This window comes from Nomascus leucogenys, chromosome 13 (assembly GCF_006542625.1).
Source record: "Nomascus leucogenys isolate Asia chromosome 13, Asia_NLE_v1, whole genome shotgun sequence".
In the NCBI taxonomy this organism is placed as follows: Eukaryota; Metazoa; Chordata; class Mammalia; order Primates; family Hylobatidae; genus Nomascus; species Nomascus leucogenys.
Genome location: NC_044393.1, coordinates 61,399,816 through 61,471,904, shown reverse-complemented (window position 1 = coordinate 61,471,904; position 72,089 = coordinate 61,399,816). Strand labels below are relative to the sequence as shown.

Here is a 72,089-nt window from a genome sequence, read left to right as displayed (position 1 = left end):
CACCAACAAAGTATATTAGCAACCTTTTTGAACTTGCCAATCAAATAAATGAGCAGTAAGATTTTTAAATGCTTTTAATTCACTTTTTTCTTAATAAAAGCTAGATTGAGTAGCTTTTCGCATATTTTAGGGTCATTTTCGTTTTTAAAATTTTTTTTCTGTTTTAAATACCCAGTTCATTCCTTTTGTTTATAGTGCCTCTTTTTAGGAGTTTTCCTGAATATTCGGCTTGTTAATTTTTCTTATGTAGTTTAGAATCAACTTCTCTGACTCCAGAAAAAAAAAAGGTTACTTTTAATGTAATGACAATAAGTGTGTATATTAACCTGGGAGAACTGGCATCCTCATGATGCTTCATTGTCTAATCCAAGAATACGACACATATTTCTACTTTTGTGTTTCACAGGAGTGCTTTAAGGTTTTTCTCATATCTGCTTAGCACATTTCTTTGTACTCATTTGGCAAAACCACAACAGGATGCAGCTGAACGTTGCTGGAGAAAATCCCACGATCATGCTGACTGGTCTTACTTTAAATTTACTACTGCTAACTGCAAGCGGTGCCTTCATGCTGCTAGGGTGTCACACTGCCTTGTCCTTCCATCTCCAGCTCTTTCACATAATCATTCACACCTTCTCCCCTCACCCTTCTCCCATCCTCATTCAGCTGATTGTCTTGTTTTCTACCTCACTGACAAAACAAAACAATGCAAAACATCAGAAGAGAACTTCTGCCGTTTCCCGTAAGGTAATAACGCCAGCCACCCAAATTCAAATCTCTCCATATACCCTCTCTCTGCACAAAAAAAGCACAGCTCAACAAAGACAGCCAATAAATAAATAAATAAATAATTAAATAACACGTACCTTCAGAATAACTGGGAGACAAAATAACTGAAAAAGATTTCAATTTAGACGTAAATGGAGGAGGAGACATTCAAGAGCAGGAGTTGCTCCACAGCCTACCCCAGAACAACACCAGTCTTGTGAGTATTACATGGGGGAGAGGAGAGAGCACTGGGAGAACCTCAAGAATGTCAGCTGGGGTTCACCCCCCGCAGGAGAGGGGAGAACACAGGTCTCAGATCGTGTGTTGCTTCACCCTTTTCTGCATGGCCCACTGGGAAAGGGCTGAACTTCCCCAAGCATGTGTGCTCTACTCTGTCCCATGTCCCTCTACTGCAGAGGGACTAGGGGATGCCTGTGAATGCCACGGTTACAGCAGGCACCAGGGGCCCTTCAGCAGCCCATGAAGGTCTGGGAGAGGTGTAGGGGCCTAGTTTCCATGGCCGAGAGCTCTTTGGGATCCAGTTGATGGGGTTGAATGAAAGCCTAGAGAGATGACAGTCACACTTGGGAAACAAGACAAACAACAAGCAATTAATAAGCAAGACAGATTGTTACATCTTATGTTTACTCACTGGCGTGATAATTTACTTAATTATGTAGTAGAGACAATTCAGGAATGCTATAAGATATAATAAGTTGCTAATCATAGGATGCAGGGGGTAAATACAAAAGATGCTTGAGAACAGACAGATGTTATAAACTAGAGTCACCAGGTCATGGATATCTTGATGAGAAGCAGGGGATCTAAAGCTAGATTTTTATCTCTGGCATAAAAGTTGTTGAGGAGGCGTTTACCAAATGGACCCAAAAACGAGCAGGATGGAGGATGTATATCTGTAACCCACAGGGTGTGTCTGATTGGCGTGTTCTGAGAAAGGTCTCAATTTAGCCAGCAGAGGGCAAGAGAATACAGAAACCATTCCAAGATTTATGACCTGAACATTGTTTGGAATAGAAGGATTGTGTAGGTGTCTAAGCAAAAACAAATCACAAAAACAGTTACAAATCTGGCTCTTTTGAAACAATATATTTTAAAACTACATATCTAAAGAAGAGATTGACTACTGTTGGCATTGCAATAAATTCATGCCTTTTTATAAAAAGTCAGAATTTCTTTAAACAGTGCATGCCTTTATTTATAGATCCATAAGTGCTTGACAAAATATGGGAACCTCTTTGGAATATTTAACCTAATATTTTAAGAAACATTTTTATTTGAAGATCCCAGATAAATGAAACATTTATAAACATACATAGCAGTGATTTATTTTCTAAACCTCAGAAATAGGCTTTTTTAAAGAATGAGAGTCTATCATAAAGGTAGCATGTTATGACATTTGTTAAATAGACGAATTATTCAAAACAAACATATATGTAGTCTACCAAGTAAGAAAGAGTGAAAGAAGCACCTGCCCTTTCCCATAGATACAGGGCAAATGCAGGGTTAGACGTCAGCAAAACCCAGAGGACAGTGGCCATGTGTCTGCTCCCTCCGATGTCCATCAGCTCCTCCTTTTATGCCATGCCCCACACCCCTACCTCCGTTGCTAAAAGTATCCCAACTATTCAAATAAAGTTTCAAGCCCACAGACTCCAGACCCAGGTAGAGAAACAGCAGCAGGCTTCCATCGGGCATTCTAAATGTGCTGTTCATACACTTAATCTGGGGTGACAACAAGATAAAAAAATCCACTAGACTGGAAGCCTGGAAACCTGGATTATGGACATTATCTGGTAAACTATTGAACCTTTCTGGTCCACAGTTTTTGGCTTTTCTTTTAAATCTACAAAATAAAGGTGTGAGGTTGGATGATCTCAAAGATTTCTACAAACTCATAGGTCCTAAAATTCTATTTATTTTATCCCCAGTTTGCAGTTAGTTCTCCATCTCAGCTAACATGGGAGCTGATAAGAGTGTAGGATGCTGGTCTCCATTCAAGAAAACACATAATTTAAAAAAGAAATCTTGAACACTCTAGGAATAAGCTTCACAAATAGAATTTCAGACTGAAAGCAGATAATAAATTTATTTTATTTATTTTATACGCTAGATGAGAGTGGAGATATCCTTCAAACCACACATTTAAAGGCCAACTTCAATTGTGAATACAGGCTGCTTTTACACACCCCCAGGCTTTACTGAACTATACTCCTTAGGGCTCTTAGGGCACTGTGCAATTGAAGTGGCAATCAAGAAGGCAGCAATTAATAAAAGGTAGGATGGCCAAATTCTAATACTCCTCCAGGCAGCAGCGTGGAGATGCATTACCTCCTACTCAGACTTTCGACCATCTGTAGCAGCTGAAACGCATTCAGCTCCAACTAACAGAATATTCAAGTGCAGAGGCTTAAACCTTAAGAAACAAGAAGTTCAGAGCTAGGCTTTTCCAGGTGTGGTCAGCTCTCAGGGGTCTCATCCACAGAATTAACACCTCATGGTTACAAGATGCCTGCAGCCTCACATAACAGCTCCATAAAGCAGGAAGGGATGAGAGTGGGCAAATGTAACTTTCTTCTCATGCAGCTCTTGCTTTGTCAGGAGGAAAGTCTTTCCTCCGGCACACTTGCTCTTATATTTCATCAGCCAGAACTAGGTCACAGGCCTTCTGCACGGCAAGGGAACAAGACTTCTTTTCCTGGCTTAAATCAGTCCTGGGTTCATACCCTAAGGCTGCAAAAGCATATATATTATTGCTACTATTGGGCCCATTGCTGCAGAACAAAGAATCCTGCTTCCAAAAGTGAAATGGGGGAAGAATGCTTATTCAGTGGCCAATTAATCTTTTCTTCCAAATGATTTCACAAACAGCCTAAGGACAGTGTTTCTCTGCTAGATTACAATAATGGCCAGATTTAAGCCCAACTGTGGCACTGAGAGATTGAAAATAAAAAATAGCTGTTGGTGGAGTAGATGATCAATGCTATTTTTGTCTCACTGAATTGAAGTCAACTAACCTGAGGTAGCTGGCATTCTTTGCACACCAGGTTTCATAGATTTCTTCAGTGCTTTTTCTGATCTTTTATGAGATAGGAATCCATAGGCTGCTAATTGATTCATTACCAACTCACTGCTATGATTACAGGAGAGAAAAGCCTAATAATTTTCAGTGAACAAGATCCAGAGAATAAGACTCAATGTGAAATAGTTGAGTTGTGGGGAGCCATAGATTATAATCCAGGACACATGATTTTCAATACTAAAATTAGGAAATCAAGCAAGCACATTTCTAAGACCCTTTCTTCAGTACTTTTCTATAGTCTAGGAATATTTGGAACTGAGAGAAAATTAGCATTTAAGAGCAATTTATAATGACTTTAGTAGAGAATGGAGGTAATAAGGCCAAGGTCAAGGACACGAGTCTAGTTTAGACCAAATTTTGTTAAAATCAGACATCCATCACAGTCCCATCTAACCAGCAGTGGCATACTCTTGATCACGTGAAATCTGAGAAAAAAAGTAAAACTATATCAGCAAAACTGCTCCCAAATGGAGGGGAAAAAGCCAATTCAAATGTATATACCAATGATAATATCTAAAGACCATATTGTCAGTATATATCTAAATAAATTAAATGAATTGATACCTTTTTAACGTTTCAGTGTTTTCTCTCCTATTTTGCACATTTCCCTGATTTGATGAAGTCCTAGAAAATTAAAGTGCACGTTAATGCCACATCCCAAAAGAACCTCTGGCATTCAAGCTTTCAAATGCAGCCAATCTAGTCACACAGAACCATTGTTTGTCTCATTCTGTGTTCTAAAGAAGAGCAAACACTGGCTTGTAAAACTCTTTTTCATTATGGGAAACCAGATAAGCCAATGGGGGAAACACACCATTGTGCTTTCCTTTTTATATCCATGCCATTGCAATATACACCCAAACTCCAAGTTAGGGCATTTGTCTATGATTGCCTGGATTTTTCTACTTGAACAAATCCAAGTTGGTTTTTGAATGTGTGAGCAACAGCAACTTGCTTTTCCTGTTGTTTTCCTCTTTCTCACTTCACTTCTTCTTCACTTAAACACCTTTGTCTTAGTCAATTGGGGCTACTATAACAATATACCATAGCCTGGGTGACTTAAACAACAAACATTTATTTCTCACAGTTCTGGAAGCTGGGAAGTCCAAGATCAAGATGCCAGATGCTTGGGTTCTGGTGAGGGCCCTCTTCTGGGCTTACAGATGGCTGCCTTCTTGCGGCATCCTCATAGTGAAGAGAGAGAGAAGGCCCTGGTCTCTTCTTCCTCTTATAAGGGCACTAATCCCATTCACGAGGCTTCACCCTCATTACTTCCCAAGGGCCCCACCCACTAATACCATCACATTGGGGATTAGGGCTTCAAGATACGAATTTTGCAGGAGACATAAACTTTCAGTCTACAGCACCCACCAGAGGAGTTTTAACATATTTAATTTCTACTTTTCCCCTCCATTGTTTAATTTATTGTATTTCTCTTTCCTTTCTGTTGAAAGAAGAATCTGTGTTGAGCAGGCTGCCAGATTATTCCAGAGAATTGATTGAAGATGTTTCCTCGGGAAGACTTTCTTGGCAGGCAGACAAAATGCATCCTGCATGTTTCTGCAGCAGCCCATAGAGTGCAGCACCGCACTACTCACTCCCTCCCAGGACGAAACTCTATGAGTTGTGAAATTAATTTCTTCTTTCTAAAATGCATAACACAGTCCATTCTTGGCTTCTATCTGTTCAAGAATTTAGGTCCAGAACTTTAGACAAAGGGATTTTAATTGCATGCTAATAAAATGTCAAAACTATTGTGCATAAAGTAACTGTGCTTTTTTTTTTGTACAATGCCTCAAGGATTATGAGAGAGATTTGCCCCTGTAAGTGAAATCCATTTTGTAACTCATCAGAAAATCTTTAACCTATGAGCTAATTCTTATAATCTCCTCTATAAGCCATTACACTGTGTCTTTCCACCTTCTGGATCTCACAGTTAGACAATAAGCTAAAATGAGTGGTCTGCAAATTTGGTTAACCCATTGCTAACTTTAAGTAGTGATTTTTACCTCCCTGTGAAAATCTGAATGATGAATAAGGACTGTTGCTTGTTTGGAGAAGTTGCTTATTTCACAGGACACAGCTGTTATGCCTCATGTTAAACTGTGAAGAGCTGCATCAGAAGGTCACCTTCCAGAACTGTCCTTCCTACTTTAAAAAGAAAATACCCAGAGAAGACAACAAGGATGTGGCTTGACTTTCAAGGCCATCCAGTGAGATAAAAGAGTTTCTCCAGGTGATGGTGGGAGTTTTCAACCAAGGCATAGGTATTACCATTGGTACCCAGAATAGTTGGGGGGTTGGGAGCAATTCTACTGGGTTTACAGAACAATTGCTAAGGCACCAGCAGGATACCTAGAAATACACAATCATCTTCCCAAAGACAAGTTTTTATTTCTGTCACAGACACAACCTCTGAGGCAGCGATTAGTGAGAAGTAAAATTCAAAAAAACTAGGGCATTTTTCATTGTCTTTAGTATTTAAGAAAAAGGGTCCCCAAATATTTCCATTTGAGATGATAAAGTGCTCTTCAGTCATTTAGCTTACTCTTCAGTTCAGATGACTCATCATCTTGATTTCAAACAGAGTTCATATATGTCTGTTTTTAAAAACTGGTTCAAAAAGTCTGAAGTTACGAAACTAAACCAAATACTCATTACTCTCACGTCAAATTACAAGCTTTTAGCTGCTGGGTTTTTTTTACATGCAGCCTGGAGCCCTTGAAAACCTCTAACTCCCCTGTTAGACTCTCCAGGATACACAGAAGTTGCCTCATTATTTTAGTTAATGGTGATTGCAAATAAGCCCCCCAAGGTATTTAACTATGTGCTTACCACTGCTTTAAAAGAACCTCAAGTTAGGTCCTCATGTAGGTAAAGGAGCTTCCTTCACATATGTGTGTTCCTAAACTTGTCAAAGATTGTAGAAAAGCAATTTAAAGCTAAGATAAGGATAACTCTCAATACAAGATTAATTTGAAAATGCTTAAACAAGCATTTTTATTGAAGTCTAGCATACATACAGAAAAGTATAAAAATATTAAGAGTATAGTTCAGTGAAGAAATACTATGAAGGAAATGGATCAAAGAAGACTTTACTGAAGGAGGTGTCAGCCTACAATGAAATGTTTTAGGGGGAAAAGGAGGCTGGTGAAGGGACTGCCATGAGACCAAAGTAAGAAACTTGACACATGTCCCCCAGAGTTTGAAGAACACAGAGATTGTTATCTGATTCTCACCCAAAAGGGTGTGAACCGCGGGACTGTATGGAGCTGCCAGAGCAAGAACAGAGAACTGTGGCTGAGCCAGCAGTGTTCCTCCCAATGGTGGACAAGGGTGTTTGCTTTCCATAGACCAAATTGACATCACAGAGGGCCATGACACCAGAACCATCTTCAGAGGACCCTGCTCAAGAGGTTGCCGGCAGGGACGAGGAGACCCCAGGTGAGGACTTTGGAATAGGACCAGAGAGGAAGTCATAAGAAATCAGACACAACAGTACCTGGGTCAGAAAATAGTGTAATGAGAAGATCCTTGGTGGGTGGTGGCAGGGGAAGGGCTGTCCTCAGAAGTGCCCCAGGAGAGAAAAGAAAGCCTGGCATTTGGACATTCCCTATAACAAGTGCATTTCTTTTTTGTTTGTATTTATTTATTTATTTATTTATTTATTTTTGAGACGAAGTCCCGCTCTGTCGCCCAGGCTGGAGTGCAGTGGGGCGATCTCAGCTCACTGCAACCTCCACCTCCCAGGTTCAAGAGATTCTCCTGCCTCAACCTCCTGAGTAGCTGGGATTACAGGCGCATGCTACCATGCCTGACTAATTTTTGTATTAGTAGAGACAAGGTTTCTCCATGTTGCTCAGGCTGGTCTCGAACTCCTGACCTTGTGATCCACCTGCCTTGGCCTCCCAAAGTGCTGGGATTACAGGCATGAGCCACCATGCCCGGCTGTTTGTTTGTTTTAGAGACAGGATCTTGCTCAGTCACCAGACTGGAGTGCAGTGGCACAATCATGGCTCACTGTAACCTCAAACTCCTGGGCTCAAGTGATCTCCCACGTCAGCCTCCAGAGTAGCTAGGACTACAGGCACACACTACCATGCTTGGCTAATTTTTTTCTTTTTTTGTAGCGATGAGGTCTTTCTGTGTTGTCCAGGCTGGTCTTAAATTCCTGGCCCCCAGTGATCCTCCCACTGTGGCCTCCCAAAGTGCTGAGATTTCAGGTGTGAGCCAGCATGCCCAGCCCACAAAGGGCATTTGATCTCTGAGAGACAACTATAAACAGCAAGAGCTAAATTAAAAGGCAGGAGCTTCTTGTCCTGCCATCCTCTTCCACATTCAAATCCTGGAGGAGACAGAGGCAGGGAATGAGGAAGGGAAAAGATAGACCCCTATGTCCCTCCCCACTGCTGCTCTGGGCAACTGCAGGTCAGACCCGCAAAGGGTAGGGGTGGGGATATGAGGTGAAGTTTTCATCTGAACTAGACTTTTTAATACCTGAAAACAAGACTGTTCTAATAACTGAAAGAGACCAGCAACAGAGGGCATGTGCCCAAGATGTCCACAGGGCAAGAAAAGAAAATCCAACACAGTCTGTTTGAGGGCAGCTCATTCCATAATGTTAGTTTGAACATCCACAGGCAGTATTGAAAAAAGCCTATTGGCCATCACAAAGTTGATCTGCTACCTGGGAATGTTTGGATTCTTAGGCAGGATTTGGGTGAGATGGAGAAGCTTTTAATTAAAGTCAAAAGATAAGAGCAGTGTAACATCAAGTTCTTCCTGCAGCTTCAAAGCAGGAAAGGTTAAAATGACAGCTTGGACATCTTAACCATCCTAAGAGTAGCCAAAAGTATTTATTAAGTATAGTCTAGGTTCTCTCTAGGAGCTTAAGTAGCAATCATCTGCTTCACAGGTTATCCCTTACCTACCTGGCCCTGTCTCACCACACCGTATTTCACTCCAGGGGCCTTACTTTCAGAGGCATGTAGCCTAAAAGTAATATAAAAATTGTAAACAGAAGGAGATTCAAAGCCCTGAGAAATGAGCCAGTGGAAGGAACCTGGGATGTTGAGGTCCATTTTGTGAGCTGTTCGCCTGTCTCAAGAAAGCAGTCATTGTGTGACTTCAGGTGGCACGCCCAGGTACAGTGCGAATTTTGGCAAGTAGGTGTGTGTTTTGTCTTTGGAGCGTTTGTACAGAAATGACTCCTAGCTATCTTTTAGGAGACATTACCCTAAGGCTTAACAGGCTGTCATTCCAGCCTGGGAGCTCCCTCTCCTTTGAAATGTCCAGGTCAACAAGTGCATGATTCCTCAGACATTAAATTAGAACTCAAAGGTGAGATAAGAAGCAGGCAGGAAATAGAATTGCATGTCCTAGGGCCTTGTTCTCCTATGTCTGCCTTTCAAGGAAGAAAAATGTTCAGAATTGGCAAATGGGAGTGAATGGGAGGGATTGTGGCTTCCAATGCATAGTAAGGTTTGTCAGAGCCAGAGGAGTGAATCTTGGTAAATCTAAACAGATCAAATAGAGTTCAACTTAATCATTTTGAGATTTTTTTTTTAAAGGTCCTGAATTCCCATATTTCGGTTGACATCACCAACTCGGAATTCTACAAAAATATGGCGGTTTCTGGTCCCAGGGATTCTTGGCCTTTGCAGGGAGAATGGTCAACAGTACTAAAGCAAGGCCAGTGGAGTCCCGGACAGAACCATTAGCTTTTTCTCATTAGCCATTCAGCCATCTTCAGGATGTCACAATTGAGACCTGCGGGGCACAATTATGAAATGTAGGAAAACAAGACCAAAAACTCTTGGGCAATGTTTTTGTGAAGTAATATCTTAAATCTCACATTCATCTAAGAACTTTGCCTCCCACTTCTTGTTCTTATTTTTCATAGCATCTGTAGCATTTCAAGAATAGGCATGAAAAATAAACTCCTTTTATGCCCTTTAGAAGAATCATTTCAAAGCCTGCTTGGTAGATACACAGCAGTGATTTAAATGGAATATCCACCCTAACTAGTATTCTGTCTTTTGGTGCAGGGGTGATCCACCACCATTATTAGAGGATTTTTGACCTGATTTATTTTTCACCAGTAGTGGTGATACGTTTAGACTCATCCACTCAAGACTCCCATAATGAGTACATTTTGCAAGGCAGCCAGCTAAGCTTAGAAGTATAATCAAGCCCCCCCCAAAAAAGAAGTATAATCAAGCCCTGAAGATGACAAAATCCGCATAAAGAAACAATAATTATTAATAATATTTATTGAATTATTGGTATGTGCCAGGACCTGTTCTAGTGTTTTATTTACATGCATAATTGCATTGAATCATCACAGTAGTTTAACGAGGTAGGAACTATATATCCCTCCTTGCTATGGATGAGGAACCAAAGGCACAGAGAGGTTACATGACTATTCCAAAGCCAAACAGCTTGTAAGTTTTGCCATCTGGAGGCTACCCAGCAGGGACTGGTATTTTATATTCATTAGCACTGTATTCCCAGTAAGAGTACTTTCTGGACACAATCAATTTGCTCAGATATGTGCAATTCTAAAATTTACCCAGATGCCTACCCCTGCTGCCAAGCATTTAACCTTCTGAAAACAGTGTCACAGAGCCGGGTGGGTCTAAGTTAATGAAAATCTTGAGAGTGAGTTCAAGTTTCACAGTTAATATTTCTGAATGTGCACTATCCTGTTGGACATCTTCTTCAAGTAATAGCTAAAACTTGTCTTAAGAGCGGGTCAGTTGTGTGATTTTCCTCTTTTTGACCATTGAAAAATTTAAATGTGTCAGTTATGGGCTGATTACAGTTCACTGTTCAGTTTCCTCTAAGTGCAATGTACTTTCCTACCTTATTACACCCACTCTTCCTTCATTGCTGGCTTCATTACTGGCAACATTCACACCACACTATCCCATTCTCCTCCCCCTGCCCACTTGAGACTTCATTTGTTCCCCTGACACCTTCCTCTGCTCATTTCACCCAGCATGGGCCAGGGGCCAGGGTCCTAACACTGTTTAAATCAATTTGGATAAAAATTATAGGTTTGCCTTTTTCTTTTTGAGACAGGATCTTGCTCTGTCACCCAACCTGGAGTGCAGTGGCACAAACACGGCTCACTACAGCCTCGACCTCCTAGGCTCAAGCAATCCTCCCATCTCAGCCTCTGGAGTAGCTGGGACTATAAGTGTGCACCACCATGTCCAAATAATTTTTGTAATTTTTTGTGGAGACAGCTTCTCCCTATGTTTCCCAGGCTGGTCTTGAACTCCTTAGCTCAAGTGATCCACCTGCCTCAGCCTCCCAAAGTGCTGGGATTACAGGCATGAGCCACCATGCTTGACCTACAAGTTATAATTTCGAATCAAGCCTATTGAAATCCGATTTCTGAAACAAGATGGGCATAAAAAGTAGGCTGTTGGGGTCAGGTTGCTATACCTTGGGCAGGGTGGTCCAGGTCTGAAACAGAAGCTCCACAGGCCTTAATATTTGTGGGGCTTAGGGCCAGAGTAAAAATTATTCTTTATTCTTGTTTCAAAGTATTTTATTAAAATTCAAAGGAAAATACTAATTATAATGAATGATTATAAAAAATGTTTATTGTGGTAAAAACATAATGTGAAATTTACCATCTTAACCATTTTGAAGTGTACTATACAGTAGTGTTAACTGTATGCATCTTGTTGTCCAACAGCTCCCTGGAACTTCTTCATCTTGCAAAGCCAAAACTCTACATCCATTGAACAACAACTACCCTTTTCCACCTCCTTCCAGCCCCTGGCAACCACCATTCTACTTCCTATTTCTAACAGTCTGCCTACTTTAGATGCCTCATATCAGTGGAATCACGCAGTATTTGTCTTTTTGTGACTGGCTTATTTCATTTAGCATAATGTTCTCAAGGTTCATCTATGTTGTAGCATGATTACCCAAATTTTAAATCAAACTTATGTAAATCAACTTGATGTTTTAATTTAGTTTTTTGAAAATATTATGAAACCTCATTAAATATATTTATAAAAGTAAAATTACTCACAATTTTTACAAGCCATGAAAGTGGGCCCCTCAGAGCCCCTTTCAAAGAGAAAAATGGCCATGAAGTGTGCAGCTATCTACATTCTTGAGCTACAGAGACTTCAGGATTTACCTGTGTGTTCAAGCTGAGGCTATACCCTTTCCGGGGAGCTACTGGAGGCTGCAAGGCAGGAGTAAGAGAACTGAGCCATTTCTGCTCAATACAGGACTCTTCTACTGGCAGTCTTTGCGCCTGAGCTCCCTGCTGGGCTGGCCAACACTTTTTCAGAGATGTGTTGCAGTCTGAGGGTCCTCCTACCCCAATTCCCCTCCTTCCCTCTCTCTAATCACAAGTGTCAGACACTTGTGGTCTGAAGGCTTCTCATGCCCACTCCTCTTCCCTCATCCCTTTATCTTTCATGAGCATTTCCCAAAGAAATCTCTTGCAGTTCTGACTCTGTCTTGCCATGTGCATTCTGGAAAACCCAAACTGGTACAATGTTCTAGCATTCTGTTTCCATTTAGTTGACAATGTGAAGAATTCATATTGCACTTTGCTCATGTTACAACAGGCCTACATATATACAAGTTTTTTTTAAGTAATATGAATTAATCTTACAAAATATTCCTTGGCCACCATATACAATTTTTGTGAATACTGTGCTCTGGAACCACAGATTGGAACATGAGGAGAAGCAAGAACATGGACACTTGGCACTACTGAAAAGTATTTTATTATACAATAATTTATTGCATTCAGGTTATCTGAGAGGAAGCATTCAACATATTAATTGATTTTATCATCTCTTTTCTAAGCATTTCTGCTACTCAAATTCTCACATCAAAGATTCTTAAAAGTACAATTCTATATTTATTTTGGTTTCATCATAAAAAGTCCACTACCAGCCAAGATGGAGTAACAGAAACCATATTTACCCTCTCACCTTAAACAACTAGGAAAAAATGGACAAAATAAATGAAACGATTTTACATATTGGAGAACAGGCAGCAGGGCCTTGCTCTCTGAGAGAAAAAAAAACAAAACTAAAAAGGGAGCCCTACGGTTGCACCAGTTTACTCACTGGAGGCAGTTTCTAGGCTGCAGTACAAAAAGGGGAAACCCAAACAGACCCCAGAAGTCTTGCTGTGTTGCAAAGCAGGTATTGTCCAAGGCAAGTAGAATTTTTAAGACAAATTACCAAAAAAGGGGGAGCTTCTGAAAGAGAACAAGCAAGCTCCAGAGATCTACAGAGGAGTATGCTCAAGTATTTGGCTGAGTACTACTCTATGTGTGTGAAAGGAAACTACCCAAGGCCAGCAAAGGAACCACTGGAAATGAGAAGGCCTAACAATTCCAAGAGCTCACACAGGGCTGAGAATGGTTTGTGTTGCACAAGCCTGAGTGGAAAGGTTCTGCACGACATGGGCATTGGATAGAGTCCTCAAAAGTATTCCACCTTAGTTGGAGGGCTAAATTATCCTAGACTGAATACAGCTCTGGACCTGCCCTAACAAAGATTATAAGAAAGATTTGAAAGAATCCAATTGATTCCAAATAACTGTGTGCCAGAAGAAAATGTAATACTATTTAAAGGAATACAGCAAAATCAGATCTTCAAAAATGTTCAATATCCAATCATAAATTATTAGCATGCAAAGAAGCAAGGAAAATAATGATCTATAACCGGAAGAAAAACTATGCATGAAGCACAGAGGGAAAAAAGACTAAGAAATACACACAGCATCAGTGACTGTGAGCAATATTAGGGATTCTAACATGTGTGTAACTGGGGCTTACATTACACGTTAGAAAAAATACAGGGATATTTGATGATACGATGATCAAATTTTTTCCGAATTTGATGAAAACTGTAAACTCATAGAATCTCCACAAACCCCAAGCAAAACATGCATTCAGAAAACAATGCCAAGACAAATTATGGAATATTACGTACAAAGAACAAAGACAAGAATGACAGCAAACTTCTAATCAGAAATCATGTAAGCTGGAAGAGGCTGGAACAGTATCTTTAGAGTACTGACAGAATAAACTTTCAAGCTAGAATCATTTACCCAAAGAGAATATCAGATAATGAAAAGCTGAGAGAATTCATTGCCAGTGAATTTATAAAAGAAATATTAAGTGAAGCTTTACAGGCATAAAGAAAATAATATTCATTGGTTTTAGCAAAGCATATCTTCTATGAATTGATATAAACTCCTAGAGATTAAAGTCATACACACTTCTCTTACATTTTAGAAAGTATGTATAACACTTAGCCCAATTTTGCCAAATAAACAATAAACTCAATTCTCACCTGTAAAATTTACTTTCTGTTCATTAGTTTAAAGAATTGGGAGAAGCAGAAATTAGTTTACTATTTAATTCACTGCAAGAGAGTTTACTAGATGAAATGCACTGAACCTATGAAAATAGTATGTAGATTTTATAGGCTCAGTACCTGCAAGTAGGTCGTAAAGCCTGACCTGATATTAAGCATTTTCTAGGATATTATCACAAAATTTCTAAACTCACAGGGTCTCACTTTGTTAACAATCTGATATTAGCTGCTATTTAAAAACAAAATAATTTATTATAACCAAGACCATCTGCCAAATGATTATTTCCAAAATATAAAACTCCAATACCATTGTTGTAAGAAGTCTTTATAATAACCCCTAATGATCCTTGCTGCCTGATATTCATGCCCTTCTGTAATACCTCCTTTGAGTGTGGGCTGGACTTATTGGCTCACTTCTAATGAATAGAATATGGCAGAGGCCGGGTGCAGTGGCTCAAGCCTGTAATCCCAGCACTTTGGGAGGCCGAAGCAGGTGGCATGGTGAAACCCCTTCTCTACTAAAAATACAAAAATTAGCCGGGCGTGGTGGCATGTGCCTGTTATCATGGCTACTCAGAGGCTGAAGTAGGAGAATCGCTTGAAACCCGGAGGCAGAGGCTGTAGTGAGCCAAGATCGTGCCACTGCACTCCAGCCTGGGTGACAGAGCGAGACTCTGTCTCAAAAAAAAAAAAAAAAAGAATATGGCAAAAATTATAACATGTCACTTTTGAGATTAAGTCATAAAAAAGACTGGCTTCTATTTGACTTCTCTCCCCTCCTCCTTCTCCTCTCTCTCTCTCTCTTTCTCTTTTTCTCTCTTATCAGTGGGTGTATGGGAAGTCAGCTGCCATGTCATGGGGCAGCCCTATGGAAAAACCCAACTGGCAAGAAATTGAGGGCTGCAAACAACCACATGAGTGATCTTCGGAGCAGACCCCAATATCACTACCAGTTGAGCTGTTAGATAAGACTACAGACCCAGTTGATAGCTTGATTGTAACCTTGAGAGATACTTTGAGCCAGAGGCATTCAACTGAGCTGTGCTTGGATTCCTGATTCATAGGAATTATTTTAAGCCTCTAAAGGTTAGGGTAATTTATTGCACAGCAATACATAACTGATATAGCTATTATTCAGTAGTTTAAATACTTATTCATGAAAAAATATTGATGACCCTTTCCACATAATATAGGGGAAAATAATTCTACATGCTACTTTGTGCACTATGTATTTTTATGGATCAGCCAACAGACCAACATGTGACAAGCTATTACATGGAGATTGAAAATCTGGCACCATGAATTATTCAACCATTGTCTCCAATGAACGGTCTGACACAGAGGTTAGATTTACCAGGAACCAAAGTAACACCTGCACTATCCAACTCTTGTTACCATTTTGTAATCTTGGAGAATTATTAGGTTCTTTGAAAAGTGTTCCAGAGTAGCATCTTTAATTGTGGATACCAGGTTCAAGTTAAACAACTTTCTGCCCACACAAATGGTAGAATTACATGATGACTTACTAATTCTCCCACTGAACAGAGCAGTACACAACCCTTTGACTATCTAGCTAAGATAGCTCTTTGGGGACTAATAATCTAGGGCTCCCTGGGACCTAATAATTATATTAGACTAATATACATACATACACACACATATATATATATAAAAGTCTAAATAACATCTATGCTGAAGCCATGAGACAAAGAAGATGATGATGAAAATAACATTGGTAGACAGTTTAAAGTTTATAATATTATACTACTTGTCATTCATAGTTTCATTTCTTTCCAAAAATCTTGTGTGCTAGATATGATTATTATTATAAGCCCCTTTCACCATGCTACACTCTGCCTTGCACATAAGACAGAGTTTGATAACTCTAGAACAATTTGCCTCAGAGTAGTTGTTAACCTCCTAAACTGTGAAATGCCTACATAAAAAGTAAATCGTTCCATCATAATGAGAAAAATCCTACTATCCTACTGCCTTCCCAACCTACCCTAGGCTGGAATTTGAGATTGTTTCTATTCCACACTGCTTAAGAAAATTTTTTTTAGTTGCTTTACTCTGGCTTAATGAGCCACGTTCTCTGAGCTCTCCTACCAACACCATAAACAAAATTGATCATATTTGTTAAGGGAAAAGGCAGTCCAATGACATGGTAATGAGTGCCAACTGTGGAATGTTCATCTCCTGCAGAAATTTATGGCCCCATTCACCACAGCATCATATGCCTCCTAGAAAAAGAAGCAGTAGGTAGTTTATTCCTGTCTGGAAATTGATGTGTAGCCAGAGGTAGCATGTGCACATTCACGTCTGCCTAAAGCAGGATGTAAAATGTGCCATGAATCAAACATACTCTAGTATTTTTAAATCACAGAGAGTCAGGACTAGCTGCAAGAAGCAAGCTTTTGTAGCTAGGCTGCACTTTGCTGAAATACTAGCCTTGATCTCTTGCTGCTCCATTCCTTGGACTAGATGTTGTTTATGGGTCCTTTTGGCTCTAATGTTGTAAGATTTGTGGATTAGCTAAGTTGGCTTAAAGAATCCTCCTGAACTGTGTTAGCCATGTATTGGATCTTTGATATCATCTGATATTTTTCTTAGGTGCTTTGGGTTAGGAGAGATAGTGCACATGGAAGAACATTACAGATTGACTATGACCAGCACGGAGTCATCAGAATTAGTTGGGAGAAAAAAAAGAAAATGTTTGTATGAGTAAGAAAACAGATTACAAAATAATGTGTTTGGGCAAAGACCACTAGTGGTGTCCCAACTTCCATTCTCTCCTATTTCCTTTATATTAGAACTCCTGCTTTTAAGCTGGGCACACAGCCATCTGAAACAAAGCTATATCTCAGTAGCTCACCAGGAGATATGGTTATATGTCTAAGTTCTGGCCAATGGAATGTAAGCTAAAGTATTATGTGCAACGTCTTGGGAGTGTCCTGCTGGCCAGAATTCAGACAAGATGCCTGGAGCACAAGTAGCCATCCTGAACCATGAGGTAGAACTCATATGTTGAGGATGGCATATGATAGAGGAGCCTCGATCTCTGCCACCATGGAGTGTCATGGCAGCCAGAACTGCCTCCAAACTTCATTTACCTGACAGAAAAATAAACTGCTCTCTTATTTTAATCACTGCTATTTTGGATTTTCTGTCACTCATAGAGGAATTAACCTTGCTAACAAACCAGAGATATGTGTATCCCATTTTAATAAAATTATGTAGGTGTGTATGCAACATGTGTGCACGTGTGAGTATGTGTGTGTGTGTTGACTCTAGCCACTCAGCATCCATTCTCCCCTTTTAATATCATTCTAATTTCTTTGTAGGGAATTGCCTCTCTCCCACTGTGTGATGTCATTGTGGGATGGTCAATACACATGCCTATCCTCTCTCTAGGTAATTCAAGGGGGTCTCTGGAGGTCCCTTTCATCAGGTCATTCTTCTCACTGCCCTGTTTCAGTGGGAGGTAAGTTAGAATTTCTTAGACCTTGGTCCTTAATCCTCTCCATTTCTCGGCTGTGCTCCCTCACAAAGGATTTATTATCCACACCAGCTTCTAGACATCTATAAACAGATGATTCTCAAAATGCCTTCCCAGCCAGCCTGAGCTTCTCCCCTGAATTCTGTACCCGTGTATTCGTTAGTATCCTGGCAGAAATGGGCGATACATTGAGACTGAAACAACTAGAGTGAGTGGACGGGAAACAGGGACATGATAAAAGGTCATGCAGTATTCTGGAACAAGCAAGAGCACATCCAGAACCTGGAAAGAAAGAGAGGTGGAGAAGTCACCTGACAAGGGCTATGGCCTGTGGTTCAGAGATACAGTCAGCCCACAGCAACCCTGCAGGGAGGAAGCCAGATAGATAAACATCTCCCGCATTCCCTTTCCTTCTCTAATCTGCTGGGGTTCCCCACTGAACCAACCCAGTACGAAGCCAGAAGCAAAGGGAGTTTGTTGATGCAGGTCAGCCTCCCAGGGCCCAGAGCAGGGTGGAGGAGGATGGAGAGTAGGTCCGGAGAGGCAAACAGAGAATGTGCAGCACAACCCACCTATCCACTTGCCTACTAAAGATCTTTTGATGTCTCAAGGCACCTCAAATTCATTGTGCCCCAAATCAAACCATTCATCTAACCCCTCCCTGGATTTAGCCAGCCTAGTCCTCTGTCATTGTTCCCAATCTTAGGAAATAGCACCATTACCAATTTAAGTAAGCCAGAAACCTGGAAATGATTCCTGACTCCTCTCTTTCTATCTCCACCCACCGTCAGTCTATAGCCAAGTTCAGCTAATTTTATGTAACCTACCTCCAGCAAAACAAAACCGAACCCACTCTCACCTGGTACTTTCATCCTTAAGAAGAGCGGGGCAAACAAGGCAAAAAGCCAGGCCAGGCTCACTGAGTGGTCCATCCTATCTTCTGCAGCTGCCACATCCTTGTTTCTTATAAGCCCTATTCCTCAGCTTCTCTTCAATCCCAAGACCACACAACATAGTCTTCCTGTAAAACCTCTTTTTGCTTAATATAGTGAGAGTTAGTTTCTGCTGCTTGAACAAGAGCCTTAATGAGTAAAGTAAAAGATGTAATTAGGAATGTAACTGAAAAAGTATTTGGTCCTTAAATGTGTCATCCTTCTTCAGAACCTACAGGACATCTGAAACCATTCTCTATTTTTAAAATATCTTCTCCAAAAGGAAGTAATTAAAGATAATTCTGTTAATTAAAAATGGTAAAATACCGCTATGTATAATTCAATCATTGCATGTGCCCATATGTTAACAATGGGCATCCCTCTGACGGGGAATTAGAGGTGATTTGTACTTTCCTCTTTGGGTCTCTGATTGGGGATCAGAGAAAACATAGGTGTTTTCAACTGTGGGTAACTGGGTTTTACAAATTAAGTAAACATTATCTTAAAAGGTAAAGTGTAGTGTATCAATGCTGGAATAATAGTAAGGAAGCTTTGATACTGCATACTAAGGTACATGGCAAGAAAGCAGCTATTGTGGAATTGCTTTTAAGAACAAAACAAAGATTTGGCTTTTGCATGGGTGTTCCCACTACACACACACACACACACACACACACACACATACAGAGTAGCTGAAGTCATCATTCAATAGACATTTATTCATGTATTGAATGTCTATTTCTGTCTAGGCACCTTGCGTGTCTTGGAGATACAAATGAGTGAAGCATGGCATTCATTCTTTTTTTTTTTTTTGAGATGGAGTCTTGCTGTGTCACCAGGCTGGAGTGAAGTAGTGCAATCTCGGCTCACTGCAACCTCCAACTCCCTGGTTCAAGTGATTCTCCTGCCTCAGTCTCCCAAGTAGCTGGGATTACAGGCATGTGCCACCACACCCAGCTAATTTTTGTATTTTTAGTAGAAATGGGGTTTCACTGTGTTAGCCAGGATGGTCTCAATCTCCTGACCTCGTAATCTGCCTACTTCAGCCTCCCAAAGTGCTGGGATTACAGGTGTGAGCCACCGTGCCCAGCCGGCATTCATTCTTGAAATGCTTAGAATCTTATGTAGAGTTTACCCAAAGCGTGGCCTGTGGACCACCTACATCAGAGTCACCTGTGATGACTGTTAAATGAAGATACTTAAGTTATTCCCCAGGGCTAGGAAAGAGAACACAATGGAGACGACAAACTTAATTTTTAATAATATAAGGAATTAAACTGGGTAAAAGGCAAGGAACTGGGATTCCAGGTCAGTATAAGACAAAAGCATTCAATAACATAATCCTAGAGCTTCCCAACTTACTAGTTTGTAAATGACGTATCATAATGACAATATTATAGGCTTATACCATTATAAGAATATACATGCTAGAGGTAAAAGCTGAATGCTGGCAGTGTCCATAGCTTGAAGGAATAATTAACATATTTATTAATTACCCTCCTGCTAATCCTTCAAACAGGTTCATTATTTGACCAACAGATTGTACCTCCATTGTAAGTAATCTGTGGACAATAATAAGTGAAGCTGAATTTTTATGGTTATATCTGAATCAGGAATGACTTACATTTCATACCATGGAGCCACATTCAACTGACTCTATATTAATACTGTCTTTTGGTCATAAAACATCAAGAAAACTTACATTTAAGCTTTTTTAAAAAAGTTGCAATGGAAATGTTAACAAAATGATTATTTTAAAATTATAACTCCCTGTGCTGCTTTTACCCTGCTTCAATTGTACATAACTCATTCATCCATGCATATATTTATGTATTTATTCATTCAGTCAGTCATTCATTCAAGCATTCATATACAGAGCATGGCAGATAGGTATGAGAAACTGTGGAGGTTCAAAGGTAATTAAGCTCCTCTCACAAAAAAAGTTTACAGATAAGACATGTGAAAGAACAGATGTGAGAGATAGCATGTCATAAATACCACAAAATTAAAACATGCAAATTACTAAGGGAGCCTGGAGATGAGAGAAATGGCTGGCATTTGGGTTCACCAAGACTGACTTGCCACTGACAGCTCAGATAATGAGGGATGAGACAGACAGGCTCGGCAGCAACTTGGATATGGGAGTGAGAGAATCAGGGATGCTTGGAGTCTGGGTAGATAATAGGTATAATGGGAAGATGGAAGTCAAGAAGAGGAACAGATTTTGAGAGAGGAAAGATGAATTCCATAAGGAGTATGTATTAGTCCATTTTCACACTGCTATAAAGAACTGCCCAAGACTGGGTAATTTATAAATAAAAGAGGTTTAATTGACTCACAGTTCTGCATGGCTGGTGAAGCCTCAGCAAACTTAGAATTATGGCAGAAGGGGAAGCAGGCACATCTTACATGACAGCAGGCAAGAGAAAAGTGAGCGTGTGAGAGCACAGGAAAAATTGCCATTTATAAAACCATCTGATCTCATGAAATTCACTCACTATTATGAGAATAGCATGGGGGAAACCGCCCTCATAATCCAATCATTTCCCTCCCTCGACAGAGGGGATTACAGGTCCCTTCCTTGACACAAGGGGATTACAATTTGAAATGGGATTTGGGTAGGGGCACAGAGCCAAACCGTATCAGACTGAATCTGATATACTAGTACAGTATTTATGGAAAAGTGACAGAAAGCACAGAAATTAGGAAAACTAGTCCTGGGCTCTGGAAAGATCACAGGACTCAAGGTAAGGTGGCGTACAAGTCATACTCAAAGCTCTACTGCTAACGGGAAATGTGGCTTCAGTTGCATCATTTAGCCTCTTTGGTTCTCAGTTTCCCCCTCTACAAGGTGAAGACACAGTGCTGAACCCAAGTCCCCCACAGTGTGGTCTACAATATGATTTTAGGTGGTCCACATGGAAATGTTAAAAAATTTTTTGCCACTCATATTTATGTTGATGTGTTTTAGAAAAAAAGATTGCCCAGGCCTGTCATAGTGGCTCACATCTATAATCCCAGCACTTTGGGAGGCTGAGATGAGATGATCACTTGAGGCCAGGGGTTTGAGATCAGCCTGGGCAACATAGCAAGACCCCATCTCTGCTAAAAATTTAAAAATTAGCTAGGTGTGGTGGCTCATGTCTGTAGTTCCAGCTACTTGGAAGGCTGAGGCAGGAAGATTGCTCGAGCCCAGGAAGTCAAGGCTGCAGTGAGCCATGATTGTGCCAACTGCACTCCAGCCTGGGCAACAGAGCAAGACTCTCTCTCTAAAAAAAATGATTGTCCAACAAACTCTTTATTTTGCTGACACTACTTCTTTGGCTAAGTAAAGTGGGAAAGCATACTGATTTTTTAAAATAGTAAATAAATAATACATGCAGTAAACTGACAGGGTGGAAATGGTGAAGGTCATTTGCTAATGATAGGGTTGAGATAGGTTGACAACCTAAACTTTGGTTTAGGTTGAGTAAGAGGGTGCTTCATTCTCAATAGTCCTAAGAGCCTAGGTTTTATGGCATTGTCACAGGTAGAACAGGAATAGATAAGACCATCAAAGGGCCAGGCACGGTGGCTCACTCCTGTAATCCCAGCACTTTGGGAGGCCGAGGGGGGCGGATCACCAGAGGTCACGAGTTTGAAACCAGTTTAGCCAACATGGCGAAACCCCCTGTCTACTAAAAATACAAAAATCAGCTGGGCGTGCGGGTGCACACCTGTAATCCCAGCTACTCGGGAGGCTGAGGCAGGAGAATTGCTTGAACCCAGGAGGCAGAGGTTGCAGTGAGCCGAGATCGTGCCACTGCACTCCAGCCTAAGGAACAGGGCAAGACTCCGTCTCCAAAAAAAAAAAAAAAAAAAAAAAAAGACGATCAAAGGAAGAGCATATGACAAAGGAAAGGGGCTTAGGGCAGAGCACTGAGGATTTTACATTAAGAAAGAAAGAAGGGAAGCAGGCAGCAGGCAGGGGACCAACCAGTCCTATCAGCAGCCTTGGATGGAGCTGGGGGTAATGTGATCAGAGGAGGAGGAGGCAAATTGGAGGGTCAAGGAGCTGCCACCTTGGCTCTTTGCTCTCAGAGGTGGGATGCTAGAAGCTTGTTCCATGTAGAGGGAGCTGAAGGTGGGGGAGATGGACCAACAGTTTCTCATTCTTCCTGAGGACCTCCACATACCAAGCAGACATTCTCTGATCCTAGGATTCAGTAATCTGAGGGAAAGGATGGGAATTGCATTAAGCCACTCTTGCATTGCTGTAAAGAAATACCTGAGGCTGGATAATTTCTAAGAAAAGAGGTTTAATTGGCTTACAGTTCTGCAGGCTCTACAGGAAGCATAGCGCCCGCATCTCACAATCATGACAGAAGTTGAAGAGGGAGCAGGAGCAAGAGAGAGGTGAAGAGGTGCCACACACTTTTAAACAACCAGATCTCACGAGAACTCAGTCACTATCGCAAGAACAGCACCAAGGGGATGGTGTTAAAGCATTCATGAGAAATCCATCCTCATGATCTAATCACCCTCCCACCAGCTGCCACCTCCAACACTGGGGATTATATTTCGACTTGAGATTTGGGCGGGGACAAGTATCCAAACTGTATCAGGGACATTAACTGCACACAGCAGAACAACAAACGAAATCAGTCACCCCTACATCCCACACTGTATCTTCACCTACTCTTTTAGGTATGGGCAATGCGTTCCAACTGACATTTCACTGGTGCCTACAAAGTTCCAGACGCTGTTCAGGATACTGAGGATTTAGAAATACTTTAAATGCAGTTACTACCCCAAGGAGCCTACAGCAAGGGGAGGAAAGCAAACATGTTTATAAATAAATTAGAATTCAGTGTGATGAGTCTAACTATAAAAAGGTGTAAGGAACAGGAGTAATAAAGAGGAGAAAGTGAAGAACTCTGCTTGGATGAGAATAGAAGGACGGGTGGTCAGGAAGGCCCAACTAGATGTAGATGACCCCAAGTCATAAAGGAAATCTTACATTTTATATCACACACTCTGTTTAAGATTTATTCATTGAAACAATATTTACTGAATGCCTATTATGTGCCAGGCACTATTCCTTTTTTTTTTTTTGAGACGGAGTCTATCTCTATCGCCCAGGCTGGAGTGCAGTGGCGCGATCTCGTCTCACTGCAAACTCCGCCTCCCGGGTTCACGCCATTCTCCTGCCTCAGCCTCCCGAGTAGCTGGGACTACAGGCACCTACCAACACGCCCAACTAATTTTGTTTTTTGTATTATTAGTAGAGACAGGGTTTCACCCTGTTAGCCAGGATGGTCTCGATTTCCTGACCTCGTGATCCACCCGCCTCGGCCTCCCGAAGTGCTGGGATTACAGGCGTGAGCCACTGCGCCCAGCCTGTGCCAGGCACTATTCTAAAGCAGCCAACAAAACTGACAAAAATCCCTGCTCTTATGGAGCTTATAAGTTAGTGAGGGGAGACAAATAACAGGTAAACAAATAACTACACAGCATGTGAAAGGGTAAGGGACGGAGAAGCCAGGCACGGTGGCTCACAGATGTAACCCCAGCATTTTGGAAGGCCAAGGCGGGCGGATCACTTGGGGTCAGGAGTTTGTGACCAGCCTGGGCAACATGGTGACACATCGTCTATTCAAAAAAATAAAAATAAAAGATAACCAGGCATGATGGCACGTGTCTGTGGACCCAGCTACTTGGGAGATTGAGAGGAGGATCACTTGAGCCCAGAAGGTTGAGGCTGCAGTGAGCTGTGATTGTGCCACCGCTCTCCAGCCATGGCGACAGAGAGAAACTGTCTCAAAAAAAAAAAAAAAAATTCAGTGAAGAAAACTAAGATTGGAAGAGAGGATCAGGAAGGCTTAAGGGAGAGTGATTGTTATTTTTTAAAAGATATTCAGGGGAAGCCTCACTAAAAACAGAATATTTGAGCAAATCCCTGAAGGAAATGAGGAATAAAGCCATGTGGACATAGAATAGTGTTTCAGGAAGAGGGAACAGCAAATGCAAAGGTTCTGAGGTAGAAGCATGGCTGGTGGTGCTGAGGCAGCCGCGTGCCTGGTGATTCTAAGGTAGACGCGTGCCCAGTGGTTCTGAGGCGGACGCGTGCCCGGTGTTTCTGAGGCGGACGCGTGCCCGGTGGTTCTGAGGCAGCCGCGTGCCCAGTGTTTCTGAGGCGGATGTGTGCCCGGTGTTTCTGAGGCGGACGAGTTCCCGGTGTTTCTGAGGCGGACGCGTGCCCGGTGGTTCTGAGGCAGCCGCGTGCCCAGTGTTTCTGAGGCGGATGTGTGCCCGGTGTTTCTGAGGCGGACGCGTGCCCGGTGGCTCTGAGGCAGCCGCGTGCCCAGTGTTGCTGAGGCGGATGTGTGCCCGGTGTTTCTGAGGCTGAGGCGTGCCCGGTGGCTCTGAGGCAGCCGCGTGCCCAGTGTTTCTGAGGCGGATGTGTGCCCGGTGTTTCTGAGGCGGACGCGTGCCCGGTGGCTCCGAGGCAGCCGCGTGCCCAGTGTTTCTGAGGCGGATGTGTGCCCGGTGTTTCTGAGGCGGACGAGTTCCCGGTGTTTCTGAGGCTGAGGCGTGCCCGGTGGCTCTGAGGCAGCCGCGTGCCTGGTATATTGGGAGAACAGCACAGAACAAAGTGAGTGGGAGCAACGAGAGCAATAGGAAATAAATTAGAAAGTTAAATCAGCTGAGTTAAATAAGTAATAAGTTAGGTAAGTTAGATAACCAGTTAGAACCAGTTCCAGTTTGAAGACAGAATGAGAAGCCTCTGAAATATCGTTGGAGTGAATATATCCAGTGGGAGTGGGCTCTTTGAATCTGGAGTTTATTAAGCAAATATCTCTTGAGCACGTGCTATGTGCTAGACATTGAAATAAGTGCTAAGGACATAGAGGTGACCCCAGACACGGTTATGCTTGTCTTCAAGGATCTCAAAATCAGACAAGTAAGCAAATACTGACAATACATACAGAACTGCAATGATAAGGAATGGGAACACCGGGCACCGCGTATGGTGTGCGGGGGAGGGTGTTGAAGGGGCACCTAACACAATTATTCGGAGTGAGGGGGATCAGGGAAGTTTTCCTACAGAAGTGACCTCTAAGCCAAGACTTGAAGTAGAAGCAGTTTGCTCCACAAAGGAGAAAATAGTCTGATTTCTTGACAAGTGCGAGAACCACTGTGCTCCCAAACCATCTACATAGACCTAGGATAAGAAATAAGCCGGACATTTACATGGGGTTGCTGCTTTTCAAGGCACTGTCCACGTATTATTTTATGAGGCCTTCACGACGATCCTGAGAAGTAAGCAGTGCAGGGTTATTATCACCATTTTATATGTGACCAGGTTGAGGTCCATAGAGATGAAATGACTCCCCGAGGACACAAGACCGGTACCTGCTAGAACCAGGGCCTGAATGTGGTTGATACATATGCAGCACTTACTATGTCTCCAGCAATATATTAAGCACTTTACAAGCAGTAATCTCTTTACTTCTGACAAAAGTCCTATGCCATCCCCATTTTACAGATGAGGAGACTGAGGCACAGAAAGGTTACACCTTGCCCAAGGCCACACAGCTAGTAAGCCGTGAAGCCAGAATTGAAACTCAGCCATCTGGCGTGAGAGCACTCGATCATACCCTCCATACCATATTGCCCATAGTTAGAAGAATTTCAGTCAGTACTGAGACAAAGAGAGGTACACCTGTATAAGTGTGTATGTGTGTGTGTGTGTGTGTGTGCATATATGGGGTGGAGTGAGGTGGGACAGGTGTTCTTTCCTGGTAGTCCTCAATTACACCATTATCGCTATCATCTATATTGGGATGGCCAAATGGGCTTTATAAATGAAATATGTGTTCATTTTGTATAATCTTGTTTAACTAGGAGAAACTTCTCTTATCAAAGGGATGGAGGGATGGCTTGGTTTCTATGACCTGGGAATTGTCTTGAGGTTCCTCTAGTTTTGTTGCCTCCTCCACTCATAAGCTTTCCAGATCCTGCAGAGTGTGTACAGAGAAGATTCACATACCGGATATCACAACGCAAGGATCTGACTGCTTCAGAAATACACTGTCAGTGAGACATCCCAGTGAGGGCTGTTCCCTTTAAACCCATTTCTTGAGGTGGGTTCTGAGGCTGCCATTCCTCAAAACATTTATGTAACTCTTCCACTCAGAGGTGGACCCTATGACATATAGAGAATGTTCATCCTTACAGCAAGGAACTGTGGGAATGTCTAAGGGACATTCATAGCCAAGTCTATTAATAAGGTTTTCATTCTTACCAACTTAATCGAAGTCTAATTTCTATACCATAAAGTTCGCCCATTATAAATATACAAGTCATGACTCTTATGAACGTATAGAGTTGTACAGCCATCACTGAAACCCAGTCTCAGGATGTTTCCATCACCGCATAAAGCTCCCTGGTGTCCATTTACAGTTAATCCCCGCTCCCATCCTCCTGCTTTAGGCAACAACTGATCCCATTCCCTCTTTATAAATTTGCCTTTTCTAGATATTTCATATGAATGGGATCATACAATATGTGGCTTCTTCCACTTTGCATTATGTTTTCAAGGTGTTGTAGTATGTATCAGTACTTTTATTTTATTGTTGAATAATATTTCATAATGTATGTAATTTTGTTTACCCATTCACCTGTTGATGGCATTTAGGTTGTTTCTAGTTTTTGGCTATTATGAATAATGCTGCTATAAACATTCACATGCATGTCTCTCTGTGGACATGTTTTCATTTCTGTAGAATAAGAATTTTTTTTTTTTTTTAAGACTGAGTTTCACTCTTGTTACCCAGGCTGCAGTGCAATGGTGCGATCTTGGCTCACTGCAACCTCGTGGGTTGAACTGCCTCCTTGGTTCAAGCGATTCTCCTGCCTCAGCCTCCCAAGTAGCTAGGATTATAGGCATGTGCCACCATGCCCAGCTAATTTTGTATTTTTAGTAGAGACAGGGTTTTACTATGTTGGTCAGGCTGGTCTTGAACTCCTGATCTTAGGTGATCCGCCCTCCTCAGCCTCCCAAAGTGCTGGGATTACAGGCATGAGCCACCGTGCCTGGCCAGAATAGGGATTTTTAAGTGTGCAATTCAGTGGCTTTTAGTATGGTCATAGTCATACAAACATCATTATTATCTAACTCTAGAACATTTTCTTCATCCCCAAAAGAAACCCCATACCCATTAGCAACCACTCCTTTTTTTTCTCTTCCCTCCATCCCCTGGTAACTGTGAGTCTACTCTCTGTTTTAATGGATTTGCCTATTCTTGACATCTCATATAAAAGGAGTCATGCCATGTGTGGCCTTTTGTGAGTGAATTCTTTCACTTAGCATAATGTTTTCTAGATTCATCCATGTTGTAGCATGTGTCAGTAATTTTTTTGTTTTTTTTTTTGTCTCCCAGGCTGGAGTACAGTGGTGTGATCTCAGCTCACTGCAATCTCTGCCTCCCAGGTTCAAGTGATTCTTGTGCCTCAGCCTCCCAAGTAGCTGAGACTACAGGTGCAAACCACTGGCATGCCCGGCTAATTTTTGTATTTTTAGTACAGACGGGGTTTTGCCATGTTGGCCAGGCTCATCTGGAACTCCTGACCTCAAGTGACCCATCTGCCTCAGCCTCCCAAAGTGCTAGGATTACTATGCTTGGCTTAGTATTTTACTCTTTTTTGTACCAGGTAACCAAGTATTTTATTCTTTTTTGTACCAAATAAAGTATGGATGTACCATACTTTTTTATCAATACATCAGTTGATGGTCATTAAGTTGTTTTTACTTTTTGGCTATTATGAATAATACTGTTATGAACATTTGTGCACACGTTTTTGTGTGGACATGTTTTGAATCCTCAGTTCTCTTGGGTATATATCTGGGAGTAGACTTGCTGAGTCATATGCGAACTCTAAATCTAAGTTTTTGAGGAACTGCTAAACTTTTTTTTCAAAGTAATGGTACCATGTTACATTCCCACAGGCAATGTGTGAGGGCTCCAATTTTTTCACATTCTCAGCAATGCTTGTTATTATCTGTATTTTTTCTTAATAGCCATCCTAGTGTTGAATAAAGTTTCGACCAAGGTTTTGGCAAAATTAAGTAAAACTAACACCACCACCAAAAACAAGAAAAAGAATCCCAGAGGTTAATAGCAATGTAAAAAAGGAGTTCTTGTGTGGTACATAATTTGACTATTAAAAATTCCCAAGTAATTTCTCTGTAAGAGGCTGGAGAAACCGTAGCATTGTATATCTGAACGTGGCTTTCGGTGGGACTATTTGAAGGGCAACACTGATCTCTCCCCACTTCTGTCTGATCATACAGAGGCTTTGGAGATTCATAGATGGCACATATGAAGACAAATTAGTAAGACCCTTTTGGAGGGCAATTTAGCAATAAAGTTTCAGAAGACTTAGACCCAAAAATTTCAGCTCTCAGAAATTTAGAATTTATCTCTGATTCTGATCAATCAGAATGTATCTCTAGAGACACTCAAAATTTATGCACAAGGATGTTTATTACAATATTATTTATAAAGACAGTTACGAAAGACTAAATCCTTGAATCTTTACGTCTTTATTCTTATCTACATTTTTCAAATGTTCTATGGTTCCTTTATATAATTAAAGCAATTCAGTGTAAGTGTTATTTCTTAAAAACTCTATTCCATCTTCAAGGTCTAGTTTAAGGATGCATCTTTCTTCATGCCTTCCTCAGTCATCCAGTGGTTCCTCTTTCTTGGCATTTCAGGTGCATCTAGGTCTGGGTCTAAAGCAAAAAACAACAACAGAGGGATTGTTTGTAATGGCAGAGATCTGTCACTAAAAGTGACTTATTAATCAGGTTTCTAACTATTCAAGAAACTGATTATACTTCTTTTGCATATTTAAGAGTTGTTTCTGTGATCATCAATAAGTGGGGAAAAAAATTCTTTTTCTAAATTGGCTGTGAAAATTCACTTTTTTTTTTTTTTGAGACGGTGTCTCACTCTGTCACCCAGGCTGGAGTGCAGTGGCGAGATCTCGGCTCACTGCAAGCTCCACCTCCCGGGTTCACGCCATTCTCCTGCCTCAGCCTCTTCGTGTAGCTGGTACTACAGGCGCCCAACACCACGCCCGGCTAATTTTTTGTATTTTTAGTAGAGACGGGGTTTCACCGTGGTCTCGATCTCCTGACCTCGTGATCTGCCCGCCTCGGCCTCCCAAAGTGCTGGGATTACAAGCGTTAGCCACCGTGCCCGGCCATGAAAATTCACTTTTAACCAGCTCAGAAGGGGTTACTCACACCTGGTATGCTTCCTAAGAGCATAAGACAGCAACATCCCTGAGTTGAGCCTCTGGAGTTTACTGCTGGTTTACTTCTGTAACTAAGGAAAGAAGCCATTACATGCAGACAGTGATCCATGGCAAAATCTCAGAAGACTCCTCTGTAATGAGCTAATCAAATAATAACAACCTTGTAGTAATAGTTATGCTGCAACAGCCATGCAGCTTCCCAGAACCTGCTTATTAAACCTCAGAGCATTATGCATACTTCATGAGCAGTTTCACTAACAGGTTTTAATTGATAAGTTGGAACATTTGCCTCATACAGGGAGAAAATCTGTCAAAGGAAATTAAATGTATGTATGTGTATACATATATACATACATATATATTTATTACTATAGAATTTGGCATCGTTTTATCATCCACACTAAAATGCCTAGGCAGACAGCAAAGAGCCTCAGAGCATGCTTTTTTTCGGTCCAAACAAATAATAATGGATAATTTGGAAAGTGTTAATTATACTGAATTACAATTAGTAGTATCTAAGTATGAGGTTGTTATGTGATATATTTCATTCACTGTTCAACCAACTGCTTTAATTATAATTTTGATTATGTTTTCTGCACTAATAAACGAAAAATATCACCTGCTCTGCTGGATTATACCAACAGGCACAATAATGTTAGGAAGCAATGAACCTTAGTAGAAATTCACGAAGAAAATTTACATATACTACAATCTAAGAATATTTTAGAAAATATTGTATCTATATATTTGAACAGACTTGTAATAGGCAATTAATACTAGCAAACAAACATTCCTCTACTTTATAAAAATAACAATAAAATGTCCTTAGCGAAGCCATCACAAAAAAACTTTATAAGAGACAGAAAATCAGAGAGAGAAAGAAGGAGAAAGAAAGAAAAAGAGAAAAAAAATCAGAAAGACAAAATTCCAGGTGTCAGGGTCTTGGAACAAAATGATGTTAGAAATGTTCTCCTTCCCAGGTAGGCCTCACGGCTCATATCTATATTAATGTATATGAATCCATATTGCTATCTTTTTATTCTTTTTGATTAGTAGTTGAAATTATTGAAACTTTTTTCTCTTAGCAATAAGCATAAACTGAGCAATATTAGTGAAATCTTAGTAAACCCTACCTTGGAATCTTATGTCAGGGAAATGGCCCATGGGGCTTGAGTCAGGTGACTCTGGTTCAAAAGGACAAAAGTGTTCCAAGGTCTCTCTTGGGCCAACAGTAGTAATCTCATGTGTTGTGTACCAGAGACTTTTGATTTATAAAGATGGCAAAGGACTGGGAGGCTTGCTAAGTGCACACAAACAGAGAACGAAGATTTTTCAGAGGCCAGGGTTTTAAAAGACTCAACAGGAAAAGGGGCCATCCCCATTGAGTCCCTTACAATCATCCAGACGCTGGATACTGGGTTTAGCCAATCTTAGAACATGCTTTTTGAAGTCAAGAAGTAGAAACTCTAAAGAACAATTCCAGGCACACCATGTGGTGCCAGCTTAGCTGATAGGTCCCTGTCAGAGGGCTTTCTGAGGGCAGCCAGGTCAGACCTGGCTCAGCAATTCATGCCTTCCTGCAACTGTGTCGAGAGACTGCTCTGCCGGGCCTGGCAGAATGAGAGAGAGAAGAGCATCTGCCATGCCCCCTGCTGTTTCTGCTCAGACGACCCCCCACCTCCACCCCCATGTTGTAGAATAGTAGTCCAGGAAAAATATCCTATCCCCAGGTCTGGGCATAAAGAAGGGAGTGGGTGGCTAGTCTAGGTCTTTGAGTTTCAACCACTGCACCTCTAACTGCAGACTTCTGTTTAAGGTGCAGATGCTAAAAGGACTCCATTCTGATGACTGTCTATATCAAGGCCTCCTACCCTCAGGGAAATTGGGTGAGCTGTTCCTGTTGACGAAGCTATGGGGCTCTCCTATGGGAGATACCAGTATTAGCATATGGGACTTGGTGCCTAGATTGGGGCTGGCTTTGGGGTAGGTGGAACAGAGACTTCTTGAAGCTCTCGTGTAGACTAATCCAAGTCTCCTGGAAGTGGCTGCTATGTCTCAACTTCTCCCTGGCCCAGTGTGACTGCCCCTCATGGTCCTTCACACTGGGGACTTCTCCATATTATACCTTCAGCTTCCTGGCCCAGGAGGGATCCTTAACAATCCATTACCTCAAACAGATGCAAAACCCAGCAATATAGTGATACTAAAAAGACCTCCAAGACCAAATCCTGGTGAAAATAGCTTAGCCCGTGTGAAGATCCCATGATTCTAAAAGATACAAAGAATTCACTCCTGAGCTATTCATGTCCGCTGACTATTTGCCCAACACTGATGAAGGTGTTGGGGATTCATCAGTGTATGAAAGAGATGAAAATCCCTGCTGGGGAGAAAAATAAAGTAGGGAAGAGGAGGACAGAAGGGGGATAGAGTGGGTTGCAGTAACAAATAGGGTGGCCAGAGGTTTCACTGTGGAAGTGCTGCGTTTGAGCAGACTTGAAAGAGGTGAGACTTGAGTCATGTGGTACTTAGAGGAAGAGTGTTCCAGGCAGAAGGGACAGCGAGTGCAAAGGCCCTCGGCTGGGAGCATGGCTGGCTTGGGCAAGGAGTGACAGGGAGGCAGATGTGCCAGGATCAGAGTGAGCAAGAGAGAGAGCCGTGGAGAATGACATAAAGGGGGATCAAGTTGTGTGGGGCCTCACAGGACCTGAAAGGACTTTGGCTTTTGCTCTGGGTGAAATGAGGACTCCTAGGAGCATTTTGAGCTGAGAAGAGAAAAGGCCTGACTTACATCCTGTTAGGAGTCCTCTGCCTGTGATGGGTCAGCTCACAGCACTCGCCTGGTTGGCTTGATGATGCCCACACTAAGTGCAGGTGAAGCCTCGGAGAAGGAAGAAAGGAAGTAGAAAGAGCAGCCAAGCAGGAGGAGCAGCAACGGGCACAGGAGGTGAGGGAGGCTGTGATTTGGAGCAGCAGGGGAAAACACAAGAATCCACATTTGCTGACAGTGGAGGAGTGACAGCTGGCACAGAGATGGAGGTGATGTGAACACAGGTGTAGGATTACATCAGTCTAGAGCCAAATCCCTAACCCACCTCCATGACCCTGGAGGGCTTCAGAACAATTATGATTTGACACATGAAGAAAAAGTTAAAATGTGACCAAAAGAGGGCGTGGTTTTCACTTTCTTCTTTCATGAGCTTACGTCTTGGGAACAGTCTGCCAGACATGCCTCGCCACTCGCATTATGTGTGTCCCATGCTGGTATCTGCTTTTAATGAATGCTGTAAGCCACTTTGCACATGAGCATATACCAGTTGCGACTGGTGAGATATTAAACACCTATTTTATAATCAGCCTTTGGAAAATCCAAGGTGTACAGGGGAAGAGTACAAAGAAATCCAAGTCTGATGCTGAGCAAACATAGAAAATGCAAGATTTCTGATAAGCAACATGGGACAAGTGACCAATTTGACACTGGCCCCTGTGCCTGGTGTAGGGGATCAAAGATGTAAAGGCCCTGGGAGAAGCAGGTGGGTGGGGATGTGATGATAGGTGACTTTTTGGGGGGCCACCCTACATCTTTTCTATTTGATTTCAAAAGTAAAGGTTATTCATTGCAATTTCCCTCACAAAATTACAGAAGAATGTAAAGTTTAAAAAATCCTTCCTCTCTAATCCCTCTAACCACAAATAGTCACAGTTAACAGTTTGTTTATCTTCTAGAGTTTTTTCTGCACATGTATAATTTCTTATGTATATATATTATATTCCTATTACATATATACACACAAACACATATGCATATTTAAACAATGAAACCAGAGTTCTCCTTTACTTATTTTTCTCCCTCCTTCCCTGAACCCCTTACTTCTTGATGGTTTTCACTCCAGGTTAGGGTGTATAGATCTGCCTCATTTTTAAAAATATTTTTTTCTATTCTAAAATTAATATGGGCTGGATGTGGTGGCTCACACCTGTAATACCAGCACTTTGGGAGGCTGAGGTGGGCAGATCACTTGAAGTCAGGAGTTCAAGACCAGCCTGGCCAACATGGTGAAACCACGTCTCTACTAAAAATACAAAAATTAGCTAAGTGTGGTGGCATGCACCTGTAATCCCAGCTACTCTAGAGGCTGAGGCAGGAGAATTGCTTGAACCTGGGAAGTAGAGGTTGCAGTTAACTGAGATCATGCCACTGCACTCCAGCCTGAGTAAAAGAGTGAGACTCTGTCTCAAAAAAAAAAAAAAAAAAATTCATATGGAACCAAAAGAGTCCAAATCACTAAAGCAATGCTAAACAAAAAGAACAAAGCCAGAGGCATCACATTACCCAACTTCTAACTATACTACAAGGCTGTGGTAACCAAAACAGCAAAGTACTAGTACAAAAACAGACACACACATAGATGAATGGAAGAGAATAGGGAACAAAATAGGGAACCCAGAAATAAAGCCACACACCTACAACCACTGATTTTTGATGGAGTCAACAAAAATAAGCAATGGAGAAAGATTTTCTATTTAATAAATTGTGCTAGGATAGCTAGTTAGCCATATGCAGAAGAATGAAACTGGACCCCTACCTTTTACCATATACAAAAATTAACTCAAGATAGATTAAAGACTTAAAGGTAAGGTTTCAAACTATAAGAATCCTAGAAGAAAACCTAGGAAGTACCATTCTGGACATCAACCTTGGGAAAGAATTTATGACTAAGCCCTCAAAAGCAATTGCAATAAAAACAAAAATTGACAAGTCAGACCTAATTAAACTAAAGAGTTTTGCACAACAAAAGAAACTATCAACAGAATAAACAGATAGCATACAGAATGAAAGAAAATATTTGCAAAAAAAAGAAAATATTTTCAACAAATGTCTATTATCCAGAATCTGTAAGAAACTTAATTCAACAAGTAAAAAACAAATAACCCCATTAAAAAGTAGACAAAAGACAGGAACAGACACTTCTCAAAAGAAGACATAGAAGCAGCCAATAAACATGAAAAATGTTCAACATCACTAATCATCAGAGAACTGCAAATAAAAACCACAATGAGATAACATTTTACACCAGATGTTATCTGTCAGTCAGATGGCTATTATTAAAAAGTCAAAAAGCAACAGATATTGGTGAGGCTGCAGAGAAAAAGGAATGCTTATACATTGTTGGTGGGAATGTGTATTAGTTTAGCCACTGTGGAAAGCAGTTTGGAGATGTCTCAAAAAACTTAAAATGAAACTACCAATCAACCCAGTAATTCCATTACTGGGTATGTATCCAAAAAAATTGTTCCATCAAAATGAAACGCACTCATATGTTCATCAGTATTCACAATAGCACAGACATGGAATCTACCAAGGTGTTCATCAACGGTGGATTGGAGAAAGAAAATGTGGCACATATACACCATGGAATATTACACAGCCATGAAAAAGAACAAAAACATGTCCTTTGCAGCAACATGGATGCAGCTGGAGGCCATTATCCTAAGAAAATTAAAGCAGGAAAAGAAAACCAAATACTGCATGTTCTCACTTATAAGTGGGAGCTAAACCTTGGGTACTCGTGGACATTAAGTCCATGGCAACAATAGACATTGGGGATTACTATAGCATGAGGGAGCAGGGACAGGGTACTATGGTCACTACCTGCATATGGAATCATTTGTACCTCAAATCTTAGCATCAAGCAATATACCCACATAACAAACCTGCACATGCACTCCCTGAATCTAAAATAAAACTTGAATTTAAAAAAAAAAACGGACTGAACTTAGCCAACTCCTAACCCTTACATCCTGAAGCCACTTGTTGTTTATTTGATGCCAATATGGATTATTATTCTCATTAAGGATCTGTAGAGTAACTTAAATTTTAATGCTGTGTGGATGGAGTAGAGAGTGGAAGGCTGGAAAGTCAGGAGGAAAGGATAAATTAAAAAAATTTTTATTGATCGTTTTACTATGTAGTATCTTTATCATGCACATAAACGTAATTGTAGTTTTTTTCCCCTTTAATATAGTTGAATCTTTTATGGCTTCTGTTTTTCTTTTAGTTCTCTCATGCTTACTTCTAGAACTTTTACGGTTTCATTTTTTTCCAGTTTACCTTGAAGGGTAATAGTTACTCTGGGGATAATGGTTATGTTCATTACCTTCGTTGTGGTGGTGATGGTTTCATAGATACCTCAAAACTTATCAAATTGTAGGTGAATTAAATATTTTAAATATGCCCATTAAAAGTTTTACTATTGTAATGTAAATTAACTAATCAGATTTTTTTAAAAATTGTGGTATAATGTACATAGCATAAAATTTGCCATCTTAACCATTTTAAGTGTACAGTTAGTTCAGTGGTGTTAAGTACATTCACATTGTTGCGTGCCTCACTTTTCTTAAGACATGGGATAGCAGAAGAGTCACAAATGTGGGCTTTGGAATCTGGCTGCCTAGGTTCAAATCCCAGTTCCTGTGCCTACCACACAACTTCTGTGTAGTCTCAGGCAAGCCATTTATCCTAGATGCCTCCGTTTGATAATCTGTGGTGTTATTATCTCAATTTCTAAAATTGGAGTAATAATGCCATCTATCTCATAGCAGTGTTGTAAAGCTCAAACACATATTAACAATTAAATTACTTATAACAGGGTCTAGCATGCAAGAATAATTAACTATAGGGCAAATTATATTTAATTAGAAGGATATATCATAATTAACTAATGCCCTACAAATGGCCAGTTAGTATATTTTGATAGATAACTGTTAGCTATACTGGAGGCACCAATTCAAATTTTAACTTGTTCTTTTACGCTTCCCTTTAGACAAATGATACCAAAGTATTTAGCCTTTTATAAGGTAGGATATTTCACATATCTGAGAAAGCTAAGTGCAGGAAACATTCTGCCCTGGAATAAATTTAGTTGGATCTATATCTCACACAACACATAAGGATAAACTCTAAGGTCATCAAAGACTTCAAGATAAACTGGGAAAAAAATGAAGCCATAAAAGTTCTAGAAGTAAGCTTGAGAGAATTCCTATATAACTTTAGAGAGCGGAATGCTTTCTAACTAAAAGGAAAACAGAAGCCTTAAAAGATTCAACTATATAAAGGGGGAAAAGAACTACAACTACATTTATGTGCATGATACAGACACTACAAAGTAAAAAAAATCAAGAAAGTTTGTATTTCATTTAAAGACAAAAGGGTAATCTTGATATATAAGATGTGCTTAGAAATTGTGTGGTTTTTTGTTTTAAAAAAAAGACCAAGAATCCAGGGGGAAAAAAATGAGCACAGGACATGAGCAGATAGTTCATGTAGAAATAAACATTCAAGGCTCATAAATATATACAAATGTTCAAACTCACACATAATAAGAGAAATGCAATTGAAGCTATACTAAGATATTATTTTCCCTATATCAGATTAGTAAAATCCAGAAGTTTGACAACACTCTGTTGGTAAGACTGTGGGGAACAGGCACTCATATATTACTAAAGAAAGTATAAATTTGGTTCAAACTTTTTGGAGGACAACTTGGCAACATCTATTGCAGTAAGCTAAATGGCGGCCCCAAAGACATGTTCGTGTTCTAATCCCTGGGACCTGGGAATATTCATTTATATGACAAAAGATTAAGTTAAGGATCTTGAAAGGAGGCATTTACCCTGAATTATTTGAGTGGGCCCTAAATGCAGTCACATGTGTAATACGATCACATGTATAATAAGACCACATGTGCAATAAGAGAGAGGCAGAGGGAGTTTTTAAGTGACATACAGAGAAGGTATAAAGAGAGGAAGGCCATGTGAAGCTGCAGTCAGAGACTGGAGTGATATGGCTGTAAGCCAAGGAACTCTTACAGCCACCAGAAGCTGGAAGAGGCAAGGAATGGATTCACCTCTAGAGTCTCTGAAAGGAATGTGACCCTGCGGACACCTTTTTTGCACACTTGATTTCAGAATTCTGGCACCCAGCATTGTGAGAGAGTAAATTTCGTTGTTTTAAGCCACCAAGGCTGCAGCAATGTGTTACAGCAGCCACAGGAAACTAATACATTATTAAACTTACAAAGATTAGTAAAATTAGAAATTCAAACAAATTACAAATAAAATGAAATGACAAATATAAATGTTGGAGACATGACCATCCTGCCTCCCACTCAGAGGCAGTTGGAAAGGTGAAAAAGCACACACTGGCTGACCTCTGTGACAGAGGGTGCTGCTGCTGACATTTTGGGAGCAAGGAGCAGTAATACTAAACAGGCATGTAGGCAGACCAGTCCCAAACACTGACCAATTCCTTCACCCTGAATGTCATTAGCAGAGAAGCCCTGCCATACCTTTTAATGTTGCAATCCCACTTCTTGTCATTTTTTTCCCACAGATTTACTTGCACACAAACAAAATGGTGAATATAGAAGCTTATTCAGTGCAGTGTTGTGTGTAATAGTAACAAATTGGAAATGACCCAAATGTCCTTGGAATAGTCAAATAATAAGTTATAATATATCCATACAAAGGACTACTATGCAACTGTTTTAAAAGATTGAGAAACTTCTCGATTAACTAATATGAAAATATTCCAAAATATGTTAAGTGGAAAGGGCAAGGTATAAAACAATATACACAGAATGCTAACATTTATATAAAAGGGAGGGAGGATAATACAAAGCTATATTCATATATAATTTTATAAATGTGATTATCCAAGAAATGGTTTGCAGGCAGATGTGAGAATGTGATGGATGAAATTAGAGTGGCAATTAGCTTTTCACATTTATTTTTAAAGTTTTTAATCATGTGAATATAGTGCTATTAAAAATATATATATATCTGCCGGGCGCAGTGGCTCACGCCTGTAATCCTAGCACTTTGGGAGGCCGAGGCAGGCGGATCACGAGGTCAGGAGATCGAGACCATCCTGGCTAACACAGTGAAACCCTGTCTATACTAAAAGTACAAAAAGTTAGCTGGGTGTGGTGGCATGCGCCTATAGTCCCAGCTACTCGGGAGGCTGAGGCAGGAGAATCGCTTGAACCGGGGAGGCGGAAGTTGCGGTGAGCCGAGATTGCACCACTGCACTCCAGCCTGGGTGACAGACAAAGCGAGACTCTGTCTAAAAAAAAAAAAAAAAATCTAAGGCGTGAAGGTAGGCTCTCCTCAAACACTTGTGGAGCCTGTGGCCAGAGTACAGATGGAAAGCTACATACTATAAGTGTAAACATTTAAAAGCTATAAATCAAGCTGGGTGCAGTGGCTCATGCCTGTAATCACAGCACTCTGTGAGGCCTACACAGGCAGATCATTTGAGGCCAGGAGTTCAAGAACAGCCTGGCCAACATGGTGCAACCCCATCTCTACAGAAAATAAATAAATAAAATAATGAAAGTTATAAGTCAAGCCAACAAACAGTTAATTAAAATATGTTCTCTTCTCCTACTTTGAAAAACTTGCTTATTGACAAAATAGAAAAAAGATAAGTATAAAATGTAAAATTTGGCAAAATATCAAACATGATAAAATTAAATTATTATTGTGCATGTCTGGGTGGTCCGTTGATAGTCCAGAGATGTTGAGAAGAGCAGTAAATAAAGACATTTAATTCACAGTGTATTTTATACTTTTTCCATATGTTATTTTTTCTTCACTTCAATAAGATCACTAATTATGTAGTTATAAGCAAGATTTTCGCATAATTTGACTCCTGTGGACGGTAATACCAAATTAGATAATATTTGTTGAGTAGTTAAAGTTTTTAGATGTTTTTCTTAATTAGTTTCAATTTGAGGAAACTTCTCTGCTGAGGCAAAAACAACTGGACTTGTCCATAACTTTTCAAAGTAACATTTAGATTAGAAACAAACCATAAAATTTATATATCATGTTCAAACAATATAATGGCGTCTTCACTTTAGTTACATCATATAGATTACTAGCACTCAATTGCCCTTCTCTCCATCTCTCAAATAAATATTTAGATCTATACAGTATTTCTTAAATTTCAAAAATTTCAGGCCAGGCACAGTGGTTCACACCTGTAATCCCAGCACTTTGGGAGGCCAAGGCAGGCGGATCACTTGAGCTCAGGGGTTTGAGACCAGCCTGGGCAACATGACAAAACCCTGTCTCTAAAAAATAAAATTAAAATGTCAGTGCTGAGAAATTGTAAAGCAAACTAGAAGTAGCATATGTCCTTCAGTATTCTATTCAAAGGACTCAAACTCTCAGAACTTGCCCAGGTCTTCCTGAAGTATGAATACCATTGGCTTCTTTTAAATTGGGAGACTATGTAAATCAAAATAAAATAAATTATGAAAAAGCATCTGTAATACCTAAAAACCTATTATTACAAAGATTGATAATGTGGTTTTAGAAAAAAAAGGAACTCTGAAGTAAATTGACACAGGTGAGGATGTGGTCAACATAATGCAGAAAGCAACAAGCTAACTCTTCTTTCAAAATATCTCAAATCATAATAGAACTGAAGATGCAATAGCAAACAATTTCACAGAACTGCTGAGAGCACATAGGAAAACCCAAACTAGCCATCTAAGACAGATGGAGATGAATGCATATAGCTATATACTAAAACTTTCTCCAAAGAGAGTTACTAGGGGGAGAAAAATTTCAAGTCTCTGAAGAGAAGGTAATTAATCCAATTATTTCAATGAACTTGAGTTTATCCTTGCTACAATGTTTCTGGAATATTTATGTGGTTGTAACCTTGACAGTGTGGTCATCTATTTATAATATAGCAGCAAGGGTCTGATACAAAATTCTAATACCCTAAAAGTACATCATTAAAATGCTTTATATGGAGTAAGAATCTGAAATTCTGATTACTCACTAAAGGGATATATCTTAAAGTTAACTCAATAAGGGAAACTGGTTACAATGGAGAGAGAAAACAGAAAGAAAACTGAAGGAAGTCAACTGTAGAAAGAAGTCTGGATGAAGTGGGCACTGAATGGATTGACTTATCAAGGGAGACCTATGTTCTTCATAACCCCTATGCTCACCTCTCCAACATGTAAATCACGTTGTGTGGCCATGGCCTTTTTATTTGACTGTCTCACCACTGTACTATAAGCTTAAGGATAAGATGATGACTGTTGTGTTCTCCATTGTGTCTCCAGCAATTACACAAGGTCTAACATACAGTAGGTACTTACTGGTAGATGTTAACTGGATGGATGGATGGGTGGGTGGAAGGATAGAGAGGAATGGAGGAATGGAGAGGTGGGTGGATGGGTGGATGGGTAGACAAGTGGATGAATAGATGAATGGACAGATGGATGGATAGATGGGTGTCAAGAAGCTGCAGATTCCTTGGCCACAATAATTAGGAGTTTCCTCATATCCATGGGAAGCTCAACTACCAATGCCACAGCCATAGCCACAAACATCTCTCAGACACCACTAATCAATTAGTACTGCTAGTTGATTAATACTGACAAAGTAGTTAAAGTGGGTGCTGTGAAAACATTCAGGCAGTAGTTTAATTAGAATTTCAGCTTTGGCTGTTGACGGTGAAGCTTTCTCCCTGAGTTGCCCTGGGGAGGGGATTCTCCATTTCTGGTTTATAAGACCAGAGTATGGAATTGTACTACAAGGACATTCTCATTTAAGAAGTTTATTTTCAATTAGGGTAGTGAGTGGTATAAGGGTGAGAATGGTAGAGAAGTACATGATAGATGCTGTCTGTCTGATGGCAATGAAAGGATATTTGACTGGCTGCCCTCTGATTCATGTGAGTGTAAGCAGGTCAGCCACTAGGATTCAGAATAGGCATTGACTTAATAACTTATTATGCTTTGTTGTTTAGACATGTGAAGTACTGGAATAACTGCTAGAATGAGAATGGGATATACAAGGGCCAGTATGCCTCCTAATTTGTTAGGGATAGATCTTAAGATTGCATATGCAAACAAAAAGTACCGCTCTGGCTTAATGTGGGGTGGGGTATTGAGGGGGTTGGCTAAAGTGTAATTATCTGGGTCACTCAGGAGGTCGGGAAGGAGGAGGAGAAAAATTAAACCTAGAACATCTTTGGTTGTATATTGTCGGGGGGGAAGTGATTTTGTGGGGGTCTGATGAAACTCCTGAAGGGTTGTTAGATTCTGTTTCATGCAAGAATAAAAGGTGAACAGTTGCTAGAGCTGTAATGACAAAAGGTAAGATGAAATGGAAGGCAAAAAATCGTGTGAGGGTGGCTTTGTCAAATGAGAATCTGCCTCAGATTCATTGTACAAAGTCAATTCCAATATATGGGATGGCTGATAGTAAATTTGTAATTACTATAGCGCCTCAGAATAATATTTGGGCTCAGGGGAGCACATAGCCTATGAATGCTGTTGCTATAGTTGTGAATAGGAGAATAATGCCAATATTTCAGGTTTCTGGAAATAGTAATGACCCATAGTATAACCCTTGGCCAATGTGTAAGAAGAGGCAGATGAAAAATATTGAAGCGCCATTAGCATGAAAATAGCAGACCATTCATCCATAGTTTACCTCTCAGCTGATATGAGTGACTGAAGAGAAGGCAGTTGAGGTGTCTGATGAATAGTGCATGGCCAAAAATAATCCTGTGATGATCTGGAGAATTAGGCAGGCACCAAGAAGTGAGACAAAGTTTCATCATGTAGAAATGTTGGAGGCTGTGGGAAGATCAATGACTGAATAGTTAATAATTTGTATTAGCGGGTGTCTTTTGCGGGTATTGGTCATTAGTATTCTTATAGTTGAAGTACAATGATGGTTTTTCATATCATTAGGTCATGGTTATAGTCCATGTGGAATAATGGTATATGCTTTATTTTTATTAAATGTTCTCTTGGTTATAGAGTTTATAGGCTTTTCTTCGAAACCTTCTCCTATTTATGGAGGCCTAGGGCTAATTATTAGTGGTGCTGTGGGTTGTGGTATTGTGCTGAATTTTGGTGGGGCTTTCATGGGGTTAATAGTCTTTGATTTATTTGGGTGGTATGATGGTTGTTTTGGGTTATACTGCAGTGATGGCTATTGAGGAATACCCTGAAACATGAGGGTCAAGTATAGACATTTGAGGAGGTTTATTATTAGGATGATTTGGTTGATGTTGGTTCAGTGAATAGTTGAGTACAATGGGGTGGTGATCACAATTGATTTTAAAGTGTAGAGAGTTGGATAATTTTTGAGGGTGGGGGGTGGGGTTGTGTGAGGATTCTGTGGGCGTGGCTGCCTTCTACAATTATGGGTGTTGATTAGTGGTAGTTGCTAGTTGATCATTATTTGTTAGTATTTATGTTGCAATTGAAAATACTTTGGGTAATAGATTAGATAAGTAATAGTAGCATTAGAAGGGATGGGATAAAACAAGAGAGGAAGTAGAGTTTTATTAGGCCTTTTTGAGTAGATACAGTAATGGAGGCTGAAATTTAGATTTGTGAGATGGTCTTTGGTGTAGACTTTTCTAGTCAAATTAGGTCTAGTAGAAGTGAAGCCACATTTTGGTTTGTGAATAGGCTTGAGTGGGAGGTTGAATGGTTAATTGTGGCTGAATAAAAACCTAGTATATTGGAGAAGCTGAATGTCTGTAATGGGTACTTTTAGATTAAGCTCCATTGCTAGTAAGAGCCCTAAGGTGGTTACATCTAGGGCTTTGAGCTATAAGTGGAGTGGTATAATTGTTTGTGGGGATGAAGCAGGAATAGTACTGTTGGTGATGAGGAACCCAGCGAAGATACTGCTGATTGTTAGGCATTTAATTGAGTTAATTAGGAAGGGTTATTTTCGTTAATAATAATCAGAGTTGTGAAGTGAGGTTGTCCTATGAGAACGAAGAAAATAATACAGGTACTATAGACAGCTGTTAAGGAGGTGGCAATAAGAGCAATAGAAAGGGCTCAGGTGTTGGTGTATGATGTATTTGTGGTTTCAATAATAAGGTCTTTAGAGTTAAAGCCTGTGAGGAAAGGCATACCTGTAAGTGCAAGGCTACCAATAATAAGGGAGGAGGAAGTGAAGGGTAAAGTCTTGAATAGTCCTCCTGTTTTTTGGATGTCTTGTTCGTCATTGAGATTATGGCTGATGGAGCCTGAACATATAAATAATATAGCTTTAAAAATGGCGTGTGCGCAGATGTGAAGGAATGCTAGATGTGGTTGATTAATGCCAATTGTGACTATTATAAGGCCTAGCTGGCTTGAGGTGAAGAACGCTATATTTTTTTAATATCATTTTGTGTCAGAGCTCAGATTGCTGTAAATAAGGGGGTAATGGCCCCCAGACATAATGTAAAGTCTTGGATTGATAGATTATTTTCTATTACAGGGCAGAAGCGGATGAGCAGGAAAACTCCTGCTACAACTATAGTGCTGGAGTGGAGTAGGGCTGAGCAAGCACAACAGCTTGCTCAAATTCCCAGTGTTCACCTAAAAGGAATTCCAAATATTGGAAGAGAAATTTTAGAAGTCCAAACCTAAAAAAAATAGAAAATATGCCACTTTCTCATAACTGGCAACATTTTTTAGGGATAGTTCTGGTCAGGATCAATGTAATTGTTTTAATGAAATATTTTATTAACAGTGTTATTGAGAAATAACTCACATATGATTCCCCCACTTAAAGTACAGAGTTCAATGGGTTTATAATATATTCAAAGAATTGTGCAACTATCACCACAATGAATTTTGGAACATTTTCATCACCCCAAAAAGAAATCTTATTAGCAGTTACTTCCCATTTGTCCAGATCCTAGAAACCACTAATCCGCTTCCTGTTTCTATACATTCCCTATTCTGGACACTTCATGTAAATAGAATCATATGACATTTGGTCTTTCTTCAATTAGCGTGTGATGTTTTCATTCATCCATATTGCAGTATGTATTAGCACTGCCATTCTTTTTATTGCCAAATAATATTCAATTGTACAAATATATTACATATTGTTTATCCATTCATCAATTGATGAATGTTTGGATTGTTTCCACTTTTTGGTTATTATGAATAACGCTACTACAAACATTCATGCACAAGTTTTTGTGTGGACATATGTTTTCATTTCTGGTGGGTTATATATCTAAGAGTGGAATTGCTGGGTCATGTGGCAACTTTATGTTTAGTCTTTTGAAGTACTGCCAGACTATTTTCCAACGTGACTTTGCCATTTCACATTTCCATCAGCAAAGTATGAAGGTTCCAATTGCTCTACATTTTCATTCACACATGTTTTCCCCTGTTTTTTTGAACAGAAGGCAGCCTTGTAATATATGCAAAGTCTGACTACTGGGTCCTCCTGTTTCCCTTTACTTCTCTCTCTTTCCTAACCAGGTTTTATTTCAAGTATGCAGTGCCCTCCCTGGGCAGTATCCCTTCCCGCTCTCATATACTGTTGTGGCCTAAACTCTAAACCACTGATCCCTCCTTAATTCCCCAACCCTTATGATTTTTATTCAAAGACTTTGAGGAGCATCACATTCAAGAAGCATAGGTAAGCAAACCAAAACAATTTCAATATAACTCAAGTTCTTTACATGACTTCTCAACACTGAGGAAAGTGTTGGGGTAGACATGTAACAAAGTACCCCCATTTTTCTAAGAAAAAGAAAATGTTGGGTTTTAAAAATATTTTTTCTTTTTTCTCCATTTTTCCCTGTTCCCCACTTCCTACTTAGCCCTTTAGTAATACAATTATAATCTTTTACCTCCCTTTCACCAGACACTCTCTACAGAGCAAGTTCATCTAATTATGTGCTTAGAAGCTCCAGAGTGGAGCTCTCACTCACCTGGAGGTTGCCTCGAGAGATGATAGTCAATCTACAATGCAAAATATGCCTGCTATGAAATTATTTCCTACTTGGAGAGTTTCAGCCACCTTTACAACCTAGTTCTGCCCACAAGGACACCAATGGTCACCAGCTTGATCACCTGGTAGATAAGGCACTAAAGCAAGTTTTGTGGACCCTCACCTGATGCTTCCTCTGCTGCTTGTCATTCATGCTACAACCCCTTTTAAAAGTGCCTGCTTTCTGCTCCAAAAGCAAAGTGTTACCCTTAAGGCAGGAAGCCTGTACTTCTTCCCCCTAAGCTAGCTTTGGAATAAAAATGTCACTTTCTTTATACCAGACCTCACTCTTGTTAATTAGACTCTGCAAATAGTAAGCAACTGAACCTGTGTTTCAGTTACAGACACATAGGTAGGTGGCCTAAATCCCTTTCAAAGAAGGACTGACTTCCCAGCTGGGGGTGGGTGAGATGGGGTGTGCAGTGAGCTACTTCAGAGGCCTCTTCCTTTCCAGAGCAGCTCACGTTCTATGATGAAGCCCATTGAAGGTGTATAAGCACATTCATTCCGGCTTGGCACAGAACACTCTCTCTATAGCTCCCTGCCAAATTGGCCAAGGCTACTTTCCGCCTGCACTGCAGTTCAACTTCTTTCTTTGCCCAATCCTTGCCTTCTTCCCTTCACAGGTGTTGATTCTTAATCAATACCTTGCACTTCAAACTTCATCTCAGCATTTGCTTCCAGAGAATCCAAGCTATGCGAGTTGGTACCAGGAGTGGCCCAAGAAAACAGGAAATAAGATAAGGTTGTTGAGCAGTTATCAGTTGCCTCTGGGTGGCCATGAGGACTGGTAGCAGGAGGAACACAGATAGCCCTGGGGCAAGGTGGCAGTCCAGTTGTTAAAACTTTGTGAATTTGGAAGGTGTACTGATGGAAGGGAATGGACAAGCTGGAGTGATTTTGGGCATATGAGGTGTATGGAGAAAAGAGCAGCTGCAAGGATAAGGGTATTGGATGGTGACTGCTAAGTGCCAGTGATCCCGTACAGAAACATAATGAACATTTAAGGGCTGATCAATAAGCTTTTGTAAGCCAGGTGTGAAAGCCAGAGGGCCTCTGTATATGCATACAAAGAAGCTCTCATTTCCTCAAGAAGGGTGGAAAAGCCAAGGAACAAGTTCAGGAAGGTTAATTCTCCAGACTCCTCTGAACTTACAGAGCCCATTGACTACAGATGCTGCTCAAGTACATTATGTGAAAGGAAAATAAAATCTTGGGACCCCAAATTCACTGTGCCAAATGGAAAGTTAAGCTTACGAACAGAGTCACATAAAAACTGCTTTACTTTTGTTCCCAGATAGCTGTAATTTCACATGCTTACTTTCTTTTATATAAAATGTAGATCTACTAAGCACAAGACCAATGCATAATTGACTTTTCCCTCCACTTTTTCCTTTGCACATATAAAATGTAGATTCACTGAGTGCTAATTAGAGCCTCAGAAGAATGTCACCACTTGCCTCATTGCCTACTCACTCCCCTCCTTTTTTCTTTTCCTTCTTCCCCTCCTGCTCACTCTTTCCCCTTTAAATATTGAAGTCCTCAAAACCTTCTTTGGAAAAAGCACAGGAGACAGGATTCTACTGTGACTTGTGTCTCTTTTTCCTGGGCACATCCTAAACTTTGCCAGAATAAACCTCTAAATCAATTCAGTTGCCTCAGTCACTTTTTGGTTTACAATTATGAAAGTACCTTTCATCCTCCCACCCCAGAAGACAATTCAGAAGCCTCTTCCTCTTCTTCATGTGACATTTACTCTGATAACTGCAATGGGAAAAGGGGAATATCTAGATATTTTGCAGACTGCTGGAAACAAAATCTGAGTAGACATTGATACCTAGAGACCTGAAGCATCACCATAACACTCTTGTTACAGTGAAGGTATATGGGAACTAGGTAATAAATACAATTTTAACCAAGTTCTGGCTTAATGGTCTACTGTGTCTGTGAACTAGTCTGTGATCAGTTCCGCTGTCACCAACTGTACAACTAAAATGGACATAATTGACAGTTGGTGCAACTCCCACATAGAGCTCTTGGTCTGTGAGGTAAGAGTAGGCTATCATAGCAGGAAAGATGAAGTAAAAGACTCTGAACCTCTCCTGCGCTCCCCCCACACCCTAACACAGTGATATTGTGAGAAAAAGCAGAGATCGATGCCAATCTTCAGGATCAAAAAGATGTAGACATGGTGATTCCTAAAATATCCCCCTTTAATTTGCCAATCTAGGCCCTGAGAAACCAAATTGATCTTGGGGGATTACTATAAATCCAGAGTCAGCAAGCTTTTTTCATAAAGGGCCAGATGGTAAATATCTTAAATTTTGCAAGCCATAGAGTTTCCTGTTGCAACTATTAAATTCTGTTGTAGCGTTGTATTAGGGTTTTCTAGTGGGACAGAACTAATGGAATATATATATATATATATCTATATATAGATAGATATAGACCTATATAATATATATATTTTCCATTAGTTCTCTCTCTATATATAGATATATAGATATATTCCTATATATATAGGCCAGTCTCTGTTTTCAAATTTTTCTGCTTGCTTATATTCTAGCTGTGCTGGCAGATGATCAGATGGTGCCCACCCAGATTAAGGGTGAGTCTGCCTTTCCCAGCCCACTGACTCAAATGTGAATGTCCTTTGGCAACACCCTCACAGACACATCCAAGATCAATACTTTGTATCCCTCAATCCAATCAAGTTGGCACTCAGTATTAACCATCACAAGAATGGATAATTTGTAAATGTGGTTGTGTTTTTTTGTTGTTGTTTTTTGTTTTGTTTTTTTGAGATGGACTTTGGCTCTTGTTGCCCAGGCTGGAGTGCAATGGCGCAGTCTTGGCTCACTGCAACCTCCACCTCACAGGTTCAAGCAATTCTCCTGCCTCAGCCTCCTGAGTAGCAAGGATTACAGGCATGCACCATCACATCTGGCTCATTTTGTATTTTTAATAGAGACAGGGTTTCTCCATGTTGGTCAGGCTGGTCTCGAACTCCAGACCTCAGGCGATCCACCCGCCGCAGCCTCCCAAAGTGCTGGGATTACAGGCATGAGCCACTGCACCCAGCCTGTGGCTGTGTTCTAATAAAATTTTGCTTACAAAAATGGGTAGAGGACTGGACTTGGCCTTCAGGCTTGAGTTTGCTGACTCCTGCTATAGACTACAACAAACATAACTAAGTAGTGTCACCAGTTATAGCCACTAGGCAATATATAGTACTATGGTTTGACTGTGTTTCCCAAATTTCATATGTTGGAAACTTAATCTTCAAATTCATATGTTGATTGGAGGTGGATCCTTTGGGAGATAATTAGGATTAAAGTTTATCAGGGTAGGGCCCTCATGATGGGCCTTCTAAGAAGAGGAAGAGAGGCCTGAGCTGGCATGCATGCTCTTGCCCTCACTATGTGATGCCTTCAGTCATATTGTAACCCAGCAAGAAGGTCCTCACCAGATGCCAGTGCCATGCTCTTGGATTTCCCAGTCTCCAAAACCATAATAAATAAATTTATTTTATTTATAAATTACTCAGTCTTAGGTATTCAGTTATATCAACAGAAAATGGAGTAAAATATATGATATCTTTGCTAGATAAAGTATATGGCATTAGATATATGGCATGTGGTCACTGATTTGATGAATACATTCCTTTTTATCACAGTCAAGAAAGGGAATTAGAAATGATTCACATTCACATCGGATGGGCAATAATATATATTTTTCAGTTTTGCTCCAGAGCTGTGTAAATGTCTTCCCTCTATCATGATGTACTATGAAGAGATCTGGCCTACTGTGCTCATGAACCACCCTGTGATTAGCTCCCCTGTCACCAACTGAACAACTCAGATGGACATAATTGGCAGTTGGCACTACTCCCACACAGAGCTCTTAGTTTTGTTCTGTGACATTCCACATAACAAGATATTAACTTATTACATGAGGCATTATATTGACAGGAACAAATGAGCAAAAGGTGACTAGCATGCTGGAGGCTGGTAAGACATGGGTGGTGGAAGACAAACTCTTTGAGTATACAGGAGCCAGCTATATCCATTAAAATGTTATGGTCCAGTGGTCAGGGGCATGTGGGCACCTCCTCCTAAGGAAAAGACAAATTACTGCATGTTTTACTTCTGACCACAAAGAAAGACACACTATGCCTGGTGGATCTCTTTGGGAACTGGAGGCATCATATTCTATGGCTAGACATATTTCTACAGTTCATATACTGAAAGAGGTGAAAAGCTGCTGGATTTGAGAGCTGCAAAACAGGAAAGGGGTCTGCAGCAGGTCCAGGCTGCAATGCATGCAACCCTCCTGCATGAGTTACATGAGTCAGCAGATCCCATGGTGTTGCAAGTATCAGTGATGGGAAAAAAGACCACGTGGAGTTTGTGGCAAGCCCCAGTGGAAGAATCACAATATAGATCCTGGGGTTCAGGAGCAAGGCCATGCCTTTTGAAAAACAACTTTCGGTATGCTCCTGGGTCCTGGTACAGACAGAATGTCTTACCATAGGACGGAAAGTGACCAGACTTCTAGAATTGCCAGTTGTAAGTTGGGTCCTGTCAGACTCACCAAGACATGGTATTAGACTGGCCCCACAACAGTTCTTCACAAAATGAAGAGGTATATCCAAGAATGAGCATAAACAGGACCAGAAAGCACAAACAAGCAGCATGAGAGGGAAGACAGACCCCCATGGCACCCACCACTCCTACACCAGCTTGCCTTCTTCAGCTCACACTTGTGGCTGCAGGTGTGATTCTGTGCAACTAACTGAAGGAGAAAGCCCAAGCTTGGGTTACGGATGGGTCAGTATGTGCGTGCAATTTGAAAACAGACAGCAGCTGCCCTTCAGCTCCACTCAGGGTGGCCTTGAAAGACAGTGGCAAAGGAAAATCCTCCCCATGGACAGAACTTTGGGTACATTTGGCCATCCACTTTGTGTGGTAAGAGAAATGGCTCAAGGGTAGAGTCTTTTTTTTTTTTTTTTTTTTAAGACAGAGTCTCACGCTGTTGCCCGGGCTGGAGTGTAGTGGCGTGATCTCCGCCTCCTGGGTTCAACAGATTACCCTGCCTCGGCCTCCTGAGTAGCTGGGATTACAGGCACCTGCAACCACACCTGGCTAATTTTTGTATTTTTAGTAGAGACAGGGTTTTGCTGGGCAGGCTGGTCTCAAACTCCTGACCTTAAGTGATCTGCCTGCCTTAGCCTCCCAAAGTGCTGGGATTATAGGCATGAACCACTACACCTGGCCCGGTAGAATCTTTATGAATTTACAGATGGCATCAGATGGGCCAGCCAGCTGGTCAGAGACCTGGACAGAAAATAATTAGAAAATCAGACAGAAAGAGGTTTAGGGGGAGCATATGTTTAGACAAACGGGGACAAAGTGTGCAGGTGTTTGTATCAAATGTTACCATCCACCAGACAGTGTCCATTAGAGAAGAGGCAATAACACCCAAGTAGAAAAAATGCCCAGGCTAGCCTCTGTCATCAGCTATCCTGTTGCTGGCACATGGATGAAGTGGCCACAGTGGCAAAGATGGAGACAATACCTGGGCAGCGCCATGGACTTTCCCTTACCAAGACTGATCTGCTGATGGCTTCTTCTTTGAGTAGAAAGGGAAATGGCCTAAGGCTAACTATCACCATTGCTGAATGTCCATTAATAGAGACCAGCATGGAGCCCTTGACATGGTATAATTCCCTAAAGAGACCAACTGGCCAGTGTGGCAGCAATGTGACTACACTGGGCCCCGTCAATCCTAGAAAAGCAGCAGTTCAGGAATATACACACTCTGGGCACTGATTTGAATTTCTTACCTGCAAGCCTCAGCCAACACTATTGTCCAGGGGCTTACAGTGTGCTTGACCCAATGGTATGAGACCCAATGGCATCAGACCATGGGGCCCCCTGCAGAGCAAAGGAGAAGTAGGCTGGGCCCACAATCCTGGATCCACTGGTTGCAGCACATACCACACCTCCCAGAAGCTGCCAGCCTGAGGGAGCATGGAAACAGCCCACAGAGGGCACAGCTGAAGCACCAGGGCCATGGCATTCCTCTAAAAGGATGGGGTGCCAATCTCTAGGATGCAAGGTATTCACTGAATGAAAGCCCATTGTGTGCTCTAAGAGAAAGGACAGATAGGATCAGAAGCAAGGGTGAATCGGGGGTGGGCCACCCACCATCCCTCTCAGCAGCCCAGCCACTGAGAGACTTTGTGTTTGTTTAGTTCTGGGCTCTGCAGGGTTAGAAAACCTGGCACTCAAAGGAGACACACTTTTTTGTCAGGGGACATAACAAGAGTCCCTTGAATTATAAACTATGGCTTCCACCTGGGCAGCTTGGGCTCCTCGTGTCCAGGACCAACAGGAAGAGAACTTACCACCTTGGCAGGAGTGATTGTGGCTGACCATTGGAAGGAGGCAGGCCTGCTGTTACACAATGGGAATGGGACAGGAAGGTCTATGGGTGGAACCCAATTGTGACTGTAAACAGGCAAGTGTAGCAACGCTGGCCTGCAAAGGGCATGGTGACCAGGTGCTTAGGCCTCTTCGGGATAAAGGTCTGGGTTACAGCACTAGGTAAGCTCCTGAGTCCAGCAGGGGTGGTAGCTGAGGGTGAGGGGAATTTAGAAGAGAGAGTGAAGATGGAGCCAGTGAATATTATTTACAGCCTGAGACCATCTGCAGCAGCACCTCCTTCTTCCACGTTTCCTCTGAGGAATAGAAGCCCACAGAGCAATGGACAAATTGTGCCACAAGTGGGCTGGGAAATGTAAATCTGAGCCCTGGCTTGAGAGAATGTGTTAGTCAGAGACATGCCTACCCTCGTTTCAGCCTTGAGAGTGCAGTGTGCAGACAGCCTTCAGCCATCAGGTCGTCAGTGTCTGTCTCAACTTTGCAGAGGCCCCTTTGGCCAAGGTCACACTCTTCCCGGGGAGCCCACATCTGGAGATTGAGTAAGGCAGGAGTGTAAAGGCCTGGGCCTTCTAGCCTGCTGGGCTCCCCCTTATCCTCCCACCCCTGTCTGTGAGCGGCAGACTCCCTCCAGGGCCAGGGCTCCACACCAGACTGCAGTTCTTCCTTCTGTTTCCTCCCTCTCCCTCCCAGCCATCACTAACCAATCACTTGCAACCCAAACACCACCGTAGTGTCGGCTTCTGGGGAACTCAACCCTAAATAAGAAGTATATGAACCACAGCAATAATTCTTTTTTTTTTTATTTTTATTTTTATTTTTATTATACTTTAGGGTTTTAGGGTACATGTGCACAATGTGCAGGTTTGTTACATATGTATCCATGTGCCATGTTGATTTCCTGCACCCATTAACTCGTCATTTAGCATTAGGTGTATCTCCTAATGCTGTCCCTCCCCCCTCCCCCCACCCCACAACAGTCCCCGGAGTGTGATGTTCCCCTTCCTGTGTCCATGAGTTCTCATTGTTCAATTCCCACCTATGAGAGAGAACATGCGGTGTTTGGTTTTTTGTCCTTGCGATAGTTTACTGAGAATGATGTTTTCCAGTTTCATCCATGTCCCTACAAAGGACATGAACTCATCATTTTTTATGGCTGCATAGTATTCCATGGTGTATATGTGCCACAGCAATAATTCTTTGGAGTCCCTTTTTCTCCCCTCTCCCATCAACTTCCTTCCTAAATTTTAACTGCTCCAGTCTTCTCCTTTTAGGGATTCCTCAAAGTACTCTGACATTTCTCTCAGGCTGCATTATTGAAAGTGAGTCCTTACATTTCACACCCACCTGGCAGAGAATCATGACAGAGCTCTGCCCCCACCCCTTTTGTATTTCGTCTTCCACATTCACTGCCGATCCCCTGCAAAGGGGAAGCTGTGGATGCTCATAAGTTATTTTGTTGTAGTCACACATATCCCACAAGTGTAAATTATTGCCAAGGGTCTAATGAAGTATACCCCCACAGGTATTTGCATATTTTTTTTAGAGACAAGGTCTCTCTGTTGCCCAGGCTAGAGTGTGATCATGGTTCACTGCAGCCTTGACCTCCCAGGCTCAAGCAATCCTCCCATCTCGGCCTCTTCAGTAGCTGGGATTACAGGTGCGCACCACCATGCCTGACTAATGTTTTATTTTTTGTAGAGACAAGTTCTTGCTATGTTGCCTAGGCTGGTCTTGACCTCTTAGCCTCAATTAACCCTCCTGTCTCAGCCTCTGTATTTGCATTTTTTAAAAAAGTTGTTAATCTAAAGAATGCCTCTCTAGCAGACTTTTACACACAATAAAGTGATAACAAGGTTGCTCCTTCCCTCTATTATTCCAAACACTCCTGTTTCTTTGCCTGCCGCTTGGCTTCCTCAAATACCAAAGAGCATTAAAACAACAAAAATAACAAATGACTGAGTCCTTGTTAAATGCTGGTCCTTGAGCTGGGCCTGTTACATTCCTCCAAACCTCTCGCCAACTTCATTTTAGATAAATGGCTGAGGCTTGGAGAGCCCGGCTCCCAAGGGCACACGGCTCAGAAGTGGCAGAGTGAGAATATCCACTCAGCTGTTTTGACTCCAAGTGCCCAGTCCACTGAAAGAGAAGGAAAGCCACTACCAGCTGGGCCCAGATGCAGGCTGCCATTAGGAACGGCTCAATAGCGCACCGCAGAAATCATTACACACTTAATTGCTGAATAATGATCAAAGGCATCATTCACCAGTTAGGGCCTGAAAAATATGCTGGACTGCAAAGAAAATATTCAGTGGGATGTTCTTGGATCAATAGGAGAATTTCCAAATTTTTAATTTTCTTACACAAGCTTTAAAGCAACAGTGAAGCCCTCTGCATGTGTGAGTGCTGTGAGCTGGAAAAAGGGATCTCCATTTGGGGATGGGGTTAAGGGGCGGTGGACAGCTGCTATTTACTAAATGTTAGTGACTGTCGGTTGTTTTAGATGTGTACTCAGGGGTAATGACAGGGATGCAATGGCCTCAGCCCCAGTGAAGTGGCAGTTTGGTTCCGGGAATGAAAGCTGATGAAGGCAAAGCACCTGTGATCCACCTCCCCTCTAATGTAACATTGCCATTATTTGTGAATTCCAGTCCCTCTGGTGGTAGCAGTTTTAGGAACCTGTGGGAAGTGACATTTCAGTTGTTCACACAACTATCTCAGCAAGTAAACCTCCCTGGAATGTCCTTTGTGAAAGTGGCAGAGATTTAAGGACAGGGTAGCGTGGTTGTGACCCTGGGGATATTCAAAATATTCTAACTCTTATGGTCCACTGTAAATTCCGCAGTTCCCCAAAGAGGCCACGCAGAAGTGACTCCTGGAGGCAGACAGCAGGAAGCTGCCACTTTGTGGTGGCCAGGTGGGCAGGGGGCAAATTTCCCTACAGTGTGACAACCCCTCCGTGCCCCCACCAGGAGTGCCAGTATCTGCGACTGGTCTGGAAGCAGTGGTGAGGGTGCAAGGTAGAGGGAGGAGAGGGTACCCATAGGACAACCTCAGGTGTAGCAATGAGTGCAAATGACATTTTGGAGATCTGCAACAGATGATTGTGATATGAATCTATCTGTGGTTTCTATCATCAAAAGCACTGCTAAAGTCTTCCATGATTTACTGTCTCCATTCATAAAGGAAGGAAATGCTAATTTTCAGTTTGTTCATGAAAATAAAGATGTCATTTTTCCCCTCTCATTCACAATCACAGACTCCTTGAATTCTAACCATGGACCCCTTCGGGGAGGGTGTAGGGACCTCAGGCTATGAAATCCTAGTTGAGACTGTAGCATAGAACCAGCCACTTGTTTGTCACGTTGTTCTCTAGGACTGGAGTTCATTGAAGTCCTGAGTTGTGTACACCAGCAACTAATGTCTATTATTTACCTAAATGCATATCATCCCATGTGTTCCTCGGAGGATAAGGGGGGGGCACACAAGTGTCCTGGTTTTCATCATAGCACAAATCATGTCCCAATTTCTGAGGAAACAGAAAACTCTTCCTATTGTGTAAATCCCCTGGGAACCTCAGGTTGCCCTAGGGACCATGGAATTGAATTGCAGACACCATGGATCCAGGCACTCAGTGAAGTGGCAGCTCCTTGTGGCAGTGTGTAAGTCTGGGAGCAGTCACCAACTCCCTTGGGCATGGTAGAGCCAGAAGAGAAGAGTGACTCTAATAGAATCCATCTGCTTTGGCATCGACCGCACATGTCAGGGAGAAGAATGGCTGGCATCTGATCCTTGACTTTGTTTGTAAGAGTTGTACATTCTTACAGGTCACTTAATTTCTAATTATCTCCTGGTAGAGCGTAGGACTGAAAACAGATTATTTTTCAGATGTGGACCTTTAAATAAAAATATGTAGTAGATTTTGACGATGGCATGAGTGGAGTAAACTGGCACTAACACTTTTGAAATATAAAGTGAAACTCAAATTTGGTCGTTACCATTTACTGTATTTAAATTGCAGCTATTATTTCATGGAAGGAAAAAGTAGACAGCTTCCACCTGGGACATCAAATAATGTTGCTCTGAACAAATGTCAAACAAGAATTTTGGCATAGTCGCCAATAAACACTCAGACACTTTTCTTGGCTCTTGCTAAGTCCTTCTGAAACTCCAGAAGTAGTAGTAGCTGAAGGCAATGGAAAACACATGCCCAGGCCTTGACCTCTATGCTTCATTCCTTCAGTGTTTCATTCCTTGACCTCAAGCTTGCTCCGAAATTACCTGCACAATATAGCTCCCCTTTAGGCTGTTTATTTCACTGTTTCATTCTCTCGGCAGTGAGGTGTTGAAAATATTCCTAACAGTGTGGCATTCAAGAGTACAAACCCCACTGGGACTTCCATACTCTGTAGACTCTGTATAAACGTATTAACAATAGCACCTAGGAGCCCATAATTGGCTTTGTGTGAGCTGTGGCTTTGCCTAAAGACTTGCTGACCACCATTGTCTGTCCAGCAACTCCCAACAGTGGAACAAGGATAAGTCCCTTCATTTCTATTCAAAAACCTGCAAAATAAAACAGATCTGAATCTTTGGGGGCTAATGAGATTTTGGAGCCTATTATTCCACACTTAATCCCTGCCTAAATCATGTTTCTCCTTATACCTTGTCAATACTCTTGCCAAACTCAAAGTCTATAAAAAAAGGAGAGAAATGAACCTGAAGTAACATGACATCAGCATGCAATATGCAGAGAAGTAGGCTGGGAGAGAAACTGGTAATTATGTTCAGGCTTAGTGATGATTAAGATGATAATGATGATAATAATAGCATATTTATCAAGTGCCTGGTATAGGCTGGAAACTATATTATTTCTGGGCTCTCTATATTATCTCATTGGTCTATATGTCTGTCTTTACACCAGCACCATGCTGCTTTGATTACTGTAGCTTTGTGATACGCTTTGAAATCAGGAAGTACGAGATTTCCAACCTTGTTCTTTTTCAAGATTGTTTTGGTGATTCGAGTCTCTTGAGAGTCCATATGAATTTTAGGATAGATTTTTCTATTTCTGCAAAAAAATGCTGTTGGGATTTTCATAGGGGTTATGTTGTGGAAACTATGTTATACACTTTGAAAGATATCCAATCTATTTCTTATGACAGCCTATGACATAGATACTGTTATTTTTTCCAAAATACACATAAGGAAACTGAGGCACACAGATGTTAAGTAACTTGCCCAAGGGTACACAGTGAGCTAGAGAACTAGGTTTGCACCTAGGCAGTCAGATTCCAAATACCATCTACTTAACCATGATCCTGCACAGGCTTCTGACTGATGATTTCAGAAATCTAAAAACTTTCTGCTCTTCTACTGTACAAGGGTGCATAAAGCAGATGCAGCTAGTTGTTCAACAATATCCATCCTCTCTTTAATAATAAAAGTACTGAACTTGGGTTGGCCATATAACCACCCAGCTGGTGACCACATGTCCTAGCATACTCTGCAGTTAAGGATGGCTGTGTGATTAAGTTCTGTCCAATGGAGTGTGAGCAGAAGTGACTTGTGCACTTCCGTGATGTGCACCTATAAAGAAACTGGCATGCACTCCTGTGGCTCCTTCCCCATGTCCAGTGATTGGGTTGGAAGTCCTATGCAGTGATGGCCTGGCAGCCCTACTGCCGTGGACTATCAAGACTGCGATGGAAAATACAAATAGACTCTTGGTTAAGTCATGTGTCCTTGGGCCTTTTTGTTACAGCAGCTTAGCCTAAAACTGATTCATTTTGTGGCAATTCTAATTCTATTAGAATTAGATTTGGGGGGAAGATTCACTTGGAATTTTTCCATTGGGAATTCAGCATAATGAGGTTTTCAAACACTTATCCAAAAATAGAATATCACTTTGTGTATATACCATTCAATGCTTGCTGGTATTTGCTTTTTTAATTTTCTTGGTGATTTTTAGGTTATACTTTCCAATCTATTAATAGTATCTTTTTATAAAGACATTGGCACTGAGTTGTGGAAATCAGGGCATGTGCTTTGAATTTCTTTCCCAGTAGTAGTAATGAATGTTCATCTGTCTACATTTTTCTTTTACCTGTTCCTATGATCATCTGCTTTTGTTGGTGGGAGTGCCTGTCTGGAGCTGGGGATTTGGCCCCAGTATTGAGTACAGGGCCTGGCCAACTAGATTACTGCAGCAGCAAGATCATGGTTGGGCTGGAAACACCACCTCCAACAGCTCTGACAAACTGCTACTTCTACATATCGGCATGGTCGATGTGCTTCACACAGAATGCACACTAGGTCCATGAATAAAGCTCAGACTTTATTCATATTGGTGACATCAGAAACTCTCCCAGTGACTCACACATTGCAGAAGTTGGAGAGATCGTTCCTCAAATTCATTGCCCAGGTGTAAAGTCATGTGATATTAGAGTCATCCTTAGGAAGAATATGTTTGGTGCAGTTCATGTGAATATAGACTTTTTAAAACTTTTTTATCAGGAAAATTTTCAAACACATTCATCAGTAAAGAGATAGGTGTGATGAGTATTCATGTCCATGAATATCTTCATATAGATGAAACCAAGTTAAAAAGAACATCAAGAGCTTTGAAGAGGAAAAGAATTTGAGAAAGGGCAGACAAAGGAGGGTGTGATACAAGAAAGGGGCTGTGCTCAGTCGAAGGCTCTTTGTAAGGTGGATGACAAGGGCCACCGCTTAGCTTGCCTGCAACGCCCCTAATACTGCCCACAGGACTTAAGGATGAATTAATCATAATAAAAACAGTTAATATTTTTTGAGCCTTTCCTATGTGCTGAGCACTGTTCTACAAACTTATGAAGTAGCCATTATTATTATGCACATTTTACGTATTAGAATATTAGGACTTTGAACAGTTTAACTTTCTCAAAGTCCCATGGCTGATCACTACTGATAGGATTAGAGCTAATATTTGATCCCAGGACTTGTTGACTCAAGAGCCTACACTCTTAAAAACATACCTGTGTTTATTAAGTCTAGTCTGTGGACTTTTGGACTCAAAATCAATTGGGGCACTTGTTAAAAAAGCAGATTTCTCACCCTCACCCTAGACCACATGCATCAGAATACCACGGTGTAATGTCTAGAAATATGCATTAAAATAAGTTTTTTTTTTTTTAAGTCCATCAGAGTTTAAGAACCATTGTCCATGATATTCTGGAGATGTAGTCTCCATAAGAGGTTCTCTGAACTCTCTTGATTAATATATAGACACCATTACTCTAATGGATTATGTATACTATAAATATACACAAATAAAAATTATTAAAGTATCCCCTGGGTGTGTGAACTCAACCCTACATTTGGGAGCACTGGTTTATGGTCAATACAGTATGAATTTGTTATTCTATTTTATCATGTCACAAATATCAGGAGTCATAAATTAGAATTAATTCTCACACAGGAATTAAGTCAGGCAATCTCATATAAACATCCGGATTTCTGATTTCTTTGAAAAACAGAAGATTTGGCCACCTGGGCCTGTGTTTCTGCTATAGCAACTGGCAGGGCTGCTTAGGGAAATGGGCTAGAGCTGAGCAGCCAGCCCCTTGCGGAGGGCACACACGCATGCCTCTGGGGTCGCTGTAGTCCCTGTCTAGCACACCTCACTCACTCGTATTAATTACGATGGTGGGCACTTCAGGCTTTGACATCAGATCTACTGCCTAGACATGAGGATTTCTAATTCTAGCCTAACATGAAGTTTAGATAATCTTCATCTTGGCGTGTTGCTTGCTGCCAGTTCATTTTTACTCCCTCAACTTTGAAAGTTATTCATCTTAGTTGACTCATATAAATTTGCTGTTTTTGTAGGCTTCAAATGCTAAAAATAAAGTAATTTTACAGAGGTCAACCTGAGCACAAGCCCACGGTTATTGTGTGCACCTTAGCTTGTTTTAATAACTTAACCTGAGTTAAGGAGCTGAGGATAATAATATGCTATTGAAAGAAGAAATTTCACTAACCAAGACATTTAAAAAACAAGATTAACATTGTCATTGGTTTCAAGGGAGATTAAAAAAAACTATGTTGTCACTTTCCAAGGAAAGGAAGAGTGTGCAAAGATAAAGCCATCCTAGAAATTAATGAGCCAGACTTCTCCCCAGAGCTTAAGCCATTCCTTGATTGTAAGACAAAAATAACTATTTCATTAGTGTCTTAGAATTTCACTGGTAAAGGAGATTCTAAGTTTCACCCTGAGGTTTGTGATTATCCATTTGTTACTGGATTACCACTAAACTCTCTTGTGGCCTGCCTCTTCGTGGCACATCCAAAAAGAACACAGAGTTAACTACAGAAGCCTCAACAACAGATTTTTATTGAGGAACATTTTTTCTTAGTCACAATGAATTTTATTAGAAAGAATAATCTCAAAATAAACTAATATGGTTAAAATTTCACACTGAACAATTTATTAGAGATTTTATAAAAGACCAAATTGTTTTGATAAAATTTAGACCTACAAACATATGTCCAGAAAAATTGGATTTAATAGAAACAATGGTCACAATAGAAAATTCACAAAGGCAGAAGTTTTATAATGGATACAATTTTTTAGATGAGATGTATTCAATCCTTCCTGTATAATATGTACAAAACAAAATTACATTTTTTGGAAAATAATGTTAGTAAAACAAAAATAAAAGTAAAAAGTATTAGAAACACATTTACTAGACAGGATAGGAAAATGATCAGGGAGTTAAACTGGCTTAATGGAACTGACTTCAGAAAATTTATTACGTCCGCACTCATAAACATGGAGTCCAAGGAGGCCATGACTGAAACACTTATCCTGTAGGAAGGGTCAAGTCCACACTCTGGGGACAGAATGTCTTTGGTTTCCACTAGGGGGAAGTATCCTGAATCCATTAGAACTCAGGCACAGGTGTGGAGACTCCCTGGCTGAATCTACTCAGACTCCACCGCTTACCATTTGAGAGAGCCATGCCTAGGCATTGCCCACTTTTCTAGGCATCCTTGCAGTTCCCTTCAAAGTGGGTGACTCCCCAGCCCAGGTTCCTTTGTTTACATGACTTTCCCTGCCTAGCAGGTCTTCCCATGTTTTGATTCCTACCCTTCCTTCAAGACTCAGGTTCTGTGACCCCTCGCTGCCTCCCACGTGGCCTCCATCCTCTGCAACCCAGACCTTCCTCTCCTCATAAACTCCTCTGGCCAAAGTCACCCATGAACTCCTTGTAGCTCCTTTCAGCCAAGGGCAATGCCCATAAAGGAACACAGCTGGTGGCCATTAACAGCCTCTACCGGGCCAGCTATGGAAAGAGTGTCTCATTTCTGAAGGAGGGAGCTGGGCAGTTTCCACCATACGCCTCGAACTCAGCAGGACCAAAACCAAACTCATTTGGTCCTGACCATTCTTCTCACAAATTTTTTCCTGATGCTCACCGCCTCATTTGAAGTTCTCATGACCTCCTGACCAGATTAATCTATCAACCTTCTTCTTGATCACCTTGGCCTACTCCAGTTCATCCTTCACACAATCACCAGTTAGCTAATTGGTTTTTTTCCCCCATGTGTGTATTTTTTTTAATTGTGGTAAAGTATACATAGCCTAACATTTACATTTTGAATAGGCAAATGATCTGAACAGATATTTCTCAAAGAAGGCATACTAATGGTCAACAGATATATGAACAAAGCTCAACATTACATCATCAGGGAAATGCAGATCAAAACCACAGTGCCGTATCATCTCACCCGTTAGGATAGCTGTTACCAAAAAGACAAAAAATAACAAATGCTGGCAAAGATGCAGAGAAAAGAGAACATTTACACATTGTTGGTAGGAATGTAAATTAGCACAGCCACTATGGGGAGCAGTATGGAGGCTCCTCAAAAAAATGACAAATAAAACTACTATATGGGCCAGGTGCAGTGGTGGCCCACGCCTGTAATCCCAGCACTTTGGGAGGCCAAGGCAGGCGGATCACCTGAGGTCAGGAGTTCAAGACCAGCCTGGTCAACATGGTGAAACTCCATTTCTACTAAAAATACAAAAATTAGCCAGGCCTGGTGGCAGGCGCCTGTAATCCCAGCTTCTCAGGAGGCTGAGGTAGGAGAATGGCTTGAACCCGGGAGGCGGAGGCTGCAGTGAGCTGAGATTGTGCCCCTGCACTCCAGCCTGGGTGACAGAGTGAGACTCCGTATCAAAAACAGAAACAAACAAACAAACAAACAAAAAAACTACTATATGATCCAGCAATTGCACACTAAGAATTTATCCAAAGGAAAGGAAATCATTCTATTGAAGAGACATCTGCACCCCCATGTTTACTGCAGCACTATTCAGAACAGCCAAGATATGGAATCAACCTAGGTGTCCAACAACAGATGAATGAAGAAAATGTGGTGTATATGCTCAATGGGATTCTACTCAGCCATAAAAAAGAAGGAAATCCTGTTATTGTGGCAACATGGATGGCACTGGAGGACATTATGTTAAGGGAAATAAGCCAGGCATAGAACGTTAAACACCTAATGTTCTCACTCATATATGGAAGCAAAAAGAGTTGATCTTCTAAAGTGTAGAACAGGCTGGGCATTGCGGATCATGCCTGTAATCCCAGCACTTTGGGAGGCTGAGTCTGGTGGATCACCTGAGGTCAGGAGTTCAAGACCAGCCTGACCAACATGGTGAAACCCCGTCTCTACTAAAAATACAAAAAATTAGCTGGGCGTGGTGGCAGGCACCTGTAATCCCAGCTACTCAGGAGGCTGACGCAGGAAGATCACTGGAACCCAGGAGGTGGAGGCTGCAGTGAGCTGAGATTGTGCCACACCACTCCAGCCTGGGTGACAGAGCAAGACTCTGTCTCAAAAACAAAACAAAACAAAACCCAAAAACCAAAACACAAGCAAACAAACACACAAAAAAGAAATAAAATGTAGAACAGAGAACAGTAGTGGCTGGGAAGAGTATAAGAAAGGGAGGGATAGACAGGTTTGCTAAAGTATACATAATTACAGCTAGATAGGAATAAGTACTAGTATTCTATACCACTGTAGGATGACTATAGGTAACAATAATTACAGTTTCAAATAGCTAGCATATTCAACATTCCCAACACAAAGAAATGATAAATGTTTGAGATGATGAGTATGCTAATCACTCTGATCTGATCACTATACATTATATGTATTGAAATATCACTATGTACCCCATGAACATGTAGAATTATTATTTGTCAGATAAAAAATTAACTAAAAAACACTTTAAAAATTTACCATTTTGATCAGTTTTGAATGTATAACTCACTGGTATTAATTACATTCACAATGTTGTGTATCCATCACTACTATCTATTTCCAGAATTCTTTCATTACCCTAAACAGAAACTCTGTAACCATTAAGCATTAACTCCTCATTCCCCATCCTCCATCCCCCAGCCCCTGGTAATCATCTATTTTCTGCTTCCAGAGGAATGTTTTTAAGGAAGTCACCTGCACACCATGCCTTGTTCAGCAAAATATCCTCAAAGTCCTCTTCGCCTCTCCCATGCTGAATGCTCTGCCCTTTCTCTGACTCCTTCAGTCTCTCTCCAGTCTCTTCACTGCCTTGCTGGTCTCTCTCACTCCCACCTTGTCCCCACGTATCACTCAGCACCAGCTTCCAGCATGCCACCTTCTAGATCCCACACAGCAAAGTGCAGTCTGGCTCCTTACCCAGCTTTTGATTCACAGGCAGCACCCTTCTGGGACTCTTGTGAATCAAATTCTCCCAACCCCATGAGATGGCCCCACAAATCTATTGTATAATAGAGGGGAGATGAAGAAGAGATCAAATGCAATATTTGCTTATGGCGCCCAAGACTATTTCCAGCTGATAGCCTGACATTCCCCTGTCTTCTTTTCTTTGGGGTTGCTAAATTTGAAACTGCATTGGCAGCAGACCCATTAGTTTAGACATATACAGTGGACTGGGTAAGTATGGGGTGACAGTTAAGCTGAGACCTGGATGATAGGAAGACATTACTATAAAGAGGAGGGGCAAGCATATACAGAGAGAAAAACATGCAAAAACACTGAGGCAGAGAAAAGTGCAGTCTCCTGTCCGAGGAGCAGAAGGAGGCCTGGTTGCCTGGGGAATAGTGGGCACTCCAGAAAATGGCATGGGACAAGATGGAAGATATGTGGGTCATGTAGAGGCCGGGCATAGTGGTTCATGCCTGTAATCCCAGCATTTTAGGAGGCTGAGATGGGTGGATCACGTGAGACCAGGAGTTTGAGACCGGCCTGGCCAACATGGCAAAATCCAGTCTCTACCAAAATTACAAAAATTAGCTCAGCATGGTTGTGCATGCTACTCAGGAGGCTGAGGTGGGAGAATCACGGAGATGGAGGTTGCAGTGAGCTGAGATCGCGCCACTGCACTCCAGCCTGGGTAATACAGCAAGACTCTGTCTCAAAAAAGAAAAAAAAGAAAGTTTAGACTTGATTCCATGTTCACCGGGAAGCCATTTGTATCAGCTGGGAAGCTTTTATTGCGAGTAATAGAAACTCCACTTAAAAAGTTCAAATAATACAAGGGGAGTTTATGGCCCGACTAAATGAGAAATCCAGAGGAGGACAGCTCTCAGGTGAGGGCTCTGGCTCCTTCCTCAGAAATTATCTTGATTTTGCTCTTCTCTAAAAGTTCTTGGGCTAGTTTCTCTCAACACCACTTGATGGCTTTGGCAGCAACTAGGGTACAGGTTTCTTTTTTCATAAGGAAAGGGAGTCTTAGTTTCTCTAAGTCATTTAACAGAAATCTTCAGCTTCCCCCTGATTGGAGCAACCTGGACTGGCCACAGTGACCCAGGCTTGCTATGCACCTTTGACTTGGGTTTAGTTACTGCCCATCTCTAATCCAATAAGCCAGTCTGCGTTGAGGGTGAAGTCATTACTCTAGTCAGCACTCCCCTCCCCCTGGAGGTAGGGCTGGGGTCAATTCCAAATGGCATGGCACTTAATGAGGGTAGAGTGGCTCCCCAAAGAATTGGAAAACTATAAGGAAAGAAAGAAAGGAGAATGGATGCTGAGTAAGTAACCGAGAAGGTCCGTTACACCATGGGAGGATTTTTTTTTTTTTTTTTTTTTTTTTGAGATGGAGTCTCACTCTGTCACCCAGGCTGGAGTGCAGTGGCACAATCTCAACTCACTGCAGCCTCCACCTCTGGGGTTCAAGTGATCCTCCCACCTCTGCCTCTCAAGTAGCTGGGATTACAAGTGTGCACCGCCATGCCCAGCTAATTTTATTAGTTTTGGTAGAGACGGGGTTTCACCATGTTGACCAGGCTGGTCTCGAACTCCATGGGTAGACTTTCAAAAATCCACTCTAGCTGTTACGAAGGAACACACTGGAGGGTCCAGAGAGGAAGGAGGGAGGCCAGTTAGGAAACTGTTACAGTAGTTCAGGTAACAGACCATGGTGGCAGGGACTGAGATGTGTTTTGGAGATAGAACTGACAGGACTTGGTGACTGATCTGACGAGGGAGGAGGCAGTTTTGGCAGACTGTGAGGAGTCTCAAATGCCAGTCTTTGGAGTTTATCTTTTAGGCAAAGATGGAGGTGTAGGAGTGGGTTGTTTTCTTTGTGACAGTAAGAGATTAATAATGTTTGCTTTTTACTTTCACTTTCTCCCCCTCCTTTAGAATTAAAAAGAATTTATAAACAATTTACTACAGCATATTCTTTTGCTCTTCTGTTTTCCAAATGAATAAAACACCAGTATCTATGATCTTACTAGAGTGATTTCCTGCTCACTCTGTAACCAAGTCAATTGACTAAGAACATCCTCAAAAATTGTTTTTTTGCAGTCTAATTTTATAAGGCAAAAAGAGCATAGCTTCGCTTACATCTTAGAACATTGTGAAGTCAATATTAACTTCGCTGAACGTTTTCAGTTTGAATTTAACATGCTTACGGTGCCATTGCAGATTGCTATCATCAGGAATCGAACATGGTTTAGCCTTTCAATATATCAATTATAAGGCGTAAGAGTTCAACTGCAGCAGTTTAATCCTTTAACTACCCATCATCTAAAGCTTACTGAAGGAGTTGAATTAAGCTTCAAGGATGTAGGGTGGCTATTTTTGCAGACTAAGCAAACAATAGTTGAAATTTGATGCCCTTGATCTGTCAATTCTGCATATACATTCAGCAAAGTACTGACATTAAAACATTTATTCTTGTTCTGAGTGCACGTTCTACTCCATCCTCTCAAAGAATTGCTTTTCCTCCATTCATTAAAAAAGCTCAGGACTTGGCTTTGTCTCATTTTTAATTCCCATGTATTAGAATGTTGGATGTCACTTTGTTGTGCTTTTTTCTTTTGGCAGGTCCTCATCTCTCTGATCCTGTTTCCCATCCTCTCTTTACCCTTGATGAAGATAAAATTCCTGGCTAGATACCTTGTAAGATTGTATCTTCATTGTCAAGTGAGATAGAAGAGCTGTGAGGACGACTGAGCCTTACATAAAATGTTTTCTTCTGAGAATACACTACTCTTTGTGTATTCTCCTAGGACTGGTGGTGAAGAATGTAGCTATTGCTCTTAGAAGGCAATTCATTGATGGAAGTAATTCCAGGGCCATGCTGAACCCCAGCTGAAAGTTCCTAATTTCATCTTCCGTTCCTAATTATGTCTAAACATGTTCACAATAGTGTTCAACACCTAGATTTGTAGCAGTTACTGTCATGATCTGCCAGTTCTTTTTTGCATAACAGTTTCCTCAGTCTTTGTGTGAGGGCCTTCCCCTACCTTCAGAGGATGCTAAATCAGTGTGTGAGGCAGGCTGGAAGTGCCAGGGAATTAACACTGCCCCTGGGAACAGCCCTCAACCCATGACCAATGGGAGTGGGTGAATGGCCTAGCTTTTTTGCCCCTTGGTAGTGAGCAGGGGGCGGGGGGTGTTGCGGGGCAACTGTAAGAATAGTGTTCTGTGCAATCTCCCAGAGGTCCTCAGTGAGGTTGAGTCGTAGTTCCCATACCAGCAACTTTTTCCTTAATGTACAGTTTCATGGTTTTTTTTTTTTTTTTCATTTTTCACTCTCCTGCTTCCTGAACTGGTATATTCCAGGTTTACCTCTTAAAAAAATGACCTGCACTAAGCACTAAAATTCTTTCTCAAGGCTGTCTGTGGGACTCAACAAGTTAAGATCCTAGTACTGATGGTTTTTCAGAAAGTCTATGTCTAACTAGCTCACAATGATATCCAAGCTATCAGCTCTCTGGCTTTATTTTGTCCAGCCTTAGTTCTATGTGAAACAAGTCTACTCCGCCTCCTGACTGACTGGACTTAGTGTATTTAGTGGTAACTTTCCAAGAGGTGGTTTCATGGTAATCCTGGCCACATCCACCATTTGCTAAGAGGCTGTGTACCTTCTAGAAGAGCCAGCTGATAAACGGCCAAGCAGATGGAGATGAAATATCACCTTTACTGCTAATTAAGATGATATTGCAGAACATGGCTTACTGCTGTGGGCAAGCAAGCTTCTTAATACTGAGGCCCCAAATTAGGCACTTATTTATATACATAGTCAGACAGTGTTGGACAACTCCAGCCTTCCAACTGCATGGGGCAGACCCTTCCACTCTGATGTTTATACAATGGTGGAGCAGAACAGGCTGTGTTCTCTCTGCAGACAGGCAAATCCCAAAGAAAAAAAGGAGTAAGGGACCGAAGCACATATGCTAATTCCTGTCCTTTAAATTCTAGTCGGAAAATTCACTCCTTCTGTCTGGTAGAAGTGAAAGAGGGAGCAGAGAGAAACCAAGAATGTTATGTAATGGATTCTCTTTCTCGTAGAAGCAAAATACTTTGGAAAATGAGTTTCCCCTTTCCCAACACTCCTCAGGTTTTTGTTCTCTTTGCTCATTGGGCTTACCCACTAAGCTAAAGCCAGTCAAGAGTGTGATCATTTCCTTTGCGGGAGGCCTATCAGGACAGTGCTGCTCCCACCTTCAGGAGTGCATCTCCCACCACCCCCACCCGAATGGCCACTACTCTTTGTGTATTCTCCTAGGACTGGTGGTGAAGAATGTAGCTATTGCTCTCAGAAGGCAATTCATTGATGGAAGTAATTCCAGGGCCATGCTGAACCCCAGCTGAAAGTTCCTAATTTCATCTTCCATTCCTAATTATGTCTAAACATGTTCACAATAGTGTATCAGAGGTTCTGCAAAGAGATAATATGGCAATGTAAAGTTGCTTCAATAAAAAACATTTTGGTAAAGTTGATGTTTCAAATTTAAAAACAATCTTGACCATTGTGAATCTCTCAGGGAGAAATTAAAGTACAAAGATCGGATTCTCTTGTCTGAGTTAGTTAGAAGACATTAGAGTCTAAAATTCATCCTTCCCAATTTCTTATTCTGCTCATTCTGAACTAGATTCTTGATGCTGGGATGCGCTGTGGTTTCTTCCAGCAGCCTGGAGAGTGTCTCATTAGAATCGCTAGTGTGGCTTTCTTCTGGAATTGGAACTTGAAGTTAAACGCCAAGTTGCTGGTATATCTCACTTTCAAAAGAGTATCATGAAAGCACTAACTGGCAACAAAATTAAACAAAAGAAAATGAATCAATTCCAAGATCTTCAGTAATAAGACAAAATGATGCTCCCAGAGATCTGCATTTTCCATAATAGAGACTTAGCGGTATCCTGATTTTGGATTCCCCAGGATGCTAGTCCATCTGTGTGTTACCTGATCTCCTTGATCTCTGAACTTAAACCTGATTGGGGGGAATCCTCCTGAAGACGTTAACATGTTTTATCATTGCTGGAGGAAGAATCCACAGATATTTCTCTCAGGGTGACATATGAGACATTTGCATTCTTGCCAAGTTGAGAAATAGGCAATGATGGCAAGCCCAGTTGTGCGGTCTGTTTTGACTCTTTCTTTTCCATTCTGTATTTCCCTTTTGAGCCCTCTCTCTTCAACATCCCCTGATCCAGGGAGTTTGTGCTCTAAATAATGATGGCAGTTTCCACACTCTCCTGTGTGTTCACTTCCCAGTTCTTTGCCACAGTGGCTCCTGTTGTTACCTTGGGCTTTGGAATTGCCTCGGCTTGTGAAGGCTGGCTTCTAAGAATAGTTTCCCCTTCATTCCTTCACTTATTTCGGCTGGAAAACATCCTTGGCCTATTCCTGAACTAAAACTGCTGTTGATGTTTCTGCAGCTTGAATCCCTAGGCGTATTGGTTGGAATAAGGCTCGGCTATGAATGATAGAAAACCTTAAATAACTGTGGGAAGGTAGAACTTTATTTCCTTCACATAAATGTGTATTTCAGCATTCCAGGGCTGTAGAGTCCTCCAAGGTGTCAGGGATCCAGATTCCTTTGACATTGATGTCTCACCATGCATGACTTCGACCTCACTGCCCCATATGCAGATATCTACATCCTAGGCTACAGGAGGTAGGAAGGGATGAAAAACAAAGCAGAGGGTGCTTATGTCCAGTATCTTAAGGAAGACTCTTGGAAGCTGTCATATGAGACCTCCTGCTTATATCTCGTTAGCCACAATTTAGACACGAGTACCCTGAGCTGCAAAAGAAGTGCAGTTCAGGATAACTGAACCTGGAAATGTAATTTTCATTTTAGGTAGCTTTATATCCAACCACACTTTATTATTATTGAAGAAAAGGAAGATGGATATTGTGGGCAACTGGACTAGACTAGTTGCACTGGGACCTGGTGAGGACAGACACCTCTGCTGAGCCCTCAGCATACAACCATCCCTTGCTTTAGATCTGTCCAGGTTCCAGCAGTACTTCTGCTCCTTTTTTTGGCAGTAGTGGATGCGTTCTAGTGCTTGGTTTCTCTCTAGGCCTTTTAGGGAGAAATAGCTGAATTTGTTACAGTATAACTTACTTTTTATGTTGATCCCTTTCCTTCCCTAATGTAAATAGGTCTAATGCTACTTGTACTTTGTTTTTTTTTTTTGTTTTTTTTTTTTTAACTTTCTCTTTTCTGGGCCGGACATGTGCTAACATTTGGTTCTAGATTTATCTAATGGGGACTTCAGTTGTGAAAGATAAGTCAGTAGGTTTTGGTCTGCCAAAAGCAACCATTGTCCAAAAAATTTTGGCCGCCCTCACCTTTCTTAGTTATATAATCTTAACTGGCATGCATTTTCTAATTGGATTAACAGCTAATCTGAGCTTGGATTCCATTTATCACTGTCCCGCCTGGCTCTCTTCTGTTATCTTCCACCTTGTTGCCTTAACTCTGTCTTAACTCTAAAAATTTCTCAGGCATGTTTCCTTTGAGGCACAAGAAGCTCTAGTATTCCTATATATAATTACAGTAGCATCTGGAAATTCATCCAATAATTCCTTGAATGTTTTGCTTTCATCTGAAAGCAAATCTCTCAAATTGTCCTGACTTTCAGGGTACACTTGGTATCACTGCCCCAGTCTTTAAAGAGCAGTTCCCAGTGGTTTTTGTCAAGGTGTCTCTATGTAGCTTAGAGCTACATAGAGTCCTTCGCCAATAGTGGCCTATGTTCTTGCTCCATCTAGGAGTCAGTACAGTTTGCTGAGATTTTGCTTCTATTCTTGTTAGATTTCTTTGAGTCAAAGTTGCCATTTCTGTCCCCAGATAAACCTGAAAACGTTTAGCCACTTAAAAAAACAACTAATATGAATTAAACCCTAAGTACAACATCTTTTCACTTTTATGTGTTGGTCTGTTCTTCAATTTCATTTTTCCTTTTATATCTATTTGACTTGTTCTCTATCGACTTTCTCTCCAAAAAAGCTTTCTCCTTCCCAAGTTTAATTACTTAGTTTATTGTGTTCTCATTCTTCCATTGCTCCTGTCCTAACACTGAAGCATGCTCTAAAAACCTCTTCAGACATTCCTTGATGTCCTGAACAAACCTGATTCCTAGAGACAGACTGCTGTAGGCACAGTCTAATTGCCTAGACTGCCTCTTTAATCTTTGGTTTTAAAATATTTAACTTAATTGTATCTTTAACTTAGGCATTTAGCATTATAATACAGGCTCCTATATCTTTGTTTGCTTAGTTTTCAGTAAAAGCCTTCCATGGTGTCTGCAGAGTGGGAGGGTTAGAAATCTAGAGCTGTGGCCAGAGCCTGTGTAATTACCAAATACAGTTGAGTTAGGACCGAATGGTGGGAGCAGGTTGAGTCTCTGGACAGGCAATACGACTCCAAGATGAGTTCTGGGGCATTACCTACACAGACTAGCATTAATAATTGAAAACCAGAGCCTCAGACTCCAGCATTCTGTAGCACATATGCTGCATAAAGAACACACTGTAGGGCTGGGTGTAGTGGCTCACTTGAGGTCAGGAGTTTGAGACAGCCTGGCCAACATGGTGAAACCCCATCTCTACTAAAAATATAACAATTAGTAGGGCATGGTGGTGGGTGCCTGCAGTCTCAGCTACTCAGGAGGCTGACGGGAGGCTGCAGTGAGCCGAGATTGCACCACTGCACTCCAGCCTGGGAGACACAGCGAGACTCCATCTCAAAAATAAAAAAGTAAAAAATAAAAATAAAAACCCACTGTAAAGAAAGGTCAGAAAGGCCTTTAGGAGGGTGATTAGGCCAGGAGGGCAGCCCTCATGGATGGGATTAATGACCTTATAAAAGGGTTTGCTATAATTTCAATGTTTTGATGTTCCCTCCAAAATTCCTGTTGAAACTTAATTCTTGCTGCAACAGTGTTAAGAAGTGGGGCCTTCAGAAGGGTGATCAGGCCATGAGGGCAGAGGCCTCATCACTGGGATTCATGACCTTACAAAAGGGCTGG

General features: G+C 41.2%; 1 pseudogene; it reads right to left on the bottom strand.

The window, feature by feature from the left end:
• Positions 1-43,298: 43,298 nt before the first annotated feature.
• LOC115838033 lies at positions 43,299-58,536 on the bottom strand (annotated as a pseudogene).
• Positions 58,537-72,089: the final 13,553 nt, after the last annotated feature.